A 60948-nucleotide genomic window follows, 5' to 3' on the forward strand; every position below is an offset into this window, starting at 1 on the left:
TGAACTTGTAATCCTCCTGACTCAGCCTCCCCAGTGGCTGGAATTACAAGCGTGTGCCATCGTGCCCAGCTTTGCTTACTTTTTTTTAAAAAAAGAAAGCTCGTTATAAATTATGTAACATATATATTGATGACACTTTCAAGTCATTTGAAAATGGAACATGTACTAGACAGGGTCTCAGAGGGCTGTGGATCAGATAGAGGGCAAGAAGAAAAGATCCCACCAAGTGTTATTCCTAGCAGAGTTCCTGCCTCAGGGCAGGCCTGGGCAGTTGGGAAGAAGTCCTTCCAGCAACACAGGCAATCTTCATGAAGCACAGGAAGCACCAAATTTGTTCTGTTGCTGGCCTCAAACAGGGTGAGAATGAGGTCTCACTCAGAACAAGACTTTAGTCCTCAACCCTAGATTCAACCATTCATTTCTTCTTTCACCCACCTCAGAATCTTGGCACCTCCATCTCCTGACCCCTTGCATTCAGTCATCCCTGATCCCTGCAGTGTTTGTCTTCCATACAGGTCTCATGGCCAATCCAGCTATCCATGGCTGCCCTGCCTCTGGTGCTCATCAGCTGCTGCCTGAAAACAGTAAAAACCTAACTTGTCTCCTGCATCCTATCCAGAACATTCTATGCACCCCTCCAGCCTCCGAGAGCTATCTACCTCCTGTGCTATCCATCTACCACTCTTCAGTTCTCTTCAGATAAAGCCCAAGCTTTTTCCTGAAAGCCCACAGAGCCCTCTGCAATCTGGGCCTTGCCTGCCTCCCAGTTGCCAGCTGTCCTTGTCCCCTTCACATTCTCCCCTTCACCATGGTCCATGCTGTTCCTGTTCTTCACACCATGTCCCTGCTGGCTCCTCCACCTGGAATGCCCACCCACCCTCTCCCCTGTACCTCTGGACACCTGATGGTTCCTACTGAGCTTAAGGACCTAGCAACTGCAGGAAGCCTCCCATGACTATTCCCAGCTGGGTTGGGTGCTTTGTCCCCATGGGTGTCTCATAACACCCGTCCCTATGTCTCACACTGTCACATGGTTTTAGCTCTCATGGCCTAACCACTCCCTGCAGGTCTGTGCTCATTTCTGTGTTAAAGGCTACTGTATAAGATCCCCAGGAATACAACAAGGGCGTGCCATATCCCCATTGAGACAATGTGTGAATAGTATTCTAGAATAAATTTTACTACCTGTAAAACTGCCAAAAATGGAATAAAAGATTAGCACTTCTCTTGCTTAGTTGACAGAAGAGGGGGAAATTTTAGGCTATGTACCATCTCTTCAATAAATACATGATTTTGAGACATTTAGCAAAGGCTTTTATAGCAGACCATTTTTAGAAAAGTAGATGTTTAAAAGACTAAATTATTTTTTCAATTACTATCAATAGTAAAGCCTGGTTGAAAATATTATGTCCCTTAAGGGACTGAATTTCTCAGGCTGTAATCAGGATGGAAAGGAAGATGAACATTTTGTGCTTCTTTTTAAATGATTTTCTTCCTCCTGAAATGAACGTACTGTTGTTTAAAAGAAATTATGGGCTCATTTTATTTTTATTTTTATTGAATCATCTGAGAGAAACAATAAAATGGTTTGCAGTTCAGAGCCCACAATTGCTAGAGATTTTAATCCCACACACAGAGAGACCTCATTCGTGCCAGGTGCTGGGTACAGAGCAGAGAGCAGAACATATCTACAGCTCTGGCTTTTGTCAGATGAAATGACAAGAACAACAGGCAGAAAATTAGAAAACACCCAGGAAAAAGGACAGGAGAGAACCGAGTTCTATTTCCCAATGAAAATTTATGATTATTATTAATGATCTTTTCACATCAATGATGTGAAAGATACAATCAGCTCTATAACGTGTGTGAGTAAAAATATGAAGATAAACACCCAACAGGCTAAGTGACTTCTCCAGGATCAGACGAATGGGGAGCTGACTCACACAGGAAACACACCTCACCTGACTCACAAAGGGCGTCTAGTGATCCCCAGGGGCAACCAGTCAAAACATGCAGTGGTGACAACAATTTGTCAAAAAATAACACACAGGGCTGGGGTTGTAGCTCAGTGGTAGAGCACTTGCCTGGCACATGTGAGGCACTAGATTTGATCCTCAGCACCACATAAAAATAAACAAATAAAAACAAAGGTATTGTGTCCATCTACAACTATATATATATATATATATATATATATATATATATATATATATATATATATATAAATATAACACAGCAGATCTGCACTTAATCTGATGGTCAGAAAGGGACTTGAGGGCACCTAAGTCTTTAAATCTGTAGTTTCTCTAAGACTCTGGCGGCCTTTGTAAAGTAACTTCTTTTTTGTTTTAAATATTAATTTTTTTAGTTGGACACAATACCTTTATTCCATTCATTTATTTTTATGTGGTACTGAGGATCGAACCCAGGACCCTGCATGTGCTAGGCGAGCAATCTACCGCTGAGCCACAATCCCAGTCCCTAAAGTAACTTCTTAAGGAGCTCAAATATTTGATATCATTTCTCCTGTACTCTTGGATCAAACTTATTTGATGTAAAGTCCAGATAAAATCCCATCACTGTAAATCAGAAAATTTGAATTTTACTACAAAATTCACATTTCTTGGGGACATTGGTCTATACAACTAGGTTAATGGCACATTCTAACCCTGCTGGTTTGTCTCATGGTACCCACTTCCCAGGACTGTCTTAATATCTGTGTTCCTCAGTGGGCATCCCTTCTTGGGCCTTTTCCCTCCTTGCAGGTAAAGTCACCTTCAGGTGCGTTCTGATTTTTAAGCTGAATTGCACGGTTTTATATATATATATATATATATATATATATATATATATATATATATATATATATATATATTAGTTGTAGTTGGACACTATACCTTTATTTCACTTACTTATTTTTATGTGGTGCTGAGGATCGAACCCAGGGTCTCACACATGCCAGGCGAGCACTCTACCGCTGAGCCACAACCCCAGCCCTAAATTGCACGTTTTTGCCACACCTGAGCCTCCGTCTCTTCATCTGTAAAACGGCAATAACAATCCCTACCTTGCAAAGTTATGTGAACATTACTGATATTAAGTAAGTAAGCCAACAAGCACAATACCTAGATGAATTTCAGCCCAATCTATATTTGCATATGTGAAGTCCCAGAACTAAAATCTGCTACTCAGCCTCTCAAGATACCATTTGAAGGATTATACATACTCTGGTTTGAACTAATTTCAGGCACTAGTTTTGTATTGAAAGCTATGCAACCATAACACATTTAACATCTTATTTTAAAACATATGTTCTCTTTTTAAAGCCACTAGAGGTTTGGCCTTCCCTTGGTGTGAATGTCACAATAACATTCATTTCCTTATGCTACACAAAAGTCAGCAGTTGTGTCTCCAAACTTTTTTTGCTATTTACTAAAGAAGAAAAGAATTTCCACTCAAACTGAGCCAGTGGTCTACAAAAGAAGGAGGATTATAGTAAAATGCCCTTGACCCTCTCTCCAAAGCAGAACCAGGCCCACACTTGAGGAATGCCAAATGATTCTCATTAAAGTAATGAGCATATTTTCAGTGACATGTGTCTGACCGACTTCAGTTTAGTTGGCAGGACTTGTGGCAGCCAGAGACCCAAAAATAACTCACAGCTGGCAGTTCCTGCTCGAACACACCTCACAAACGCAGTTCACACTGTTTCAAGGAAGCCCAGCCCTGAGCAGATGGGGTGTAAGGTCATATGCAAATTGTTGTATCATTATACATGCATTCCTGTGACAACGGTCAAATTTAATAGCCTGAGTTTCTCTATCTCCTCTTCTATTAAAATTCATTTTAACTTGCACAGATTTTGGTTTATTCTTGCCTCTGCCCCACCCAATAAGCAAAAGTTATTTTTAACTTACAACTACTGCTAAGTATTTTTCACACACAACACACACACACACACACACACACACACACACACAAAATCCCTCTCAGAAAAAAGAAACTATGAAAAAAAAAATACCATTGCATTTCAGTGAGGAGTAGTCTGTCCCTCAGTCAAAACCATAAGCAAATGTCATTTTGGTTTAAAAGCAACAAAGCACTTCATATTTATCAAGTTTTTCACAGTATTTTCTAGAGACAATGCCTCTGAATACTCCCAGGAGAAAATGGACAGGCTCCATCTATGCCTTTGAAAATTCATCTATGTTTTGTAAAGAATAAGGACATTTACAATCTCAATAAAATATAATTAATAATGGACTAGTTATCTTTTCACTATACAGATGCTTTCTGTATTTGGAAGCTAGCTGAGTGAACCATGCTCCATGCCCTCCAAACCTGCCATTTGATGTGAAGATGGGTGTGGACTTAACCAAATAAAAGATGGAGGTAAAGATCTGGCACAAAGATAATAGCAATAACTACTTTCCGTGCTGGCCATGTTATAAACACATCATACATATTGTCACAATAAATCCTGACAACAGCCCTTGAGGTAGATGTTATAGTTATCCTTATTTTACAAATGAAGAAAGTATAGTACAGAGAGGTTAAATAACTTGCCAAAGATTTCACAGGTTTATAAGTAGGGAACCCTGATTTGAACCCAGTCAATCTGGCTCCGGTCAAAGTTAAAGACAGACCTGGGTGCCTGTTTGAGTTCCACTACATACTTACCAGGTGATCTCTGGCAGACTGTGACTCAACTTTTCTGAAGCTGTTTCCTCATCTGCAAAATGGGAACGACAACTACTAGCTTCCAGATTGGTGACCGGTATTAGAAAGGATTGTGTTCACAAGGTACTCAGCACAGTGTCATCAGCATAGTCAGCATCTGCCACCAGGGCAATAGTACATTCAAATTTCTAAGATGCTACCTCTTGACAACCTTCCCAATTTGCCTTACCAACAGGTAAGTCACCAGTGTTAGAGAATGCACAGGGTTGGGAGTTGGGGGTGCTGTCTTCCTCCTCCTCACCCTGCTATCCTATAGAAGTAATAAGATATCAATAGGTGAGGTCTTGGAATAATAGCTTCCAGGTCAGACAAAAACATTTGGTGAACAATTGATCGCCTGCCATGTACCATATGCCATATAAGGTATTGAGGTAACTAAACTGCTAAGACTCGTCCCTACCAGCAAGGGGCTTACAGTTCCATAGAGGAGAAGCACAAGTGAAACATCAAATACCCAGCATGCAATTTGAGCAACTGTTTCAGGGAACTGTGTAGGACTGGCTAGGTATCTGTGCAATGGAATACATGGCCACAGCATTATTCACATCATCAGGCCTTGTCACTCTGTGCCTTGTGAAGTCCTCTGAGTATCCACGGCAATCTCTTCAGCCTGAAGCTATAACACTGATAGTGTTGCCTTTTGTGATTCTCAAATGCTCAAAAATACAGCCTTTAATTACAGAATCTTGGCACAGTCAAACCAACATCTGATGTGAAAGTCACTGAGTTTGATCCTGACACAGCCCAACACATTCTTTATCTTGAGTGGTCCAGCATTATAAGTCTTTCTAGTTGAAACCATATGTTTAAAATATACCAAGTTAGATTTCTGATAGTAGAGGAAATCTAAGGCAGTGAATCATACTTCAGAAGAAGCCTGAGTTAAGATATGAGAGCTACTATTTTTTTTAAGTAGGAGAAAGCTGAAGAACTCTCAACAAACATGATCTTCCTGAGATTAGCTCTTAGACAAAAAAAAATTGGGCAAATTTTGTGATTTCCTACTTGTGCTTGAATTTTATGTTTTAAAAAAAAAAAACTTTTATCAACTTTCAGCTAGTCAACCTTTTGTAGCATTCAGCTAAAGACACAATAATGCTGTGTAACAAAAGTTCACAAAAATATCAATGGCATTCAACAAGAAACATTTATTTCTTGCTAACACAATGATGTCATTCAAGCAAATCAAAGAATGGTGGCTAGCCAGGGTATGCTTTTTTCACTGAACTAGAAACATAAAAGGTCAACCAACAAGCACACACACCATATCCTCTTCTCAGATCACATCCACTAGCATCCCACTGGCCAAAGCAAGTCCCAAGACCAGCCCAATGTCAAGAAGTGGAAAAATACACATCACCCACTAAGAGGCCATGGCAAGGTTATGGGTGCATAACAGTACTACAAAGGTAGGAAGAATTGGTACTAATAATCCAATCAACAACACTTCCTAAAAATCCTGAAGCATAGACATTATTGGTGCCAATTGTTCTTGACAGTTGAGAAAATGAAATCCTAGGAGATTATTATTCATCCAAGATAGAGCCAGCAGTATATTGCTACTCTAACAAAATTCAAATTGAATCTTTAATATTCTGGCCCTCTATGGTTTCTACAAGGATATTGCTTACTTACTAGTAACTAGCATGCATCTTTAATAATCACATCCTTTAATTATTCTTCCTTGCAAATAATCTGTTCTCCCCAATAAAAACCAAACCCAGCACTGTCTCATCTCTTAGCATGTTTACCATTTGTTTGGGACCTTCTGCAGTGTTTTTACAAGTTATTTTTTACTATTACTACACTAATAAATTATTTATGGTGGGAAACCTAAATTGGAAAACCCTGACTTCTTGGAAACAGACTTTATTAAAAACATCTCCTTCCCCCTCCAGCACTAGCCCCATAGGGTACAGTCAGTTTCTCTGCTTTCTCTCAGTCTTCCAGATTGCACTGGACAGTGGAAGAGAAGCTCCCGATGGCTGTAGAGTCAGGACTAAGAATCAAGTCTGAAGCCGTTCTGAAGCATGCTACTGCCCTATGCCATCCAATCACCAAATGAATCCAGTTGTACTGCGAACTTGAGGTGATAAAGGGCCAGAAGCCACCTCATGCCACAGCCTCCCGTGTCTATTCACTTATTCATACAAGAAATGGTTGCTAAAGATCAACTCTGCACCTGGCAGGGTGCTGGGCTGGATGAGTGCCAAAAGAGGAGGACCAGCTCTCACGGAGTTGACATTCTGCAGAGAGGGGCAGATTGTTACCAAAAACAAAAAGTAAAAGCAAACAGCCCTAGTTTCAGATTGTATTAAGTGTTGTTGAGGAAAAACTAGTCTTGTGGCTCTGGGAAGGTTACTGGTTTGACCACCTCTCCGGGCCCTCAGTCCCTTCAATCGGGATAAGTCCCATACTAGACCCTTCGCCGTTTGCAGGGTTAGGTTAATCAACTACGCTAAGGGAGGGCTTCCGCACCTGCGCTGGGCACCTCCACGCACCGAAGTCCTAGGGTGGACGTTCCCGGGCCTCTCTCTCTTCACTCTCTCCAAAATGAAAACAAAACTCGAGACCTGATACTCCCCCCAGAGGATTCAATGGCTGAGGCCGAGAGGAGGACAAACCGTGGAAAAGGAAGGAGAGGACAGTGGTTCCTTGGAACAGAAGCACAGCCCCTGCGCCCTAGCCGGGGTTGGGACAGTGACCCGGGCTAAGAGGTCCTAACTCTGCCCCCCAGCTGCTCGGTGCCGAGCCAGGAGCCCAGCGCTGCTCGGTTAGGGTCCTCGGGGTGCGATGGGGCTCTGTTCCGATTCTCCACTCCCATCCTTCTGTCACCAGATGCCTCCTGGGCCTCCTTCTTCCCTCTTCCTTGCCATCCGGGGAATCAGGCCCCTGACAGCGGGCTTGTTAATGACAGCTTGGGGGTGGGGAGGGGTGGAGTTTGTCCCCTCCTCCCGATTCTCCGACCCGGGATCCTTACGGGGGGGGGGGGGGGGGGGGGTTGGTTGAGGAGGAATCCTGCTCTGCCCCCAGCTGCGCTGAGCCTGGCCCCTGAGAATTGATCTGCCTGAAGGGCTCGATCTTGATGCTCTGGGAGGGTGGGAGGGAGGTGACCGGTCCTCCTCCCCACACCTGCCCTGCAGTGTGACCTAGGCGCCGTGCCGGCCTCCTCCAGCTCTCCGCCAGCCCGGGAGCCGCAGGAGGACGGTCGCGGCTTCCCGAGCGCCAGGCCGCGCTCGGGCTGCGGCAGCTGCGCCCTGGGGGCTGGGAGGGAGCGCGAAGGTGCCAGGGGACTGAGGGGTGGTGGAAGATCTGGCCTGGCAAGGCAACCTCAAGTTTCCACCGGCGCGCGGTTGTGCAACGGCGAGTGGAGCGGGAGCCGCGGGCGCCTCAGAAAACTAGCCGAGCCCATAAACAAAGCCACGTGGCCTCGGGGAGGGGGGCCGGGCTAAGAGCAGGCGCTCTTCCGGCAACAAAGAGCCAGGGCCAGCGGACCAGGATAAATACTGTGGCCCCGACAGCCGCGCAGCACTCCCGGAGCTTGACGCGCAGCGCGACCCTCCCCAGAGACAGCGCCCTCTGAAAGCGCAGGGGACCGGCTCCGCACCCCCAAACCCTCAACCCTCCACGCCAGTGCCCAGCACTTCCAGACATCGCGGGCCTTGCACCCGGAGCATCCGCCCGGGGAGGCTGGTCTCCGACACCGCCAGGCCGGTCCAGTCTATCAGTTCGTCCACTCAGTGGGTGGCGTCCGCTCTCGGTGCCATGCCATTCCTTGGGCAAGACTGGCGATCTCCCGGGCAGAGCTGGGTGAAGACAGCCGATGGCTGGAAGCGTTTCCTGGATGAGAAGAGTGGCAGTTTCGTAAGCGACCTCAGCAGGTGAGGGGACCCTCCACCTTCTAGCCAGGCAAACCTGACCTGGGCTGACCTGGGGCGCGCAGGGCAGATGAATGAGGATAGGTTGGGCTGGGACAGGATGAGGAGGTGGGCCCTGTCCGAGGGTGTGGGAGTGGGTTGCCCGGACTTCTGCAGAAATCGCCAGAGCACTGGAGACCCGGAATTTGGGTTCTCTTACTACTGAAGTCAGCTTCTCCAGGTGGACATGACTTCTTAGAGAACCCTGGATCCCTCTGGAACCTGACAATTGCAGATCTTGTCCCCAAACATGCACGCAACTCAGGCACCTTCTGCCTTTGGACACCATAGACCAAAGGCATTTGCGCTTATGCAGGCGCGGGCGAGTGGGCTGTGCGCCTTTCATCGCCAGGGTGGCGGGGCTCAAAGTGTCCAGTCGCGTTAGTCATAAGTCTGGTGACGATTGGACGTGGGTCCCATCGTGAGCGCCCCCACGCTCTTCCCACGCACAGGCGACGGCGGAGCGGGCAGAGAAAATGAGTAATCTGGAGGGGCGGCCAGATGGTCCCTGGGGCAGCAGCCTTGCTGGGCGGACTTCCTCTGTGATGGTAATGTTTAGAGGCTGCTCAGAGGCAGACGATGAAACCCACAAACCCCGTTTCGGGGGCAGACGAAGCACTAGCCACCTGTTTTCTAAGTGGCCCTTTCATCAGTCTTGGTACAGTGAGCACACTCCCATTTCTAGGGATGCCTGCCAGCTGCAGAAAGACCCCTGGGGACTTGAGGTCTCCCCTGAGTTCTGCCAGGCTGGTGGAAAATCTGAGGTCCTCTGAGTTCCATGCTCAGCTTCGTTAACACAAATACAAAGAATAACTTCTGTGGCGCTGAATCAAATGGTCGTGGGACCATTTGAATGTTTGAGAACAGGATCCGGGATTGTCAGTTTCTCAGAGGGATCCTGGGTTCTGAAAAGAGTCATGTTCACTTGGAGAGGCTGACCTTGACCAATAAGAGAAATCATTTGACTAGTGAAGAAGGTGATGAAAGCTGATGGGGGTGGGGAGGGGCTGCTGCAGCTGAGTCACCCTTGGGTGTCTTTTCCCATTGCTTTTGGTTAAACCACTGGCCCCTGCACCCTTAAATTGACTTCAGTGGAGAGTTCTGTAACTGGGCCAGGTTCCTGCTGACTGAGATTTACCAGTGGTTGTTTGGATAAAGGCTGAGCAATAAATTGTAAGAAAACTATCAAGAAAATGTGGTTGTTTTGGCAGCTTGACCTCCAGAGCCTCCCATTTGTTTGTGATTTGTAATGCATCAAATTCCCTTTGTCCATGAATGAAGAGAAACAAATTATTTAATGCTGAGATCTGTCAGTAGAGACAAGAGCATATTAACCTTTATATTAGAGATGCTTTGAGGCAGTCCCAGGGGAGTTGGAGAGCACAATACAGAAATCTTATTCACAGAAAACTTGTTTGCAGAAAAATAAAGGCAACTGCTGTCATCAGACTATGCCTAAATTATTCTCCCTCCACTAAGTGGGAAGGGGATAGAGTGGAAACTTTCTTCCTCCCTCCTTATCCCTAAGGAATAATGATCTAATATTCTGGGACTTTCTGCATAAAAGTTGAGATTCTTTCTAGGACGGTGCAGTAGGGGCGCAACCAGCTTTGTATCACCTTGTCTCACCCAAATGCGGTTGTAGGGTGGTGGTTGATTCTGTTCAGCAGGAAGTGTTCAAAAATGGGGAGCCTGCAATTCAATAACTGCTCCTTGAGATAAACTGGTGTGCTCTCCTCAAGAAATAGTGACACCTCCCCTCTCCACAGTATGGAGAACCTGAAGCTGTTTTAAACTCCCAGATGTTTAGACTAAGCTGGGATCAGGTAGCTACCAGGCCCCTTTGTCCCTTTGAGGAACCTCCTCCCACTTTACACCTTCTGAGCTCCAGCTGTCACACTCAGCACTCATGGTTACTGATAGGAGCAATTGATATAGTGCCCACCTGTGCTCCTCTGATGAGTCAGAGTTTGGGAATCTTTGTGTAGTCTCCCAACAAAACAGCTGGCTGTTTGTTTGCAGGGTATTTTTTTTCCAACAATTGTAAACAACCCCTTCCTTACTTAGCAGAAGAAGTCTGCCAACTTCTTAAAAGCAGTTGGCCTTCTGAGGTCTCAGTTGGTAATCTCAAATATCTCCACTGTTTTCCGTCTTGGTTTCTCTGTGATGTCAGGTTTGGGCCCAGTGCCTGGCTATGCAGGTGAGGTTGAATGCCTTCTCCTGTTCTGAGAAAACAAAAGGAAGGCCCTCAAAGAAAAGGTGGGGGACCATAAACAGGACTACAGAGGTATGGGATACTTTTCCCATTCTTGAATTCCAAGTACCAGTCTGTGAGCTGCCCAATAAGAGCAAGAAATGAAGGGTGCATTTGATGGTTCTTGGCCTGGGGTTATTATTCTATGTTGACCATTCTTGTAAGCACAGCACTCCTGTTCTGGACTCCTCCGTTGGCTGCTCTGTGGTCCAGGCCCCTGTCTTCCTCCAAAAAAAGAATGTTACAAATCCTAGGGCAGCCAGGTGCCTCCCAAGACCATGAAAGGCTCTGAAAAACTTAAAGCAGAGCCCCTTCTCAAAAAGTTGAAAGTATGTAAGATAGAAGAGGAATGGCAAGTGTTAAATTTGGTGGCAGTTTAAAATTTCAAGGCAAGAGCTGAGCATGAATTGGTCTGAGCCAAGAATGCTTCAAGAAATGGGGTTGAGGGGACCATACTGCCCTCCTCACCACCATCACCACCACCCACATCCACCCCCAGGATGAGTAATGTTGGCTCTATTTTCCAAGCCCGCACTTCTGCAGCTGAAAACTCACTTGACTGTTGCTTTACTGTGTAGCTAAGTCTAGACCAGGAAGCAGGAAGTTTGCCTTGGTGCTCTGGATAAAAATAATAGTTAAGATTTTATGAGTGCTTACTATGTGCAAGACACTATTCTAAGAGCTTCATACACAAGGCTGTTTGTCTCACAGAGTAATCTGGGACTAGCTTTTGGCCATCTGGATATGTCTTACAGAAAATTAGCATCGAAATCTCACTGGCCTTAATCAAGGCTATGTAACTACTTTGGGGCAGGACATGACTTTATTATTTGGTTTTTATTGCAAATGAAATAAGAAACGGGGTTCTATTTTTTTCCAATCCCCCCTTTATCTGTTGCTAATGTGGTCTTTTTTATAGTATTATTTTGATATCTTTCCACCTTTTCTAAAGTTGTCTTAGAGTATCTTGGTCTGTGTTTGATGATGATGTGGGGCTGCACAGGGGAGGTACTTCTTATTCTAGGCCTGGGTCTATAAAAATAAAGATAGTAAGAACTGACTACAAAATAGCAACATCCTGGCTATTATTATTGAATTCAGTAAAGAAAGCAATCTCCTTAAGATGGTTTTGTTTATTTTTTTTAAAAAAAATAAATGCTGTGATTCCTAAGTGGTGGGGTTTTTGTGTGTGTGTATGTTAAAACTTTCAGTTGTAATTTTCCATTGGCTTTGCATTTCCTTGAAATGGACATAATTGAATTCTCAAAATACCCTCTAACTGAATATATTATTGCTTAAAAGAAAACATATAAGCAGGCAATGTAAACAAATGCCATGACCCTTCCTTCCAGGCCTACCTCCGGAATTCAAAACCTAATACCAAAGGAGAAGTATAGGGTTTCCCTTTGGTTAAAACTTTTCTACACCCTACAGTGAGAGAGCATCATCAGTTATGCAAAATTCCTTTTAACTCCCTTTTGAAATGAGTCACTCGGGCTTAAAGCAGGCTCTTAGTGCTTCTGTGAGGGCAGCAAATGCTTGAATTCCCTGGAAGAATGTTTTCAATTAGAGAAGAATGAGATGAAATATAAGTATTTACAATTTCTAAGGAATGGTCACAACCTGTGGCCCCAGCTCTGCAAAGTTTCTGCTGAACCTTAATTGAATGATGGAGACTAAGATAGCTTCATTGTATGGTTCCCCATACACGGAATTTCTAATGTAGGTTTTTGTTGTTTGGAAGGGGTATGTATGTGCACATATACGCAAGCAAACTGTCTTTAAAAATGAGCCTTCATGTGGTATTTTTGCACACAGAATGTTCTAGCCTTGCTTTGGTACATCACGGACCCCTTCAGACACCTTATTTTTCTCTTTTCCCTAGCTTTGAGTAAAATTTCCTAAGTTAGCCTCAGGGACTCAGAGTTCTGTTGTCGTTGTTCTACCCCTTTCTTCCTGCTGACCTTGGAGGAGATAATCCACTGGCCAGTGATTTGTACCCCTTCTAGTAATGCAAGTGGACAAACACACGCTCACATGTTACACAAAGCCTGGCCCAAAACATCCACCCTTGGCTTGCTTAAGAAAGTGCCTCTGACAGAGGACATTACCCTATCTGAAACCTAAAAATATTCTGTTTCCCTGAATGAAAAGAAGAAGGCTAAGACATTAGGAAACTCAATAAATGGTATTAAGTATGCTTTTGAGAAGGAAGATTAACAAATGATTGATGATCCACCACATCTTGGGTCTAGAAAAGTTATGTGTCATATATTACTAGGCATTGCGGTGTAAGCCTGTAAGATACTTATTATATTAATTGAAGTGGGACTTAAGAGACTGTCACAGCAAAGACACTGAAAACCATTTCAAACCCTCTCTCCTACCACCTTCACAAGGCATGGCGTGGAGTACAGGTGGGCCTCATTTGACCCAACAGATGCAAGTCTAATATGATATAAATCAAAGCATATTTTAAATCAGCAGAGAAATTTGAAAAGCTGAAGGACTCTAACATATTGATGATGTCACAAAAAAAAACCCTAATTGATGTTTTACTGTGATTGAAAATCATACCTTGTGTACTTCATGTGCATTGAGGGAGTTAGAGAACCTATCTTTTCACTGTAGCTCAACATTTCATCCTTTCTGAGGAAACTATTTAGAGATTCACTTTGAGGTCACCTAGCCAGGTGGAATAGAACCTGTCACCCCTACCACAGCCTGCTGCAGGAAATGTACACCTGGCCCCAAGTTGAACCTGCCCATCCTTTGATGACCTGTGAATTGGATAGGTACGCCTCTGTATCTTTTCAGACCTTCTAAATTTATGAATTAAGGCTTTACCTTGTTTTCGTTAGAACCCAAGGTCTTCACCTTGTAGCAGGATGCTTAGTTTTGGTCAAGGAAACTAAACAGCTAGCACTGTACCCTAAACATCTGCTAGAAGTGGAATTTATATGTCAGATTTTTGTAAATGCAGTCATTTCTTAAAGATATGATGGGACTAGGGGTATGGCTCAGTGGTAGAACCTGGACAAGACCTTGGGCTTGATCCTCAGCCCTGCAAGAGTAAAGACATGACAGGCTCATAATAGAAAAATGGGCTTGGGTATGCCTTAAATGGTGGATTCCATGGTATATGAATTATATCTCAATAAAGTTGTTTTAAAAGAAGAAAAAGCAGGTCTGGAGTTGTGGCTCAGTGGTAAAGCACTTGTCTTGCACATGTGAGGCACTGGGTTCGTTCCTCAGCACCACATAAAAACAAATAAAATAAAGGTATTGTGTCCATCTACAACTAAAATATATATTTCAAATAAAAGAAGAAAAAGCAGCAACTTGGAGGAGCTGCCTTTGGAAAATGTAGGCACTGTACAGTACAGTGATACCAGTAATGGCCCTTCCCCCATTTGTGGCTTTTGTTTAAAGTGACATTGTAGTACCCTGCACTGCCCTTAGAGAGGGAAGTACTGTGTATCAAATGACAATGGCAGGCCTTGTTAGAGGATTCAAAAGAATTAGAAGCCCCCATCCCTGCCTTCCACACAGAGGTGACAGTATTTCATCCTAAAAAAGAGAAGTCTATGCTTGTGTGGACTTCTTTTGAGTAATTATTTTATTGTTTTCTCTTGTTTGAGAAGCCTGTATGATTGTGTTTTATGACCCCATGTGTTATTTATAGAAACAACTCATGTTAAAGTGTAGCTGTCACAGCTCATCCTCTTGTCTTGTTACCCATAGTTACTGCAACAAGGAAGTATACAACAAGGAGAATCTTTTCAACAGCCTGAACTATGATGTTGCAGCCAAGAAGAGAAAGAAGGACATACTGAATAGCAAAACCAAAACTCAATGTAAGCCATTTGTCTTTAACTTAAGAGGAAAGTTGTTTGAACAGAGTTATCATTGGTTCTTGGGGGAGAAAATTTCCATGTCGAACATCAGACATCACAGAAGTTGCACCCAGAAATCTGACTGTGCATTTTGCAAGCAAGATCAACTTATTCTTTATAATCTTCTTTATAAGTTATTTGCTATTTAGGGTGTTTTTTCCCTGTGTGTCACTTGTATTTGACATAGGCCATATAGTTATTATACGGTGATGCTGTCAGCTAAATCAATTCCAGCAACTACTTTTATTTGGAACTGTGTTTTGAAGCTTTGAAAATAGGTTTTTTTCTCTTTCCTTGTATAATTAATATTTCTAGATGCTTTAGTTATTAGCAGAGGGTATAAAACTCTATTAATAAACATGAATTATTTTAGTTTATTCCATTTCAACTGCATGTTATCTGTTGTACTTTTATGGATTTATGTAAGTTTTAGTTATAACATTTAAAACAAACTTATACTTGGATATTAGATTTTCTTTTAATTTGGGGTTTGTATACTAAAACTGACTATTAACGATTTTAAATGCTTTAGACAAAGAAAATTATAGCTCCAGTATTTGTATGCTGCAAAAACTCAGCATTTGTATCCTCTTAGATTGTCACTAGAGTCGTCGTCGTCTTCTTTTTTTTTTTTTTTTTTTGAAACTTTTTAAGCTTTGGAATAAGTGGGGGAAAAAAAGAGTCAGTTTAAAATCTTGAGCACATGACCAATTTTAAACAAGCTGTGTTTTGTTTTTTGTTTCTGCAGATTTCCATCAAGAAAAATGGATCTATGTTCACAAAGGAAGTACAAAAGAGGTAAGCACTGACCTGTTTATTAAACCTTCGTGCCTAGCCTTACACTTCCCTGAAGGGGCAGAGAAAATCAGGCAGCAGCTTTACCTCCAATCCTGCCATCTTCGGTGCATATGGTGAAGGCCAGCAGCCTGTGGCCCAACCAACCATCAGAGTTTGGGACCACAGGGAGAGAGAAGCAAAAGCCACTAAGTGGACTGCCCAGTAGTCCAGTGAAATAACATATGTAAAAGTGTGTTATAAAGATGAATGTACTCGTCTCTCAACTGTAATATGAAGCAGCCCTGGATTTTTCCTGAGGACGGTACCTCCCGTTATTCTAAGATCTCTCCAGACATTGTTAAGGGTTACTCCTGCAAGGGCTAATCACTAAATCTAATAGAAGTTTCCAGAGCCTGCTCAGCATGATGTCAGAGGAGACAAGACAGTGCATTCACGACATTTGTATGGCACTTGACAAACCATTTTGTACCGTTTCTCTTTGCACAGGCACTTGCTCAGACAACTAGGACACAAGGCAATATGGCAGGACGATGGGATTTCTATCGCTATTGGGGATCTTGGAAAACTTCTAGTTCACTCAGTGTTTGAGGCCCAGAGAGGGTCAGAACAGACCACCCAGATACGCAGAGCAGAGCTGGGACTGTGAGCCAGAACTCTCAATGCCTTGTGCATTCATAGGCAAAAGATCAAAACTTCTTTTTTACTTCCTCTCAAAGCCTTTTTTAAAAGGTGCTATTAGTGTGAGCAGATTGGTGCCACAGTTGACACAGGTGCATCTAGTTCTCTGGGGAATGTATCACAATCACTCACTTGCCATTGTCATCTCCCCATCATTCAGCTTCCAGAAATATTTTCCCAGACTCTTATGTAGAGAAAAAGAGCCCAGATGGTTTAAGTCATGAAAGGGACATTTCTCATGGTAGTCCCCAACAAAAGCAACTGCCAGACACATCACCCTTCTTGGTGTCCCCCCCAGGGACTCATGGTGCAGGAAATACCAATGCCCAGGTTCCCTAAGACAGGCATCAAGCTTGTTTGGTAGAGTCCAGTTGGATTGTTCCAGAGAACCACCTCTGCATGGCAGGAATAACTTCTGTGTCTTTGTTTTACATTCAGCGCCATGGATACTGCACTTTGGGGGAAGCTTTCAACAGACTGGACTTCTCAACTGCCATTCTGGATTCCAGAAGATTCAACTACGTAGTACGGGTAAGTCTCAAGAGCCCAAAGCTTATCCAGATTCTCGCGTTGAATTGTCTGTTTGGGTTTCCTGAAGTAGTTTCCTCAGAAGACAGCAGTTCAGGACCCTGAGTGTTTCGAGGCAAGCAGAAAAAAGGTGCCCAACCTCCCTCTTCAAGGTCTTAGGTGAGGATGTCCTTGAGATCGACCCTGACATACAGGGACTGCCATACTCCTTCAGTAAGTCAGTCTGTTCATGAGCCGGTCCCCTCAACTGAAAATTCACTGCAGTCCCTTGAGCCCACCCAATGGACAAATGGGAATGTGTTGCAGGTAGCAACATGAGCAAGAGACACTACGGCAGGAACCAAGCCCTAATATACTTTGGCTTGTTTTAAAACCTTCTGCATCTGATTGTCCCTTTCCTATTCTGCTTTGGCTGACTCTGAGTGATCCTAAGGAATTCTTACTTGAGGACACAAAACTGGATAGGTTTACAGCATCTCAATGTGGCCTTCCATGACTCACTTCCACCCCCATGCCCATGTGACAATGGCACTTAGTCCCCTGTCTACCTAAATCCTAAAACTGCCTGTTGACATCTATTGATTTCCATTTTAAACTTTATTTTAGAAAAAAAATAAGTGAGTTTTCACAATTAATGAATACTACTGGGATTAAAGCAAATAAGCTGACCATGACTTCCAAGCCATCAATTCTTTCTATTTGGGTGACTGTTGTTGTTCTTCCCCCTGAAGGTCCCTTGCCCATTTTTGTTGGTGGCTCACCAGGGGATGTAACAGCTGTTTGGGTTTCAGGCTCTGAAGTAGGAGGGAAATTTCCCCCTGGGGGTGTTGCTTGGTTTGGTTTTTATTTTCTTTTTCTGAGTTGTTGGGCTTCTCAATGCTGTGTCATAGAGTCAGATGATTGCAGAAGCTCAGCCAGAGTGATGACATTCAAGCCTCTTGAGGCCTGATCATTCACCTGTCATCTGGGCAGATGCAAGCTTGGCCGTGCAAACTGACCTGGTCAAAACCCAGCCTGCAGGTTAGAAGCGCTGAGTGGAGCCCCTGAGGCATGTGCAGATCAGTACACTCCCAGCTAAGCCCTGTTTCCAATCTGTGAAAATAAGAACCTTTCTTGGGTGAGATGTTTGTGTCATTCAGCATGACTCTGCCAGTTTAAGGAGGTCACCTAGTCCTCCTAGTGCCTGCAAACTAGTCCAGGCTGGTTGGAAACAGGCCCAGGGAGATCTTGAAACTTCTGTTGCTAAGAATACGAATAGTTTCCATCTTCTGTGTTAGAGGAAGACACCTAGATCTGATGTCTTGCTACAGACTGATAATTAAAACAGTCCCTTTTTAGATGGTTTTTCTTCCTACCTATATTTTCTTTCATAAAAATAAAATAAAGCGAAGGAATAAGGACCATAATAGTGGAAATATAATTTCAGGCAACTGTGTGCAGTCTCAATTTTTATCCTTGCAGAAACCCAATGAAGCATAGGCACTTCTGCAAGCTTCATTTAAACAAATGGCAGGCAGGTTAGCAAAGTAAATGACTTGTCCAAGGTCACAAAGCTACAAAAGTGACAATATCAGTGTTAGGGTCCATACTCTTAAGTTTTATGATAAATTCCATGTAAGCCAAGGATTTAAAGTAAAATGTCCTGAAGTCAGGTCCCAGATCCTCTGATTTTCACATGAAGACTCATTCTCCTCCACTGTAAGAGGGACTGGCCCCAATTTTTTAGGGTAGCTGTGGAAACATTGGGATATATTACACATGCAGACCACAATCCTCCAAAGTCAGCTTCTAATATTTAATATTAACTGTTTACCAAAATTATTATTGATTCCCTATAAAATGCCTTTTCAATGTCGTTGATAAAGATGTATTTCTCCTTTAAAAAATAGTAATTGGGTAATCTGGCACTTGATTAAAATTTGGACACAGAACTTGTGTCTGATAGTCTGTTGTAAGATACATCATGAGTGCATGCCTTTAAGTAATCTTAAAGATAGGAATTACTGAATGCTTTCAAAGTTAAATAGGTTCAGAAATAGAAAAACATTTCTGTTTTGGAAAGAACAATATTTTTTCCCCTTCACTGTTAGAGGCCTCTGTAATTTGAGAAATAATATGTTATTTTTATAGAGAACTTAAAACATTTTAATGATAGGCACTATGTTTTGAGGTTTTTCTTCTTAGGAACTCAATATACTTCTCATATATTTTTCTTATCCTTAAACCAACTCTGCAGAGTTACTTGCCAACATGTTATCCCTGTCTTACTACTTGGACCTAATGGTGGTTTGATGCCACGATGATTGTTTGGTTCCATTAAAGAGCTAAGCCAGTTTTCAGGGCCACTTGGGGGGAAAAAGATTTAAAGTTTTTAAAGCCAAAGTACATCTTTAAATTTTCCTATATTCAGCTGGCATGACAACACATGCCTGTAATCCCGGCTTCTTGACAGACTGAAGCAGGAGGATCTCAAGTTCAAGGCCAACCTGACAACTTAGGGAGACCCTGTCTCAAAAATTAAAAAAAAAAAAAAAAAAAGCTGGGACTGTAACTGACTGGTAGAGTGCTTGCTTGCCATGTGCAAGGCCCCAGATTCACTCCCCAGGACACACACACAGTTTTTTATTTTATTTTTTAACTTTTTAAAAATTTTTATGTATTCATTCATTCATTCATTTAGGTACTGGGAATTTAACCCAGAGGCACTAGACCATAAAGCCACATCCCCAGCCCTATTTTGTATTTTAATTAGAGACAGGGTCTTACCGAGTTGTTTAGTGCCTCGCCATTGCTGAGGCTGGCTTTGAACTTGTGATCCTCCTGCTTCAGCCTCCCAAGCCACCGGTATTACAGGCATGCACCACCACATCTGGCTTTGTTTTTTTTTTTAATGTTCATGCTGGCTGTCATCTTCCAAAAAAGGGACATGCAGAGATAATTAAAGAGATGGTCAACACTGCTGCCTCAAAATGCTAACATCTCTATAAGCATGAAAATTTCATGGAATTTTGGGGATCTGAAAAAAATTTGTTATAAATTTAAAAAAAATTTTAAATGACATCTGCTTGTCATTTTAATTGGCTTCAAACTATGCACAGTGTCCCTGCTGAATCACCTATATTCCCCCAATGAATTAAACACAAGTTGAGCTATTATTGAAAATAATTAGAAGTAGCAACTTACCTATTTGTGGAAGTCCAATTACAAAAGTAGCTTATCTTCTTCCTCAAGACCAGAGGCTTCTGGTGGCTGAGACAGTCATGGGGTTGACAGTTGGTGACCAAGAGAAAATGGGTGCTAACTAACCAGGTACAGAGAGGTCACAGAATTAAGTGGATTTCAGCCCTGACTGCACATTAGAGTCAACTACGAGGCTTGATAGACTTCAGAGGCCTGCCTCTAGAACTTCAGACTTAATTAGTTGAAGACAGTACTCGGGTATTGCCCCCTTTAAAATGCTAGCCAGGTGATCCCAATGAGTTTTCAAGTTTGCACATCAGCTCAGAAATGACTTTGGAGCCCAAATGTTATATTTTACATAATGGGGTTTTAAACAACAGACCCTGAAGAATTAAATTTTGGATATGACTTCTAGGGTATATACTGTGGTCCATTAGGAATGAATGCAGTAATGGACAGGGAACAGCCCCTTTGACATCCCACTTTGAATTCAAAGCTTATTAGCTGGGACACCATCTGCAAATCCGCCACTATACCTCTCCAAACTATAACACTGGAGTAATCATATCTGTATTAAAACATTTTTGTGAGAATGGAAAATACAGTAGGAAAATAAAGATAACAGATATGAAAATGTTATATAAGTTTCAAAATGCATTGTAATTTATTTTTCAGGAAGGAGGTAGGATCTAAACATATGCAGTCATCTTTCCTCGGCAATTAATCCAATAAGTCCCAAGTTTTCAAATTTGTGAACATAATAATTATTTCAAAGTTAATATAAGTGGTATATCACTCAATGTAAGTTTTTATAGGTGTTCTACATCTGGGCTGATGGGACAAGGAAGTCTCAATTTGCAGAACAGATACAGTGTGGGGTTGGAGGACATTTGCCTATTTGCTTAGAATGGGTGCTTAGAACTTGTATACATTTTTTAAATCCCTATGCTCTCGCTAGTGAGGCTCAACAACAGAAAACATCAACATTTACCCAAGTGCCTATCCCTGTTCCCCACGGAGTCAGTTGAGAAAACTTCATTATTGGGATAACATAAATGAAGATAAAACCTGAACCATACCAATAAAAAGCATAGCTTAAAAAGGGCAGGAACCAACAGCTAAGTAACTGTGATTGCTGAGTAGAACTGGAACTTGAACTCAGATTTGTACTATTCCAGAATCTGTGCTCCTGTCACTTGGCCCTGCCACTATCCAGTGAGGGAAATAGGAAAATAAAATAGATACAACCCTGCATTAAGGTCTACTGCAAGTGTCAGCAAATTGCTGGCCCTTAGGCTTATACAGCCTACTACCTATGTTTGCATGGACTACAAGCTAAGAATGATTTGTATATTTTTTAATATCTTACAAATAAAAACTATACTATTTTATAACATAAAAATTATATGCAACTCAAATTTCAGTATCCATAATATTTTATTGTAACATAGCTATGTTCATTCATTAAATATTGTCAATACTCTTTCTGTGCTAAATGCATAGTTGGGTTCAGAGTTGAGCAACAGAGTTATTATGGCCTGTAAGTCTAAAACATTCATGATCTGGCCTTTACATAAAAAGTTGTTGACCACTGCTTTACCATCTAACTGGTTATTTGAGGAATATGCATTAAAGGAAGTTACCTGAGCCATCAACATAAGAGAGTTTGAAAGTACCAAGATGTAGCAGAGCCAGATGGCCTATGAACTTCCAGAGGTAGGATCATGTGGGCAGGGTAGCTGAAAAAGTCTTCAAGGAGAAAGTGGGGTTTGAACTGGTCTTGAGTAGGGATAGACTGAATGGAGGCAGGCAGGACTCAGGTCTGTTCAGAGACCAATGAGCAGAATATTCCATTTGGACAAAAGTAGCAGTGTACTTTATGATTCAGGATCAGCTAAGAGAATGGCCACAGGCTGGTTGAGCATGATCCTGGACAGGCCTCACTCATTCACCTGCTACATGGGAATGATGATCATAGTACTCCTCCCAGAGCTGTGACTGACACTGAATGAGATAAGCAGGTCACAGTGCCTGTGTGATAAGAAGCCCATGAGCTCTGCTGATGACTAGTCATTTAAATCTGACTAGGAGAAGATTGCACAGGTTTGAGAAGAGGCTTTGAAGGTGAAGCTACTTCATGCACCATAATCTGGCAAGCAGGAGGGAGCTGCAGGGTGGGAAATAAACAAGGAACAGGGCACCTTGAAAAAGCAGTATTTCAGATTCATGATTTTGAAATGGCTTCTGACATTTCCAGATGCTATCAATTATCATATGATAAGTCTGTTACCGTGCAGTTTGCTGATCACATCCCTGTACTTTTATTTTGTTGATGAGCATCATCAGGTGGTTCAGAAGGCAGTTGTTGTTACCCATTTTAAAGATGAGGAAGCAGAAGCCATGGAACTGAGTGATTTGCACAAGGTCACCTAGCCAGAAAGGGATGCAGAGGCAAAACAGGACCTGAATCTGGTCCTGACTCATGCTCCAGTGTATTCTCCCCTCCACCACATATCTTGGATGGAGAAGTTCAGAATGGAGCCTGCCCTCTTCTATAATCACTAAATTATTTGCACACACTGTCTTACAGGAGAAATCATGTCAGGATGACCTTGATCATCACTTCCAGCTCTCTCTATGGGATGAGAATGAGGGCAACTATATGGTAACTGTAGCTGTCATTATCAGCCCCAGAAGGTCATGCAGAACTTGAGTACTAATTTCCCTGACTAGAGTATACTAACCCATATGTGTTACTCGATCAGGAAGGACAAGTAAAATTTGCAACACACCCTCCTGCAGCAAAAAAGAACATCACAACCTAAACCAATGCACATTCTTTTTTTTTTCCCCACATTACCACCCTAAGTCTATTTGAATATTTCCAGAAAGTTTCTGCATTCCTACCACCCCTGAAGTGCATTTTCCAAAAACATGTTTTAGTTTAAGTTGACTGGTGGTTTGGCAAACAAAAGGTTGAATATGGCCCAATGACTCAAATTTAAACCCAGTGCCTTAAATTGAGAGCATGCTGTTGCCAAACCCCTGCGGGTCATGATTAGCATGAGCAGCCTGGCCCTGCACATAGGTTCCTCTGCTTCAATGACCTTGGGGATTAACTTGGTGCTACACACACTTGGTGGCCTTTCTGTGATGGAGGGTGGCCCTGCCACCTGGGCCATAAAACTGGTGGTATCTGGAATAGAGGGAAGGTGGCCAGCTGCCACACAGCAACAAAGTCAACAGAGAAGGGCTGTGACTCCATCTGAAAGGGACTCTCAGAAATGATCATGAGTGATGATGACTTTGTATTTTCCTATCTGATTTTATTTTGGAAACCACTGGATCAAAAGCATGCCAGTTTGTATAATGCTTTTCTTGAGGACTCAGAATCTAGACACATAGCACAAAAGGCTCAGAAACATATTTTATGTTGAAATTGACTTAGATCTCTAAGCTGAGTTGGTGCTTATTATAGAGAGGAACATGCCAAATTGTATAGGTAAGCTAAGTTTTTAAGTGTCAGTTCAGCAGACTTTTGCTCGTCCAAGGAGGAATGTTCCTGAGGGTATCTGACACTGTGCTCTGAGCAACTAGTATCTGAAGGTCTCTTGATTCCATTAAAGAAGGAGATCAACAGTGTCCAGGAGCAAATTCCCATCATCCTCCTGCTAGGTCTCCACAGGGTGCACAGTGCTTCAAAGGCACAGAGAAAGCCTTTGAGTCCATGAACTTCTGTTTTGAGGCCACAAACTCACAGTGCCTTAGCCACTTGAGAATCACGGGGGATCTGGCCCCTGCTTGTCAGGTACTTCCAGCCTACTTTGGGTGACAAGTTGAGTTTGGTACTGGCTAGGAGCAAGTGGTTTCTTGGGAGAGGTAGAACCTGAGAATCTGCTTCTTTGAAGGATGACCAGGATTTGGCAGATGGAGAGGCAGGGGGAAGGCTTTGAAGGGACAAATGACATGAGCAGAAACCTGGATATGAGAAAGAATGGAAGTGAAGGGGAGTGATCATGGGTGAGGGCTGAGGACAGTGTGACATTCAGCATCATAAAATCAGAATAGAGGTGGGGATATCAGTTTAAGAAAGATCACTGAGCTAACCATTGTTGCTCAGAACCGAGCACCGATGTAACATCAAAATTAATTGGGATCAGTGAAAGATGGAGAGGCAAGTTCCTCTCAGCTGAGGATACGATTAATTCATGTAAACTTGGCCCTCGCTATTTTAACTCCCTCAGTTAGAAAGATGTTTCACTTGCAAATAATATTTACCCAATCTTGACATGCCTGAAGATTATTAATGCTGCTGAAATTTTTCCTCTTCCAACCTGTCAGTGTTCAAGCTCAAAGTCAGGACAAAACTTTCCAGGCTCATGCTCTGTGTTATCCATTGAGTAAATAAGGGTCTTGGAAGTGCATGGTACTGAGTGCAGGCAGAGGCCCTGCCTAATATAACCAAGAGTTTATTGCAAAAGACATCACCTTCTGGTGGGCACCCAGCTTGGGTACTGAGCCTGAGACATGGCTGGGACTTCTTGAGGCTGGTCCTCTTTCCTGCCTTTGATAACAGTGGCAGACTTTCCAGTCAAGCTTCAGAGCCCTGCTGTCATGGGAGATGGAAGAGTTGGAGCATAACTTCTGTTCTTAACAATCTCCCATGAGATAGAGTATGCTTGGGCAACAGCCTCATGGTTAACCTCCATGTGGTTTTGACCTTCTAAACTAACAGGCAAGGGAAGCTGCTATTTTTGTTACTTTTTTTTTTTTTTTAAGTTGTAGATGGACACAATACCTTTATTTTATTTATTTATTTAATGTGGTGCTAAAGATCAAACCCAGTGCCTCACATGTGCTAGGCAAGAGCTCTACCACTGAGCTACAACCCCAGCCCCATTTGAGGATTTTAAGCATGGAAGTGATATGCACTGATGTATTTTTACAAATAAGAGAGCGATGTTAGGATGCACTGAGGGAAGAGAAGGAGCTTGCTTTTATGTGAGTAATGTAGGAGGGAACTCTCTCCTGCCTGTGTGTCTTCCAAATATCACTTCAGTTGTGGTTGATGTGCATTCTGAGATTTGCTCTTCCGCATTGCCTGCAACTAGATTTTTCTCCAACTCATCATCTCCAAACTAGCAAGAGCTAAAGCTGAAGAGCAGGATGTGGTTTGGGCAAGTGGTGACCACCACCCCTTCCTCTAGTAGCACAGTCTCATTCCTATTACTGCTCAACCAGTCACTACAGATCAGGCCTGATCACCACACTGGCCACACCACAATGACAAGGTGGAATTCAGGAGGAGCCCAGAGCCCTCCTCCTTTTTCCCCCTCCCCCTCTTGCCTCTCAAACACAGCCTCAAATTACTGGCACCTGGGCTAAATTTGCCCAGTAGAAAACAAACAACCACTTCCAAACAATCCATTTTCCTCTGCTCTCTTTTTTCTCTTGTGGCTAAGGAGGAAGAATCCAGTTGGCTCAGTCATTTTGGTAAACAAATTGCTAGATACAAACCTACTGCCCCAGGGGCATACAACTCCATGAACATTGAAGTCAAATTAACAAATTCTGTCCTCTTTACTACTAGTCCCAAACAACACTGCTATTGTTTCTGGACCTGCGTACAAAATAAACTGAATGTTTAACCCAAAGCAATTGCCTCCTCCTAAATGTGCTATTACAAACATGCTGCATATTGTTTCTCCCTTAACATGAAAAGCTGATCACCAGTCACAGAATAATACTGATGTGAATTTCCAAGCTCTGTGTCCCCAGAACATAACAATACATAGTACTGCTACTATTAAGAGTAAAATTTGGCCCCACATTTGCTTTTGCTGGTACGTCTTTAGGTGAGTTATTTAACTTCTCCGAGCCTCAGTGTCTTCATTTTAGCAAACTACCTCATTGGGTTGTTGTTGAAGATTAAACAAGATCATGTATGCAAAGCCCTTGGCACATTCTCTGTCACATGGTAAACACTTATTATTGTTAGCAAAATAAGATTTCATGGTACATGTATCTATGCAAGTCTAAAAGATGTGTCAACATTAGCTTTTACCAACAGACAGGGAGTTATTAAAGGCATCACAAACATAATAAAAATGACAGAAAGAAACATTTAAATTTGAAAGAATTTAATTGACAACACAACTAGAATATAGAGTCTTTAAATGGGCTATACTTTGTCCTATTAATTCACTATTTTCTGCAATGGCAATAATTTTATCTAGCAATATTCTCTGTATTATGATAAAAGCCAATGATAATAATGTATTTGGTATACCAAGCACAGTTGTAAGTGCTATATGAATTTGTTTAATCTTCACAGTAACTTGAAGTGGATGCTACTATTATGCATATTTTATAGATGGGAAAACTGAGGCAAGCAGTTGGGCTCTGGAACTTCCACTCTTAAACTCTAGGCTATAAATCAGAAGTTGGCAAACTATGGCCCAAGCACCTGGCCCTCTACCTGTTTTTGTAAATAAAGATTTATTAGAACACACCTATACACATCATTTACATATTGTTCAAGGCTGCTTTTGCACTACCACCATAAACCTGAGTGTTACAGAGGAGACCATGAAATCCACAAACCCTAAACATTTACTAAACTGGCCCTTTTCAGAAGTTTGCCAACCCCAGATGTCAACTTCAAACTTCACTAGCAGACTGGGATTTCAAAGAAGAAAACTATCTTATAATAATAATAATGCCTTATTTGGGGCATGGATTTTTACGTATTTATCTCACCTAATTCTCATAATAATCCTGTGAAGTAGGTAGTTTTTTTATTGCCATTTTAGAAATAAAGAAACTGGGGCTATGAGAGATTAAATGACTAGACAGTAAACTCCTTGAGACTAAGGATCATGTGTCTTTACCGTCATACCCGATGGGCATGACCTACCACAACGCTAGGACAAAGTGAACACTCAGAAACACTTGCCAAATTAATGACAGTTGTAAAGGTCACCAAGCTGAAGAATCCAGGTCTCCTATTCCAGGGTTCCACAGCTGCCTGGCAGTAAAAAAAGAGACTTTCCCTTGAGATCGGATGAAACACAGAGTAGTTGACATGTCATTCTGCTGTCTGTTGACAAATCCTTGCTGATATATCTTCCCTGGCCTAGTCAAAGAAGATAATCTCAGCCAGTCCAAAGGGCTTTTTGTTTCCCGTTAAATGCACAGTCAGAGCCTTCAGAGTTTTCTTGTCCTTGTGATTGGTGCACTTTTAGACGAGATTAAAACTGACACCCTCCATGAGATGGTAATCACATGGAATCTGGGTTTTGGACAGATTTCAGGCCAAGCGCTGCCTTCGCTCCTCCTGCCCCCTCGACCCACCTCCCACCCAGTGGTGAGTCACAGTGAGCGGGCTGCCTCCAGAGCAGACTCCCGGCTTTTGTTTTCTTTCATCTTGCTCTGTGTTGATCATGTGAGGCTCAGGGTATTAATAAACCACCGCCTGGGCCTTCTGGATCTTGCTGTGGGTCAGGGAGATAAATGAAAAGTTTGGCTAGCCCCTTTGTGCCACTTTCACTCATCTCTTGACTGTCACATGCTGGTTGGTGGCAGAAGTAAATCAGATAGGCAGAGAGCATTCAGTGTGGTCACTGCCCATAGCCATGTCCTCTACCCGTGTTTTGATTTCTTGCCTTTCTTAGCAACACAGTCAGCTCCTACCTTCCAGCCTTAGGTCACTAGTTCTCACCCCAAAAACCAGTTCCTATGTGTGTGGAAGATACATATCCAGGCACGAAAAGTGTTTTGGGTTTCTCTTTTTTTTCTCTTATTTTTCAACTTAAAATTTGTGTTCAGGAAATGAAGTCTTTCCGGGGGTTTGACAGGTGCCTAAAAGGCTCAGTGGGGACAAATGTTTGAACAAGTGCTTTGGAAGCAGAGGTGCTCTCAACTGCCTGGGGCTTGAGCCAAGATTTCAGTCCTCCTCTGCAACCCAGGTTTTTTAAATTTCACTTTGCTTCTTCCCTCAGCCTTGATGCCAGCACCCAACACAGCACCATAGTCAGTGTTTTGGAGTTGCGTGGGATCCTGGCCAGGGCCATCTCTTATAGAAAGTTCCTAGGAACAGGAATTCCAAGAAAGAAAGGGTCTTAGTTTTCTATTTTACAAAGTCTCAATCTAGTTTGCTCTCCTGGGGACCTGGTGGGTTCTGAAACTAATTTTCACTTTGTGTCAACCCTTTCTTTTGATACCTGTTGGAAAGCATGAGGAGTGTCTCCTTATTTTCCCATTTCCAAGATACTGCTTTGTCCTCTTGCTGGCTGTGAAGTTGTTTGCTTAAGCCTCACTTTGTTCATCTGTTTAGTGTGTCGAACTAGACCATCTGTAAGACCCCTGCAAAGATTCTACTGTTGAACTTTCGTGTTTCAACAGTAGAATCTTTGGGGTTTTTAAAATCATGACACAGGAGTACAGAATTTTCCCATACAAGGAAAGAAAACTGAACTAAGAACACACCAACTTCAGTTCTTATCTGTTTCATTTGGGGATAGCAGATTAGGAATGGGACATAGTCCTTCAACAAGCCAATCGATATTTTTTAGCACCCAATATGTTCCAGACACTGCACTAAGGGCTGTATGTGCATTGTCTCATTTAAAGCTCACAACAACCTCAGGGACTCTGAGTATTAATAGAAACCTTGGGTTACCAAGAAAGCTAGTGACTTGCCCATAATCACAGTCAAATCAAGACTTGATCAAGGCTAAGAATTATGAGGATCCTAGTTCTCAGCCACAGTGACATCACTGCCACCAGATCAAAACAGGTATTCAGACTACAAGTCCTTAAATTGCCCTCACTCTGCTCTGATTGGCCCCTTTCTATAGAAGGTTGAGTGCAGTGAGATTCTAATGAATAGGTGCATTTATTGAACACTTGATAAGCAGGAGATATCTGGAAACTAATTGCTATGTCCTTGAAAAATGCATGAAGTACTGAACATGAGCTTCCAGGTGCCTCCAAGGCAGTCGGTGCCAATGGGGGAAAAGTTCAAGTGGGAGCAGAGCAGAGAAGTTCTGTGAGGCGGGTAGGGGGGACTGATTATGCAGAACTCAAGAGGCATCATGGGAGATTTTGTTCTCTTCAGAGTACCCTCAGCTCTGCCCACTGAAGTAGGGAAAGTAGAATGGATTACCCACCCCCAAAGCCAAAAGTCTTTACATTTAAAAGGAAAAAAGCGATAGTAGAGGATAGGAAAGGCAGCAGAATACAACAGACACTAGTATGGCAATATGTAAATCAATGGATGTGCAACTGATGTGATTCTGCAATCTGTATATGGGGTAAAAATGGGAGCTCATAACCCACTTGAATCAAAGTGTGAAATATGATATATCAAGAACTATGTAATGTTTTGAACAGCCAACAATAAAAAATTAAAAAAAAAAAAAGAAAAAAAAAAAAAAAAAGGAAAAAAGCAATTAAATATTCAGCCTGATTCATGGGTCTTGAATTACCCCATTTGTCTCTCATGTCAAACATCTGCTTTATTGCCTGGTAGTCCTGCCTGCCATTTATCTCTCTTCGTCAGTCTGTGTCTACATGTCATGTGACTCAAAAGTGAAGATTAGAAGAGAAAAATATCTCCAAATTCTAAGCCTGGCAACTTCTATTTTTATCCACAGCTGTTGGAACTGATAGCAAAGTCACAGCTCACATCCCTGAGTGGTATCGCCCAAAAGAACTTCATGAACATTTTGGAAAAGGTGGTACTAAAAGGTGAGCCCACTCTCTCACCCTTTTTGTAGGCAAGGTGATGGACAGATGGATTTCTCATACAGTAGACATGTCATTTGATTTAAATTAATATCAGTGGATGGAAATGAATAACTCCAGCTGCATTTCAGGGGTACCACGTTCTGATGATGGCAAAGAATGAGACCATCATCGTCCTGTGTCTCTGGGATGATTCATTCGCTCTGCTTTGCATCGCAAGCTTCTCCATGGGAGCACACATCCCACCCTTAGCTACTGAGTCTCCAAATGACGAGGAAATTTAGCTGTGTGCATCTCAATTCTTAGGTTATTTGAGCTACAGGGAACCTTAGACTTCTGGCTTAAGTAGGTCATTATACACCCAGGAGAAGGGGTTTGTCCACAATCATACAGAGATCAGCCAGACAGGATTAGAACCCAACCTCCTAACCCCAGAACTGTGTTCTTTCCACTGGTGCTCTAAAAGATGCCACTACTGAGCAAAAGTAGCAGCTTTCAGATCAGGTGAATCATTGGTGCTATGGAACAATGGAGAGAGAAAGGGGCTTTATAGAGAATCAGGAAGAACAAAGAGGGACCTAGATCATAGAAACTCTACCCCTTAGCCTTGAGTACAGAAGCTTGGCCAAATGTAGAATCAACACTGGTGAGAAAGAAAACTGTATCCCCAGAGGCAGTCAGTGCCTGGTAACAGGAGCAGATGAGAAGAAAAGCTCACTTTAAAAACACACAGTGTTCCACTATCATAACTGTATTTTTTTTTCTTCTCTACTCAAGTCCTTGAAGACCAGCAAAACATTAGACTCATAAGGGAACTACTGCAGACCCTCTATACATCCTTATGTACACTAGTCCAGAGAGTCGGCAAGTCTGTGCTGGTGGGCAACATTAACATGTGGGTGTACCGCATGGAGACGATTCTACACTGGCAGCAGCAGCTGAACAACATCCAGATTACCAGGGTAAGCGGGAAGCCTCCTCCAGGCAATTGGGTCCGCCACTGGGATGCCTGGCAGTCTTGCCAGGACTTCAAATCCACACTGTGATGAAGGAGTCTGATCTCCTCTGATTCCATGCTTTAGCCTGGTGCAGAAGATGGGCTGACGTTGAGGGGGCTTCCTGCTAAAGGGAGGGTAGGAAGAAGAACTTGGCAGTACAGGATCAAAGTATGTGAAAGAGCACAGCCAGATGAATCATCTAAGATCTTGAAACATCATGGGATCTTGGCTTTAGGGCAGATGCTAGCTGTCCCACTGAAGTACTCAGTAGGGTACAGAGATTTCTCTTCCCATTTCTCACAAAGAATGAATTATTTGCAGCTTTGGGATGCTGCCTTGAATATAGTAGTGCTGTGGAGGCTGTGGCGGCTGTGGCTTGGAGGACTGGTACCAGCCTTTTAAAATCCTATTTCCAATTATTAGTTGTACAAAGGAAGACTGTGATTAGAGACTGTGGACATGCATGTGCAAAACCAGGCACTTCTCACTCAAAGGGCGAGGGGAAGCCATATGTTACCAGCAAAACATGGCTACCATTATCAGTAGTTCCTTTTAGCTTCAAAACATAACTCACCCTCGGCTCTTGTCCTCTTAATAGTGAGCAGAAAGACTGAGGCACACAAAAAATATACAAAAGATGCTGGAATGATCTCTCTGGGCTCACTAATGGACAGACACTTAGGCACCTCACATGGCACTTTGCCTACTTATCTGACCACTGACTTATCTGACTGCTGTTTAAGTGGTTTCCGGGACCCACACTGATAAAGTTAGGGCTGTACCATATCAGGAGAAGGTAGTATGCAGAGATCTCCTTTACCTTATTTTATTGTCCTAGGGATCAAACCCAGGGTCTTGCTCATGCTAGGCAAGTGCTCTTCCACTGAGCCACACCCCTAGCCCCCCAACCCCCTTTAAAGAAGTGGTTTACTATGTGAAGTGTTCGAACTGCATGTCCTTTACTGTTAACAATTTCCCTATGCCTTGGTTTCTTAAGCTCAGGAACAGAGGGGATAATTAGAAGCCTCAGAGTTGTTTGGCTCTCTTAAGAGTCACGTGGGCTACAACACCCACACCTCACACACCCACACACGCTCATGCAGGCACACATATGCATGCACAGAGCAGAGCACAAAGGTGGGTTGCCCCACAGAAGCCATTTCAGTTATTGGATTGTTTTAAGAGAATATGAGTGTTTATCATGAATAGTAACCTGATGCATTCTAATAATTTACCCCAAGCCCATCTCTCAAATGTAGGCATCATTTGACAGTGTGAAGTTGAAACTGAAATTTTGTCTTCTCTCTCAGAGAAAACTCATTTACCCCTTCTTCTCGATTTCTAGAATTCTCTGTGGCCTGGATTGAACCCAGAAGTACTTAGCCACTGAGCCACATCCCTGGCCCTTTACTTACTTACTTATTTATTTAAATTTTGAGACAGGCTCTGAGCAACTTTAGTTGCTAAGGCTGGCTTTGAACTTGAGATCCTCCTGCCTTAGCCTCCCAAACCACTGGGATTGCAGGCATGCACCACCACACCCGGCTTGGATTTAATATTTCCTATCTTAAATCAGGAAAGAATTACCCAGCCAGTGATATAAAGGAGCAAGTCTCATTTGTCCCAAAGACATCCTCCCTCCAGCAATGTTGGAACAGCCATTAGATGGTCACACTTGCTCAGAGCTCACCATGGTCCCCCTACCCACACTATAGGAGCCCCCATTGGCCACATCTATTCCCAGACATACCTAGTACTTGCATGGGCTTACTCCCTCAGAGCTCTCCTTAGTTGGTCCCCAAACACTCTTGGTAGGTAACCATAATAGTTACTATTACCCTTCACGTGCTGGAGCTAGGATGGGGACCAGAGAAGCCTAGTGACTTTCCCAGCATTACACAGCAATTAGAGCTAGAGCTAAGGTCAGAACCCTGGACTGCTTATTCCTAAAATGGCAAAGCTAGCTTAACTTTCGTGGTTTCCAAACATTTTTCCCCATCCAGTTTTCTTCCAACTATTTATCCAGTGATCCATTTTTTTTTTAAATTAAAAAAAAAGAACTTTTTAATCCAATGAAATCCTGTGCAGAAGAGACCAAACGCAGCAGCTCACCCCACTTCATTTTGCTTGAGGTGTCCCGCCAAGCCCAGCTACTCTTTGTACACTCTGATCTTCCTGGCTTGCAACCTTCCTGACCACCCCAACTATTGAAACCACAGCCTTCTTCAGAGCAGTTACTATGATCCAAAATCATCTCATGCATAGGTACTTTCCCATCTCTGACCACTGGTTTACAGATTCCACAAAGACAGAGTGGAATGTTGCGTTTAAGCCATTACAATTTAGGGTTACTACTGAGATATGGTTTGTATATCAAAGACAGGGCCTTACCCATTCCTCCACACCTGGCACAGAGGTGGCAAGCAGTTTGAGTTGAATGAATGCACGTTTGAAGGGGAGTCTCCTCCATGACCCACTGAAGTACTTATCCAGGGTTCAACAGTGCATATTAGAAAATACTGCCATGGATCATGGAGGATAAATATGACTAACTGCAGGTTTGGGGGAAAGTTATTCGATTTCTCCATGCCTCGCTCTCCTCCCTTTGAAAATAGGAATAGGCCCTGGTGTGAGTGTTCATAAAATTAATCCATACAAAGCAGTTTCAATAGTGTCTGATGTGTAGCAAGTGTTTTAAAGGTGTTGAGTGTTGTTATTATCAAGAGCTTGCTCTGTGCACTCACTCTTCTAAGACCTTCATATGTACTAATTAGCTCATCTAGTGAATTGTAAATAGAACTAATGGCCAAAATTTACTGGTCACTGTAGTAAGTACTTCTGTGCATGATCCCATCTGCTCCACCCAGCAGCACTGTAAGATATGCATTGCCTCATTTTATCAATGAGAAAAATTAGAGTAGTCATCTTCAATAAGCCCCCCAGGGATTGATTCCAGAACCCTCTGAGCATACCAAAACCCATGGATGCTCAAGTCCTTTAGATTAGATGACATAGTATTTGCATTTAACCTATGCAGAACCTCCTGTCTCTAAATCACTTATAATACAATTTAACTGCTATGTAAATAGTTGCCATGATATAGTGTTTAAGGAATAATGATCAAGAAAAGATGCCTATACAAGTTTAACACAAATGTGATATTTTTAAAATAATTTCTGGTTAAATTGGCTGGTTAAATCCAAGGATGCAGGTCTCAGGATATGGGGGGGCTGGGTGTAATTTGACTGGAGTCTCAGTGTTGGTAGGATCTGGCACAGGGATTGAATCCAGGCCTGTCTTCAAGGGCTATGCTTCCTCCTCCATCATGTCCTATGCCCCAACCCTCCTGGGCTTTGAGCTCTATTATCTTCAGGGCCCTGCTGGAACCCACCAGCTCTGAAGAGCTTTCCATGTGAATGCCCAACTCTGCAGGGGTGGGGGGAGAAGGAGAGGGAGAGGGAGAGGGAGAGGGAGAGAGGGGGAAGAGAGTGAGAGGGAGAGAGAGAGAGGGGGAGAGAGAGAGAGGGGGGGAGAGAGAGAGAGGGAGGGAGGGAGGGAGAGAGAGAGAGAGAGAGAGAGAGAGAGAGAGAGAGAGAGAGAAGGGACTTAATTACTGCAGTCTGGACTGTATTTTAAAACATACTTTTTAACAGTTTGGCCCAAAAGAGAGGTATGTTGTTGCATGAAAATAGGAAGGTGATTTGGGGAGTAAATGCTTTTTATTTGCCAAAGTTCTAGCAGTATCTTCCCAACACATAATCTTGTTTTCCTTCGAAATTTTCATATCTAATTATTTTGAACCAATTTTTTATTGGCAAGTATAATTCACATAATAAAAGATGAAGGAAAAATTAAAAGAACTGGTTTGTAGAGGAGAGAAATCAAATCTAATAACCTTGCTGTGGGCCAGGCAGTGTTTTGAAACAAGGGGGAGGGTCGACAGAAATGGATTCTAGCCAATGTTTGATTGGAGGAGCGAGAGTGACGTATTTTTCTTTTATATGTTTATATTCGGGCAGAAGAAGGCATGCAAGCAGTTAACCATTTATCAGGAATAAGGGCTTGGCATGGGGTCTGGGCAAGGAATTAGGAAAAGTTCAGATTTGAAAATTTGACAGAGTGAACTCTGCCCAAGTAGACTTGCCTTTAATAGGAGTTAATGTAATAATGGGCCTGGGAGTTTTAACCAAAAAAGTAGAGGCTTTGAAGTGCTGGAAACAGAAAGAAAATCTCATGGCAGTTTTATTAGCTCATATGATCAGCAGATGATAAACAACAAATAGGTCCAGGGCCTTCTGCGGTCCCGTGAAGTCCTGAACGTTGCAAATAATTGAAAGTTCAGCCCAGCAGCCTGGGGTGGAACGGAGCAATAAAAATTGCCAAGTCATAGACACTTCTGATGAACCAGGAGGCTGAAGTCACTCCAAGTCTGAGATTGTTAGAGCTGGAGGGATCTTCAGTCTTCAAAACCTGGCCACTTTGGACCCTGTACCCAAGGGTACCTGGATCCAGATCTGCTGCTTATCCACCTGAGGGCCCTGCCCCATGCTGCCATCTGTTCTTTTTGTTAGTCCCCTTCTCAAGTCCACCTTCCCACTACATGCCTGTCCTGCCTTGAAGGGGACATGGGAGCAATAACTGAGGCTGCATGACCCTCAGGGGTCCTCTGTATGTTTGGGCTTTGATGTGCTTCCTACAGAAGTTCACTCTCTAAAAACTTGAGGAAGAGGGCTGGGGTACCACTTAGGATTTATTTTAGAAGAGTTGTGTCAGCCAGCCTCAGCAACTAAGGAGGCCCTAAGCAACTTCATGAGACCCTGTCTCAAAATAAAAAATAAAATAGGCTGGGGATGTGGCTCAGTGTTTAAGTGCCATTGGGTTTAATCTCTGATACCAAAAAAAAAAAGGGGGGGGGTGTCACATAACAAATAGGAGGTGTTGCAAAAAAGATCTGAAAGAGATCATGGGCACTCTGGGAGGTGCAATAAATGAGGCCAGAGGGAATCACAAAAGCAGGAAAGGCCGTTCAGAGGAAATGTGTTTGAAGTGCACCTAAAGGACAGGAGAGGACCATGGGGGGGGGGGGTGCGGCATTGTGCAGAAGTGGGCAAGATGTGTCAGGTGCCTGTGAGTAAACCTGTATAGAGGCTCCAAGGTCATGAGGCAGGGGGCAGTGAGACAAGAGGCCAGCCAGCAGGTTGGGGCTCTCCCTCCAGGCCCATAAGGCCTTCAGGAAGGTAGCAAACATGATGACTGAGCCCTGAATTGAAAGAAGCTCTAGAATTCAACCTGTGCTATTTGGAGAATCATTTACAGTAAAATCACAGAGCTTCGTGAAACTTAGGAGACTCCCTCTGGTACCATCAGCACAAGCCACTCTAGGCTGTTCTTCGTGTGTCTCGGCTATGGGTCCCATTCTGTATGTAGGATGGGGACAATTACTTTTTGAGCTGTGATCAATAAGCCAGCTTGAGGGTAGCAGAGGAGGGGACAGTCACATCCTTAATGTGTGTCACCTGGAGAATGGCTGCTCTCTGACCCCAGGCTTATTGTCGCCTTCCCTCTGCAGCCTGCCTTCAAAGGCCTCACCTTCACCGACCTGCCCTTATGCTTACAACTGAACATCATGCAGAGGCTGAGCGACGGGCGCGATCTCGTCAGCCTGGGCCAGGCGGCCCCCGACCTCCACGTGCTCAGTGAGGACCGGCTGCTGTGGAAGAAGCTCTGCCAGTACCACTTCTCCGAGAGGCAGGTCAGTGGCGCCCACGAGCTGCCTCACAGATGGCCCTCCTTTGCCCCATCCTCCTCTCCCTTGTCCTCCTCTAACATAAAGCATGGCTGCCCCACTTCAGGGCTGCCAGGTTTGACTGGAAAACTCCAATCGAAGGTGTCTATAGTGGGTAAAGTTGCTTCCCCCGCCACCCCAGGTAGTTTTTTTTTGTTAGTTCTAATCAGTTATACAAGGCAATAGAAAGCTTTTGATTCATTGTACACAAATGGAACAGAATTTTTCACTTCTCTGGTTGTGTATGAAGTAGAGTCACACCATTCATGCAATCACACATGTACCTAGGGTAATGATGTCCCTCTCATTCCATCTTTCTTACCCCTTTGCCCCTCCCCTCTCTTCCCCAGGTAATTTTTAAAATATCTTTATTTTGTTTATTTGTTTTTATGTGGTGTTGAGGATTGAACCTAGTGCCTCATATATGTGAGGCAAGCGCTCTGCCACCAAGCCACAACCCCGGCACCCCCAGGTAGTTTTGATGGGAAACACACACACAAACACAGCCAAGAATTACTACACCTCCCTGAAAATAATCACTCAAGTCTATAGCAGAGAAAAATGTTGAAGTGGATTATGAATGTGACCTAACTTTAAGTATTAACAGACTAAATGTAATTTAGTAGAGGTCATTAGTAAGTTGTCACCAACCACCTATATCTTTCAAAGACTGGTTCAAAGCTACTGTGTAACTGAGGAGAGATTTGAAGGCACTTCTTGGCAGTCTTTCCCTTCTGGGTATTGTAGGATAGAGAGGGAAAGGGGAAGGAGGGTAGGAGTAGAACTTTTAAGAACCAGAAAACCACAAACCATGCTCTTGACTAACTCTCCTGCAATTATTTTTATTCATTTGATTTTTAGATCCGCAAGCGATTAATTTTGTCAGACAAAGGGCAGCTGGATTGGAAGAAGATGTATTTTAAGCTTGTTCGATGTTACCCAAGGAAAGAGCAGTACGGGGACACCCTGCAGCTTTGCAAACACTGTCACATTCTTTCCTGGAAGGTATGTGTTTCAGAGGTGCTACCACAGCCCGCTAGCCTAGTGCCCAGAGCCAGCAGCTCCAGGCCATTTTCTGATCTTTCCTCTCTCAGGCCCCAAATCAAAGGGAAGGTAAAACTGATCCAGCACCTGGGAAGGGAGGAGAAACTTTCCTTCATTTTCCCTCATTTCCTTCACCTTCTTATGTTTATTTTTCTCTGGAACCCACTCACCTCCAAATTCTCCCACCTCTGTGTGCACAGGTGCATACACAGGCAAACACACAGCTCTATCACTTTTGCAGTGCTGTGGCATTCTTGAGAGAGAATTGTTGTTTTGAGGTTGGGCAGTACCTCAAGGTGCCAAAACTCAGTGCAACACCTCTGGGAACTCCAAACTTACCACCATGTGTCTTTCCAGGGCACTGACCATCCTTGCACAGCTAACAATCCAGAGAGCTGCTCCGTTCCACTTTCACCCCAGGACTTTATCAACTTGTTCAAGTTCTGAATCCCAGCACATGACAACACTTCAGAGGGCCCCCTGCTGACTGAATACAGAATTTGGACGAATACAGAATTTGGACGCTCCATTTGTAAATAGTGTACATTTTAAACATTGGCCTGAGACTTCTCAGATAAGTCCTTGAGAGGACCTTGGAGGGGAGAGATACAATTGCTTATGGGAATTTAAGAATGTGAACTCCACATTAGAATTGGTATGGAAAAGCAGAAGTATTGTAAATAGACTTTTTTCTAACAATTTGCCAGCAAGACTCTAAAGGCAAGAATTCTCTGTCAGCCGTGAAGATGGAATTCTCTTGATGTTCATGGAAACTCCTTTATAGTTCCCTAGGAAGAAAAAGGCAAGACTCAAATGCAGACAGAATGCTCTTTGTTTACAATGTGAAAATCTGTTTAGACAAAAAAAAAAAAAAAAAGGAAGAAAGAAGAAAAAATACATATAAGAAATCCTGGAGCTTTGGTTTTGATTGAGTTTGTTTTGGAAAGGCAAAGAAGCACCAACCCCGAAACCTGAGTGGGCATAGGCCTTATCCTATGAGACACCACACAATGGTCTACCTCTAAAAGCATAAAGCGTGATCTCTGACTACGTGCATTATCCAGTAGGCAGTGTCTGTGTTTCTTGTGTTTTCATCACTATAAAAAGTGATTTAAAATGGAAAGGATGTTGGAAGCAACCCTCATCTTGTTTCACACTTCCTTTTTAGGTAAACGGGGCCCTCTTTGGAGTCCCCTCCTTCCTAGAACAATCTCAAAGTACATGTGCCTTTTCTCCTTCCATACTGTAGTTCACTGGGGAAAGAGAAGGCCAATTAAGAACAGTCCCAGCAGAAATCATACCCCGGAAAAGATAGAATCAGGTACCCCATAGCTATAAAGACTTCTTTCTTCCGGTTTAACTTCTGGGCTTGTCTGGGCTTCCTTGGGTGCATTTGTGGAAAAGTGTACATCTGCAAACTGATTGCAGCCCAAGTGCTGGGGCTTGAGAGACAGGTTTTATCTATCGGCCAATTAAGCATTTTGCCACTTGCTCTTCCTGTCTTCAGGGTGATAAATTGAGCTTTCGTAAGTCCTTGAGACAACCTGAACTAGGGCTTTTTGTAAGTGTGATTAAAAATAAAGCCTGAAGTTCCAGCCAAATAGGGAGATGAGTTCATCTTAAACTGACTTCAGGGCTGGAGAGTTAAAATGAAGATAGTTAAAACAAAGATCCCATGGGATTTTGCAAGCAAGTATCAGCAGGTCACTGTGGAAGAAAGGAAATCTCAGGACTTCATGAGTTAATTGTCAGATATTCCTGGAAGAGGGTGGGGAATGTTTTTGTTTTTTACTTTTTATAGAAAGTTGCTTTTCTACAACAGTGTACATATATTTGCAGTTGTATTTGCTTCCTCCCCCACCCCCAAATAAAGTCGCCACCTTGCATGCCCTCAGCAAATAATTGAAACAGAAATAGGAACTTAACTCACATTCATATTGAGGGACAGTGTACCCTTAAGGGTTGTACCTTGGGGTGACCCTTGAAGGAGGGAAAAGGTAGCTAAGCAGGTATAGAAACAAGGCAAGGGAAAGTAGTGATTCAGTACTTCTCCATGCCCTTCCTTCAACCACTCAGTCTGCATGTCAGCATTCTGCAGTAAACTCTCCAATGCTCCTCACTTTGTAATGCTTATACTTGCAGCAGGATTTCTCCATATTTCTTTCATTATCATCTCCCCAAAAAAGAAAAATAAATGAATTGAATTGAAATTTTCCATAATGAGAACTAAATTTAATGAAATAAGATGAATTTAAATTTTCCCTAATGAAAAAAATCAGACATGAATGAATAAGATTGTGTTGTGGTAGGTTGAGCTTTGGAGGGCCACAAACCATTGTAATAACTAAGAGGGTGTTTTGGGTTTGTTTTTCTCTCCCATATCAGTTGGACATCAAGAATACAGGACCTGACTGTTAAATAAAAAGCTACTTCTTCCATAATTTTCAGGTTCTGTCAAATATCTTACTTTCCTTAAAGGAATAGAGTGGGTTAGGTGTGCCACTGCTGTGGAAAGCTCTGGTTTGTCAGCTTCAGGTTTAGGGGTTCATGGTCTTCCACATCCTCCCAACTCATGACCTCTGCTCCATCAAGCTGACTGAAGAAAGGGAAAGTTCTTGGCACTTTCAGGTTTGCAATCCTAGGAACAGTGGCTGCTTTGGATGATTAGCACAAAACTAGTCAGCCAGGCTCATTGGACATCACACCCCAGGCAACAACCTGCATTTGTGCAAAAACCACCCCCACCCCAACAGGTAGAGTCAGTGTTTTTTATAATATTTAACAAGATAGTGTCTGTGGACCCTGCCCATGTAGTTTGGTGTTATTGGATGTGGTACGTGACAGTTGGACATTTTTTTAAGGATGAAAAACAAGAAACCAACATTTTATGGGTCTTTTTCATTGGAAGGGGAGAATAAGGAAAGAAACCGCAGGTAGAGAGGGAGGGGGAAGGGATAGAAATGGTGTATCTTCGATGCTTTGGTTTGTGTGGGGACAGTGGAAGGAGCAGAGCAGGCAAACTATGTTAGACCACATGGTTTCTGTTAGGCATGGCCAGAGCACTACATGTAAGTACAGTGAGTTTAAAAGAAAATTCTTATTCCCAGGACACTAATAGGCTCCCTATTGACAAACCCACCCAGGACAACCTGACCCAAAAAGCAAACACAAAGAATCCCTGTCTCAGAACTGCTGGGGTAATAGCAAGAAAGGGCATGGAGATGGAAACTGCTGAAAGAGAGAGAATACTCTACCCTCTTTAGTGTGCCTACCTGCCTCCCACACACACAACATACACTCTGTAAAGCAGAACTAGAAATTGATGTTCATTTTGAAGCAATTCAGACTTATAGCAAAGGAAAGCATTCTGAGCACATCCATATGGATACAACGATTTTGTCCAACTCAGAGATTCACAGGCAGCAAATCTAGAGCCTCCCAAGAGGAAGGGCCAACATTTATGGAAAAGAGAAAATGTGAAGTTGAGGAGTGCTCATTTTAAGGCAAGATCCAGAAAAAGAAAGTCTAATGACATTTTAAACTAGATTACATACTTATGCAACACTGTTACTTTGATTAGATGAATCAGTTGAATGGGAGGGCAGGTAGCAGAAAAGAGCAAAAGTTATAAGGTAAAAACATCCCCCCTGGGGTATCAGTCCTGAGATGATCCTTGGTTAGTCATGATCAATTTCATATTGGAGTGGCTTGGAGGAGATAATTTCAGATGGACAGGGTTTACACTGCAAAATTCTCAATGTAAGAGTGGGTTCTACTTGTAACTGTGAAGTAAGTTAATGGGTGTGTATTATGTTATTGCCAGTTCTCATCTTTCTGAGCTTGCAGAGCTTGCTGTTAACACAGGCTCCTTGTTTCTGTTGTTTTTATATGGGAGAAGAGAAAGCTTAGAATTTCATTTTTCTAAGCAAGTGGTGTGATTTACAAGAAGATAAATCATTACAAGTGATGTTCAACAGTGTATCATTCTTAGCATTCAACACAATGTTTATTATAAAATATGCACCTGAGTTTATATTTTTTCTGCCAGGCAATAATGTCTTGATTTGCAAACACTCTATATTTTATGTGTGAATTTTTTTAACTGTAATTTTTTGTGTGTGTTTTTTAACTAAACTCTATCATACTTTTCTATGTTGACATCTGTTGTTGTTTTTTAATCTCTTTCCAACTATCTGAGTCTGTGAACCATCTCTTCTGACTGGATGCTGGCCTGCAACCCTATTAGTGCTTTAACAGACCTCAGAAACACCCTGAACCTCTAGGCAAATGCAAAAACATTGCTCCTTGATAAACCCGGGGTCCTCACTAGCTTCAACAAACAAGGTCATAATTCCTTTAAAACTCAATGTTTTCTTATGGAGGGTAAAATCTTTGTGGTTTCCAGATGAAGGAAACTCCTTCCTGAGACTTTAGACCTGAAGGGGTGGTCAGGGTGGAATCTGAAGGCCTTCAAGATGAGGAAGCAAGTCCAGGATATTTAGGGGATGGGCCTCAGCTGGATGGAAACCTGGGGCCTGACCTGTGTCCCCATCTCTGGTCCCAGTCACCTGGTGGTATGGCTGGAGACACATAACACTTAATGTCATTCTTCTCAAGACCTGCACTGTGGAAGGTACTGGAGACTGCTGCACGATGGGCAGCTGGACATTAAGTCTTCCAAACCTTTTACATCCCTGATTCTTATTGGAGAAGTTAAGGAGCCACTTGATATTTATGCAGACCTCCAGTGTGAATACAGAGTCCTAGTGAGGACAACCTACTTGCTATAAAGTATGTGGCATGTTTTGACAAATTCATTTTTCCCTTGGGTACTTATATTTTGATTACAAAGATGACCCTTATAAAAACACGAGGATGAGCAGCAGCTAGTTTTCTGAACACTGAGGTTCTGATGGTAACCAAGTAGCTCTTTCCTCTCCCCTTACACTAAGGAGTACATTTAACCCATCCAGCTATCTCCTCTTCCTCTAGCACCAGCTGCAAGTTACATGGAGTCTGTAGCCCAGGGGAAGTTCTTTCTCTATTAAACCTCCTCTTCATTTCGCAAATAGTCTATTCCATGAGGCAACAAGGAAGGAGCAAGGGACCATGATATTTGTGACTTTGTATGCTAGGCCTTTTCCAAATGTCTTTGAACTTGGCAAACAAAGCTTCCTGGAAAAATCTCTCAAAACTTGAGTCCTGCTCCATTTGGCTCACAATGGATGGCTGCTCCAAAACTAAGAACTTCTTGAAACTCCATCTGCTCCATTACTTCTGGAATTTGAACATGACTTTCTATCTTTGAATATAGACAACTTTGTTTAATTTACAATGCACACGTCTGTTAAACAGAAGGCTCCAAACCCTGCTGTACGCTTGGGAGCATTTGGCGCCATCTTTGGTCTACTGTGTGCCAATCACCCTGGCTGAAGGGGGTGTATATGATAGTCCATGTCCTAAGTCTAGAAGCTTTAATGTACTTTTTTAGTGAAAAATAGTAGAGTGGGTTGAATTTAAAGTGTAAGTTAGACCGATTACTTGCAAACATGCAAAGATGTTTATTTAATATTGCGTGAGCTGAGTCCTTCTGTATAAATTATTTGCACTTTTCTTGCATGATGAACTGATTTTTTTATAGTTGTTTGTACCAGACAGTGGCATATTTTTGTAAAAAATTTTGACACTCTATTGCAATAAATGTTTTCCAAAAACACACACTGGTGTATTTTTGGAGTATGTCAATTCAAGTTGGATTTTTATCATAATAAAAATGTTTATATTTTGCCTATTGAGACTTATACTCATTCTCCCAGAAACTTGGTACCATTGTTGTAAAATTTCTGGGAATACATGAAAAATAAGCCTGTTGCTGAATACTGACCAGAGACCATAATACAGCCTGTGCTTAAAATAGTATATTTCCATTCACTGTTTGTGTAGTGGAATGACTTGTGAATAGTGAATTTTGAAGTCAATGTCACCAATGGACATTTATGAAACAGCAACTATATGCTAGACCTGTGCAAAGCACCATGAGTGTGGAGGCAGACACTAGCCAGGAATACAAGCAGAAAGGCACAGAAAGGGATTCTCCCTGGAGTCTGCAGAAGGGAACAGTCCTACTGACATCCTAACATGGGCCCAGTGAGACCATGTCAGATCCAACTTTCTAAACTACAAAATGATTTTGTGCTATTTTAAAATGTGTGGTGATTTGTTCCAGAAGTGACAGGAAACTAACAGCTTCTCTGGCAGATTCCCTACTACATGTCCACACCTAGAAAGCTTTTCCCTATCAGCTCTCCCCAGTGTGGGTTCCTCCCACTCCCACAGGAAAATTCTCACTCTTCAGCTGCATGGCCCCCACCCAAAGGTGGCCAAGACTCTGCCAGAAAACACAGGGTACAACCATCTTCACAGCCTAATTTCAGCAGCAAGGTTTTTTTTTTTTTAATTATTTTTGTTTGTTTATTGTTGTTGTTGTTTTGTTTTTTGACCCCTAGAGTATAGAACTGAAATGCTAAACAGGGATCAGCCTCTGTCCGTGGTAGATGTCCTGTTCTTCTTCCTGTTTTACATAGGTTTCATTGAGGATGACGCCAATCCCGCTCCTGCTCAAGAAACACCACAGAGAAGCAGCTTTGCAGATTCTCTCCAGTGAGCGATATTCATGATGAAGCAGTACTGTGGGCACCAGAGTGTGAGCTCAGCCCTAGCCCTCAAGGGACTCACCCACATGGTGGGAAGTAGGGGCAAGAAATGTACGTCAGCTACAACACAAGATCCAAAGTTTCAAGTGTCCAGAGTCAGGTACAAAGTACTAGAGGAAGCCAGACACAATGACACACGCCTGTAATCCCAGTAGCTCAGGAGACTGAGGCAGGAGGATCTCAAGTTCAAAGATAGCCATAGCAACTTAGCAAGGTCCTAAGCAACTCAGTGAGAACCTGTCTCTAAATAAAATACAAACAAAAAAAAAAGGGCTGGGTTGTGGCTCAGTGGTTAGGTGACCCTGAGTTCAGTCCCAGTACCAAAGAAAAAAGAAAGTACTAGAGGAGCTCCAATAGGAACAACAGGAAGAACTGAGTCCATGCTTCTGGAAAGGAGAGCAGTGTGGGATGAGAACATAAGCCCAGAACACACTCTTCCTGAATCCCTGTAAGTAAAGTTTCTTCTTTGGAAACTGGAAGCTAGAGGCAGAGCCTGAGAGTTACCACTCAAGCCCATCTGGTGATGTTAACAGATGTCTTGGGGCAGGGAGCACTCTGAAGTTTGGACAGATTTCCTTTCTGGAGGGAACTGTAGATCTCTATGTCCCCTGGGGTCTCAGTGCCAGAGCCTTGCCAGTGTTGTAGAAAATTAACACAAGCCCAAACTCTCTTCTAGCAGTTCTGTAATAGTTCGGGGTCAACTTGGCTAAGCCAAAGTACCCAGTTGTTTGCTCAAACATCAGTTTAGATGTGGCTATGAAGGATTTTTTTAGATGTGGTTACCATTTAAATAAGATTCCTTGAGTAAAGCAGATCACCCTTTAAAATGTGACTGGGCCTCATTCAAGCAGTCAAAGGCCTTAAGAGAAAAAAGCTGGGCCTCTCAAAGAAGAAAGAATTTTGTCCCTATACCACCTTTATACTTGAAACTGTGACATTAGCTCTTTTTTTGGGTCTTCAGACTGTCAGCCTACATGCAGATTTTGGACTTGCCAGCCCCACAACTGCATTAGCCATTTCTTAACAAATATAGATATATATGGGGGATGTACATGTATTTATATTAAAGAATAAAATTTTACTGTAAGAAATTTTATTCTCTGACTATAGAAGAACAGATATGTGTGTGTGTTTCTACATACACAGAGGCAGAGAGACTCATCCTACTGATTGTTTCTCTGGAGAACCCTAATACAGGATCCTAGAAAAAGAACAAGGGCAAGGAAAGTCTAAAGGCGGCTTCAGAGGGCTGAGGGGGAAGGAGAAAATCCAGAGGGAGAGCAGAATCTAGTGGCTATAAGAGGCATTTGTCCAATGACCACATCCTGAGAAGTCATGTTGGTAGATGACAAAGAGCGCAGCAAAAGAGTCATTCTTTACCCACATAAAAGTGTTTGTGCGGCTCCCCCTTCTTGAATTTTTTTTGAAATTTGCATTCAATAGTTTTAATTATGTTTTACTATTTAGCTTTTTCTTAATTTCAAAATGATTCTGAGGAGTTGGGCTTCCTTGAGAGAGGTAGCACAGCACTGTGGTCAAGAAGAGCGCAGGCTGAGAAGTTCACGGCCACTTCCCAGCTGTATTGGACAGCATGCTACAAACCTTATGTGCCTTTCCCCTCATGTGCAAAATGGGTGTGACCAGTGTCTGTAGCCTGGGCTTGCTGTGAGGAGCAATTGAGCTGATGTGTTTTATATGATTAGATACATTCTGTGCAGTCAGAGCTGCGCTGGACACAGAGTAAGCTTTATGAAAGAATTTATTGTTATTGTTCACTAGATCCACTTTCCATTTCCTGTTTTGCCTTATGTGCTCTAGAGAAGGAAAAACCCCAACCATGTAAACTTTACTGCCTGTAAAAAAGTATAATGATTAAATCAATGGCCTTCATAATTCAAGTCTTTGCTTATTACTTAAACCAATGGTCTCCAACCAGCTCATCAGAAAACTTTTTTTTTTAAATACTAGGGATTGAACCACTCAGCCACATCCCATAATAATTTTTGTATTTTACTTTGAGACAGGATCCTACTAAATTGCTGAGGGCCTCACTAAATTGCTGAGGCAGACTTTAAACTTGTGATATTCCTCCCTCAGCTTCCTGAGCAGCTGGGATTACCAGAAAACATTTTTATTAGTGCATATTAATTATATAAAACAATGGGTTTCATGTGGCATATTAGTATGTGCATAACATATTTTGATCATCTTCATCCCCCATTACCCTTCTTACCCTCCCTTCCTCCTGATCTCCTTTTCTCTAATAGTCGTTCCTCTACAGAAAACAGTGTTTAAACCTAAGCCAAATATGTCTCAACTGAAAAGCTGCAAAATTTGACCCAAATGTCAGCAGCAGGGGAGTCAACTCTTTATATCATTATGGAACATAAAGAGTTCTATAATATAGTTGGGAGCCAATACTTGAAAAAGGAACAAAATCTTTTCATATTTGTACTCCAAATTGAGAATTTCCAGTAAACTACTTTCAATTTATTCACCATTATTTATATGCTCTGTGTCTTTTTTTCTTTTCTGGCACTAGAGTTATCAAGTCAAAAAAGACAGCTAGAGTCATTAAGTTTGAGGAACTCACATATTCTTGGGGAGAACCATTAACTAGAATATTCTACAATCAAATATGCACAAGGTTCAATAGAGACACAATAATAATTAACTCATATTGATCAGATTAACTTTTATGTTTCAATTTCCTCATCTATAACAGAGATAAAAATAGCATGTACTCATAGAATGGTTGAGAAGATTAAATGATATATTTTTATGCACAAAAGTGACCAGCACAGAGTAAACTGAACCGTATTAGTGTTCAATATTATGGTTAATCTCATTCCTTTTATATTAAATGGCAAGGCACTATCAAGGCAATGCTTGATTTTCTTAATAATTATTCTAAATATATATGGGCTCTAAATATATATAGGATCTATTTATTATTTCCATCTTACAGAAAAGGTAACTGAGGCACAAGAAGGATAAGAGCTTGCCCAGGGACACTCGGTGGAACTGGGACTCAGACTTGAGTGGTATATACCCAGAACCCACACTTCCTGAGCATTGGAGGCGTGAAGAGAGACCAGTCTTGCTGGGCGCTTCTGGGAATGCAAAGGTGTTCCCAAAACAGCAACTGATAAAATATTGTCCTAAAATAACCTGCAACACAGAAATATGGCTCTGGACTTCTTTAAAACATTCACACAAAATTTTCAATGAATTTCAATCAAAAAGGCAAAACTTTGCCCTGGGGTTCCCGGGCATGCAGACGTAGGACTTGCTGCCTGATGTGACTGGGGCCCAGGCTGGCATGTTGATCCTCCCACCCTGCACTCAGCTCTTGCAGAAAGCTCTGTCCTGCCCCTCAGTCAGGGGCTGGTTTGATTTGGATGCCACACCCTTCAAAAGGCGATTTCAGGTTGTCCAAGTGGGGCCTGGGCCGTGTATGCTTTCCCACAGTGCTTATGTAACTATCCCACTTCCCAAACAAGGGATGCTGCTACCCTGTAATTACAAGATTGCAGGCCTGTCCCTGAAGAGGAAAAACACGGAAAATAGCTCCATCTGCCTGTGAAATCCCAGCTGTTTCTGGAAGCTCAGAAAAGCTCCTACGAAAGGAAGCAACAGACCAGCACCCCAGCACTGCCACTCAAAGCAACCATTTTTATTAATATAACAGATTTGGCTGCCCCTGACCTAAACATGACTGTGGCCTCATAAATGCATCATTGTGTCTAGGTAGCACTTTGCTAAACTGAGATTCCTATGAAGTTCCCAACCATACAAATCCCCCAAAACATTATTTAATCAAGAATAGCATGAGTTCAATTGGGGAAACATAAAACAGAAGCGTTCATTAATCGTACTATGCTCCAGGATGCCAGATACCAAAATTTGTGTGTCTTTCATACACGAATATAATCATGAGCTCATGTACAGTGTTCTCCTGGAGGGCTGGCAGGCCCAGGTCTTAATTCCATTGCATTTCACCATTTTAAGGTGAACATTCTTTTCCACTTTTAATATCTTTGCATTTGGGCTGTATCTTACAATCCACAGCATATTAGATTCAATGAAACACAGACCCACAATTGAACATTTACAGCCCTGTTCTACCCATAAAACTCTCCCTGACACACCCCCACCCCACACACACACTAGCTACACTGTCAACATCAGTTTTCTTGGAAGTTTAAGAGGTACTTAAACCATCTTGTCACTTCAGAGCTGAGTCCTCCAACACACCTACTTTGCTGCCCTAAAAAGATCTTTCTGAAATACTAATTATATCATTCCCCTGTTCATAATCATTCGATAGATCATTGTTGAATCTAAGTGACAAGTAAATGAAGATTCTCGGTACTGCTCTCCCTATATTTGGCCAGTTTAAAAACTGAACTCATAATTGCAATACATCAATGAGGGTGCCCCCAGACCATTAACAATGTCCTTGAACCCAACCTGAATAATCCAGGATCCTGGCCCTAGTCAAGATCCTTCAAGATCTGTAAATCCTATCTACAAAGCCTCTTCGTCATGGAACAGAAGAGGTTCTTAGGAAAATGAGGAGACCTTGGGGAGCCATTATGCTGCTTACCACAGCTCCTTGACATTAATGATCTTGGCCTACTACATTATCCTTTGTTGCTTCTCCTGACCCTGCCTACACCTTTTTAAAGGGTCTACTTATTAATATCTTCTGACTAGAGTCCTCGTATCCTGCTAGGACTCTAGCTCAGAGACCATCCAAGACCAGAATCTATTCCACATTTCCAACTTCAGCTTCCTGTGGTCCCACATAATCTGATCTGCCAGCCTCTCCTGACAACCAAAGGCTTTTGTCATGGGCTTCACATCCAGACTGTCAGGGAAGAGGGGCAAGAGACTAAGCATGAGGAAGGCAGCTCAGAATCACAGATACCATGGGAGGTCTCAAGACTGTCACACAACTGGGCTTTCAGGTGAGGAGATCTCTGAGGGCAAGGGAAACCCCAGGCAATATCTGAGTAACATGATTAGATATGCAGTTATGGTGCATCTGTTAGAGGATATTATGGTTTAAATATGAGGTGTCCCCCAAAAGCTCATGTGACGATGTAAAAATATTCAGAAGTGAAATTATTATGAGGTGGTGTTAGGTAGTAGCTAGCAATGAGCAGTGAAATGCACGTCAAATTCACAAGCATTCTTCAAATTACTTTAGGGTCTTTTTAAAACTACTTTCAAAGTGGATAAGAAAGCAAAAAGTGGTATTTAATTTGTAGAAAATAAACAGAAGCAAAGGAGCCAATGGAAAAATATGTCAAAAGAATAGGATTAACGGACCAACTCTTAATAGGGTCCATTGAGGTTGGTGTGAAGTTAGGAATAATGGTTATAGGTATCTCCATTTGTCTGGGAAGAAAGATCCCTTTAGTTGCACATGTGCACTAAGGTGACTTCTGACCAGTTACTGACCCCAATGCCTACATTAACATGGGACTGAGTTGCAGATGAAGCCCCCACCCCCAATAAGATGGCCACAATGACAATTCCAGAAAGGACCAAATAAATTTTAAAAATCCACCACCCCATTAAGGAGGAGTTGAACACCTATATTGGTGAAGGTTGCTAAAAGAGGACCCCAGTTCTCCTGGTAAACATCAAACAGTAATAAATTTGGAGACATCATTGTCTCCTTTGCCATTCTCTGCTTGGAGGTGCCCCCCCCCCCAATCTCTCTCTCATATTCTCTGCTTGACCCTCACTTTGCTTTTATTCTACTTTCACCTCACTTTTCATTTTACTTTCACCAATAATAAAGTTCTCTTGTGTGGCTTTTGATGTCTGACTTTAAATTTTCTTTCACTGGAACACAAGAACCAAGGTTTGGAGTTTCATCTCCCCACTTTCCTGTGACAGTGTGACCAAATCAGTAGATTAATTTGCTGATATGAATTAACTAAGTGGTAATTGTTGGCAGGTAGGGTGTGGCTGAAGGACATAGGTCATTGGGGGTGTGCCTTTGGAGTATATATTTTGTTCCTGGTAAGCAGAACTCACTCCCTGTTTCCTGGTGCCATGTCCTAAGCTACTTTCCTCCACAAAACCATCCACCATGATGTTCTGCCTCACCTCGAGCCCAGGGCTTTGTAGTGACTGACCATGGACTGAATCTCTGAAACCATGGGCCAAAGAAAAACTTTTTCTCCTCTACATTGTTCTTGTCAAGTCTTTTGGTCACAGAGACCAAAAAAAAAAAAAAAGAAGAAAAGAAAAGTTAACTAAAACAGAGGATAAGGCAGGACTAGCAAACAAAGCTTACATGATACATGTGTGTGGGACCAGGCCAAGGCAGAAATACCTCCTTCTCCACTTACGGAGAGTTCTTTCGTCTCCACCACCTCTAATGGCCAACCAGGCTCCACTTTGATCCCAGCAACACTGATTTCTAATGACAAGGAGCTCATCACTTAAAATAGCTCTGGGAGGAAAGTCTTAGGAGCAGTGCACAATCCCCCTCTCTGGGATATCTGCTCATAGGTGCGGTTCTGACTCCCACAAGGTAACTTGAATTCACTTCCACACCTTTGCCCTTTAAATACTCAAAGACAGCTCTAAAGCACTCTGCCCTAATCTCTTCTTTGTTGGACTAACCACACTCAATTCCTCTGAGAGTTCTGTGATTATCTGGGTCCTTCAGTGTCCCACCCCCTGTCCCTAAAAGCATTCCAGAACAAAAAAATGCAGGCTCCATAAGTGGCCCAAACACAGCAGATAAAGGACATCTGTTCCCTCCTCTCTTCATTAACATATGTTAGTGCTTAGTATTTTAATGTATACATTAAGATGGAATTATATATAAGGAGAGTAACTAAGAACAGAGTAGGGACAAAGAGCAGGAGAAGAAGATTAACATTAAACAGGGATGAGAGGTGGGAGGGAAAGGGAGAGAGAAGGGGAAATTGCATGGAAATGGAAGGAGACCCTCAGGGTTATACAAAAGTACATACAAGAGGAAGTGAGGGGAAAGGGAAAAATAATACAAGAGGGAGAAATGAATGACAGTAGAGGGGGTAGAGAGAGGGGAGGGGAGGGGAGGGGAGGGGGGATAGTAGAGGATAGGAAAGGCAGCAGAACACAACAGACACTAGTATGGCAATATGTAAATCAATGGATGTGTAACTGATGTAATTCTGCAATCTGTATATGGGGTAAAAATGGGAGTTCATAACCCACTTGAATCAAAGTGTGAAATATGATATATCAAGAAATTTGTAATGTTTTGAACAACCAACAATAAAAAATTAAAAAATTTTAAAAAAAAAGATGGAATTATAGGGTGTAAGAACAAAGTACTATTGGCCCATTTTATACTCCCTGTCAACTAAAAGGCCTGGACCTTCTGGCTTTCCCTTATGTTGAATGTTTTTTAAACTAGATGTAGGACTTCACATTTTCATCACTGTTCTGTATTATACTAGGTTCCATCTCTTCTTGAACTCTCACAAGATTTTTGAGATCTTGTCTCTGTCATCTCTCTTTCATCTTCAGATTTGAAAAAGCACGCTTTCTGTGTTTTTATTCAAGTTGTCAACAGAATATATCCAAGAGGATGAGACCGGGGGTAAACTCCTCTTGCAAGTTTCTCCACCTGCGATACCAGTGCATCAGTGTGTACTAGTTCCTCAAGCCTTGGAAATACCCAGTTGTGAGTTTGGCAGCCACAGTTCTCCATCTTGTCCACAATTGTATCTTGAGGTCCTGTGCCATTTTCTAGGTTGAAAACAAGATATACTCCACTTGGGCACTCTCCTTTCCATATACTCTTAGAGCATCATAAAAAAATAAGTAAATGACATTGATATATATTTATTCTTGAACTTGCAGTGCTCTTTAATGATCTAAGTATCTACATTAAAATTTCCTCTTGGGAATATGTGACAATGGGAACCACTCCTTCCTCATCAAGATGTCCTCTTCTACCAGTTTCCATGGTCTCACCTAGCCCTTGCTGAACAGAGGAGGGTACCATCATGTGATTTTTAGATCTTAACATCTCAAATGGATAACAAGTTTTAAAATGGTTTTTTAAAGATTTTCTTCTTTTTGAGAAAATCCACAAAGTAGTCATTCCCAAATTCTATATACCTTCCTTCATCCTTAAGTAAGGCACATAGAAACCCTTGATATACAGGGTTATTTCCTTATTTTCTAACAAAACAAACCATTTCCTGGTGATTAATACCATATTTTGAAATTGGAGTGTACAGTATAAATGTTCCAAATAATTATCCCTTTGTACAAGAGAATACTACTTCCTGCCCCATTGACATTAGATGTATGACTCCCAATCCTGCCAATGTAGTGCAAGCAGCAATGAAGTGCCCCATTCAGTAGATGTTTTACATCAAGTAGATGTTGTAAGAGCTTTTTGGTGGTTCTACCATAGCTCTTCTGCACCTGCCACACATTGGCATGACCCAGAAGGGGTTACTCCTCTGGACTGAATCCCAGTTGAAAAAGCCACAGAGGACCCAAAATAGATATATGATACAGATGGGAAATAAGCTTTTGCCATATAAACTACAGATAATTAGGGGTTATTTGTTACTGGAGCAGAACCTAACAAAAACTGACTAAGACAGCTATAATTTTACATATTTGTTTGTTACACTACTCTTGAGATTGTATTTACCCAAATTGAAATTTAAGAATCATTCCCATATGTCTCCTCTTTCCTTGACCCTCCATATCCAATACTTGTAGATCAGGTCTTATCAATTCTCAAATCCACCCACTTCTTTCTCCCCACAGTTGCAGCTTGGTCCAAGCCACCATCTTTCTTATGGGTACAAGAAACCCCAACAGCCTTCCTATTCTATCTATCCATTCTCCACAGAGCAGCAAATCAGAGCATGACACTTACCTACTTAGGACTCGTCAAAGGTGTCCATTAAACTTAGAATAAAACCCATTTTCTTACCAAGAGCCAATCAGGCCCTACATGTGCTAGTACTACTTCTTTCCAGACTCACCTCATCCTATTATGCTCTACATATTCTCATCCTCTTTTAGGTCCTTGAACTTGTCATGCTCTTTCCCATCTCAAAGGCTTCATCTCTATGTTGTCATGCTCTTTCCAATCCCAAAGGCTTCATCTCTATGTTTCCCTCTTCCTAACCTTATCATCAGGTCTTAAATGTGTCACCTGCCTTTTTTTTTTTTTGAGACAGGGTTTTCCTAATCTGCTTAGGTTGGTCTGGAACTTGTGATCCTCCTGCCTCAGCCTCTAGAGTCACTGAGATGATAGGTGTGTGCCACCACACCTGGCTAAAGAGATTGTATTTTAAACAGTTTCTTTTTAATATAATTGTATTTTAATAAAAAGATGAAAATGATATTACATATTTGGATTACAAGTAACTTTGCATTAAAAATAAATTTTCAAGAATTATTTACTGTCCACTGTATTTTTTTCCTTTTTGTTTTGGGGATTGAACCCAGAAGTGCTTTACCACTAAGCTACATCTCCAATCCTTTTTATTTTTTTAATTTTGAGACAGGGTGTCACTAAGTTGCTGAGGCTGGCATTGAACTTGCAATCCTCCTCCTCAGCCTCCCCAGTCACTGGGATTATAGGCATGTGCCTTAGCACCCAGATGTCTGTTGTATTTTATCACTTGTTTTCCATAATTTTATGTATGGAGGGATGCTTTCCTAAAGCAACATAAGATCTGGACCTCCTGCCCATGTCCCAAATCCATTATTTTGTATCATAACACGTCTATTATTACCTTGATGGCACTTAACACAATTTGTAATGATTTAATTTGTTCTTATTGTTGTTTTATGCTTTCCCTGCTGGATTGAGCAAAGTATTTCAGCTTATCTGATACTACTCTCTACTGGCTTTGAGTGAATCTATCAAAGCAGGCATTTAGTGTAGTTATCTGTTATCTATCTTATGTAGTCCTTTCTTAGACTCTAAGAAGCAATGGTTAGGGGCTGGGATGTGGCTCAAGTGGCATGCGTGAGGCACTGGGTTCAATCCTCAGCACCACATAAAAATAAAATAAAGATATTGTGTCCACCTAAAACTAAAAAATAAATATTAAAAAAAAGCAGCAGCAGCAATGGTTAATAAGGCCCATATTGCAGATTTCACTTCAGTGTTAGTCAATTCTCCTTACTTGCTTAGGAACTCTATAAATTTACCAACTGTCACGATCATTTAACCTACTGCCACACCATAGTCATAGAACACTGAGCACAAATCCTCACCACCACTATTCAATTCACTATTGATTGAGTAAATACTTAAAAATACTAAGCACTGTCAGCCTTACATCAGGATGAAGATGAGGAGCATCAAAGAATAGCATTATCTTATTTTTAAAATAAATCACAACTGGAATTAATTGCAATGCTCACTTTGAATCAGGAACTATGATAAATTTACTATACATAATTTAATCTTCACAACATCCCTATAACGGTAGAGCTACCAACCATGAACACAGCTTCTAGAATCCTACTGATCCTGGTTCAAATGCTAGGGTTTTGCTCCTCTTGCAAATTCCTTGACTTCTCCATGCTTTCATTTCTTCAGCTGGAATATAGGAGTTATTGTGTACCCACACCTTAGGGTCACTGTGAAGATTAAATGAGATGACACATGTGATATGCTTAGCTTTCTGTGTGCCTGGCACATACAAAGTGTCCCATAAATGTCAGATACCATTTCTTAACTTGCTCTTCTGGAGGTCAAGCCCTGCAGCATCGCACTTTGCGCCTAGGACAGAGAAAGCGTTTCCAGGCTGAGCTCCTGCCTTTCAGGAGCACACAGTCAGAGACAGCTAAGAGCACACTTGGAATTCAGAAGAGCACTGCAAACATGTTCCTCCAAGTGACTGCGTTCAGTTTATGGTCCAAGCACGGTAAGCTCATGTTCTCATTTCCTTTTCCCCCAAAATAGCTATCTGTGCTCCCTGAAGAGGCCCTGGATGATTATAGTTCCTTAAATACCCTGAAATTCTCAGGATAGAAGGAATGTTTTTCTAAAGCAGGCCCAGCTTGGAGCTAGAAGACATAAGGTTAAATTCTCTGAAGCTATGACAATGTAACTCATTTCCTGTTTTTCTCAACTGTCTAGACACAGATCTCATAAGCATTAGCTGTGAGTTCCACCATCAGACTAAAAATAGAAGGTTTAAATACGAAATGCTGTGGTGGAGGAAAGATTGTAGGTTTCTACCTTTGTCTACAAAATGACTGCATTGAAACAGCATTTTTTTTTTTTTTTTGTCTTCTTTGTTAGTTTTTCCATTAAGTCCTGGAAAACCATATTTCAATAGCAGGAACATAGCACACTTTTTTTCCCCTGAAGAATATGTCTGTCCTTTGATAATACAATTTTCCCTCTAGGTTTTACTAGTCACTTGAAGACATAGCTCATGGCAGGTTTCCTCAGTAAGGGATGTGGTCAAACCCACTAAAAATGTTGCATAGACCAACATTTAGCCCCAAGTGTCTACAAGGGGATATTTGTTGTGTGACAGCAAATGCATGTGAATTGGGCATATTTACTTCTTCTATCCTCTGCCTCATAAAGAAATCTGGTAATTATTTTTGAACATATGATTTTTCCAGAAAACACATTTTTTAAAACTCCTTAATAATACCCAGATAGTGTTACACCAGTGTGGGGATCCAGTATGCTGAGTTTCCCAAACTTATTGGACCACAGAACCCTTTTATTAGGCTAATCCTACTAGCACCTCCCAGATTAGTATAACATGGAATATCAGTTTAGGAAATGTGAATTGAAGTACTCTGACTTTTTTATTTCTGATTCCAGAATTATAAGAGATCAGGTCTTTTCTCTGACATTCTCAGCTACCTGAATCACAACATAAAACATGACCTAAATAAATACTAGTGACTCTTCAATATTGTAAGTATATCTGTTCTCTTTACTGCTGGGAGGCAAATGCCATATAAATACCTGTGCATTTACCTTTTAATATTTACATATTGAAATAGGTACATATTGAAATAAAGATGAGTGTCTTGGTGTACACAAATATATTTTCTAATTCTGCCCACTGAGAAGTAGAGACCCTGCTAGCAATGAACATCCATTCTCCAGTTTAAAAAAAAAAAAAAGAATTAGACCTCTTTGGAGAACAACTTGATTTTAGGGTTGGGGAGAAGAAAATATAAGTCTAGGATAAAAAGTGTCAAACATTTAGAAAATACTCAGAAGTGATAGGGCATGTTGAAAGGATACAGGAGCCGACCTGTTCAAGCTCCTCATGGCCAGAGCTGGAACAATTTGAGCAAAAAAATAAATATGATAGTATTAAATTATAAGTCATAAAATAAATATGGATAAGCCTATGCTCTGCTAAAACCACTAAGTAAAAGGAAGAAAAACAGATATTTGTGTGGCCTCAAAGCATCTCCCTAAGATATCATTAGTCACAGAGAGAAACATAGAAAAACCTAGCAGACATCACTCTAACCAAAAGATCAAGGTTAACAGAACCAGTAATAATAAATATTGATGCTGTGGGGAAAGACATGACATTACTTCTGAGATATTCCTGCCAAAACTGAATTATTTATATTTTATCTTGAAAGATAAGGAAAAACTAAATCAGAGAAGGCTGAGTTAGTCTTTTTCTCATAACAAAGTTCAACATGGGATCCACAGGGTCTTGCTAAGTTGCTAAGGCAGCTTTGAACTCACTATCCTCCTGCCACAATCACCTCAGCTGCTGAGATTACAGGCATGGGACACCATACCCAGCAATCTCCTGGTTTTGATTATTATACTGTGGTTACATAAGATGCTAACATTAGGGGAAACTGGGTGAAGTATATATGGAAATTTTCTGTACTATTTTTATAATTTTTCTTAAGTCAAAAGTTTTTCAAAATATTTTAAAGATTTTTAAGAAAAATATATTCACAAGCCAATAATTTACAGCTCAATGCCAATGTATGCCAATAATATTAATAATATTAGTAACAATAGGATTATTGTTTTTTAAAAATAATATAAAAAGAAGCTATGCTAGAAACTTGAATGTGTTCTTTACTCTTTACAATCTGAAGGCATAAAGCTAAGTAATATGAACATTAAGGGACATGTCAGTTTTTGTTGTAACCTAGCAGAGAAAATCAAAGTAAATTACTTGTGAGAAAGTCCAAATAGCAAACTAAAATTATAGATAATGTTGAATATCTGTGCTACATTATCTCTGTTCCTTGCTCACTTATCTCAGACTTCAAGGTATGTCAACAATGTAGAATTCGGGAATATAAGCTAATAAATACTCTAGGTAAACAATTACTCCTTAACTTTCTGAAATTTTTCTATAAAAATCCCTCAGGGTCACACATTTTGGATTTTACCCAAGGACTTCTTCACATGTTGACTTTATTGAATACACACTACCACCAAATGAGATGCTTCATCTTCCCCATTTTTTGAAAAGAAACACCAACTTTCAAGGAGATTGACTTTCCCCCGCACACCGTCCCATCTCTCCACCCCAGCAGCTAATAACTCCAATTGTTTCCTGCCATCAAAATGAGGGTAAACTAACATCCAAGTTATCCTGGAATGAGAAAATAAGCAATGAAAAGAGAGGAGTGATAGCAGGGGAGGGACAGAGAGCTGGCAAGAAGGAAGACAATTTTTGTAATGGCTAAGAGCATGCATGCAAACTCAGCTGAGCCACTTTCTGTGATCTGGCTAGGTTACTTTCTGCCTCTTTCTCCTCAACAGAAAGAGCTTCAGTAACTCTTTTAGCCAGCTTTTTCACTGTTTCGACTAAAAGACCCAACCAGAACAACCGTAGAGGAGGAAAGGTTTATTTAGATGCTCACAGTTTCAGAGGTCTTAGTCCATAGACAGCAGGTTCTAATCCTCAGGGCTCCAGGTGAGGCCAGACATCATGGCAGAAGAGTGCGGCAGACAGAACCAGCTCACATGATGATCAGAAAGCAGAAGGAAAGATCTCCACTTGCCAAATACAAATATATACCCCAGAGCCACGCCCTCAATGCCCCACTTGCTTTCAATTACCACTCAATTAATTCCATCAGGTGATTAAGTCACTGATTGTGTTAAGGCTCTAGTAATCCGATCATTTGTCCTCTGAACCTTCTTGCATTATCTCACATATAAGCTTGGGGGATACCTCATATCCAAACCATAACAGTAACTGTACAAGAGAATTGTGTCCCTCCCAAATTTTATGTCTAGCCAGAACCTTAGGATGTGACCTTATTTGAAAACAGGGGTCTTTGCAGATATAATTAAGGTCACAGTGGATAAGGGTGGGCCCTAAATCTAATGGTGTTATTGTAAAAAGAGAGAACAACCAGAGAAAGAAAGAGAAGGCCTTGTCTAACGGAGACAGATTGGAGCCATCCAGCTGTAAACCATGGAAACCCAGGGATCACTAGGAACCACAGCCAGGAAGCCAGGAGGAGTCAAGGAAAGGTTTTTTCCTCAGAGCCATCAGAGAGAGCAGGGCCTTGCTGACACCTGAATTTCAGAGTAGCCTCCAGAACTGAGAGAATAAATCTCTACTGTTTAGGGATTAAGCTTATAGTAATTTACTATGGCAGCCCTAAGAAAACAATAGAAGAAGCAGTATGGAGGCAATGTGTGTGAAGTGCCTAGCAGAGGACAATCAACAACCTATGAGTCACCACACCTGTTCTGCTGTAGTAAGAAGGGAAACCAGGGATGCCAGGGTTAATTACACATTTCTTACCTTTGGAGATTTTCTAGCACTGTAGACATGATAATTAAATGCAAAGCAGCATCCTATAATGGCTCATGGTGCAGAAAAAGGGCATCTGCAGATAAACTGATGAAATTCAAAGTCTGGAGTTTAGTTAACAGTAATGCACCTCTGTTAGTTTCTTGGTTCTGAATAAAGTTCCATGATAATATGACGTTAACATAATCTAAGGAAACTAAAACTAGGTAAAGTTGAGACTCTGCAACTTTTCTGTAAATCCAAAATACTCTGGTTTATTTAAATATAGGTATATGTATATATTGGATGTATATTTATGCAGTGAGAACTATACACGTTAATACAGTTAACCACAAATAATTTGTTTATAACTGAAAAGTTCAAACTAGGTTTCTTATATAAGCTTGATACCACTCTTATAATATTGAAAACTTAATCATGCCAAGCTGAGAGAACAGTCAATAATAAAGAGACTCCAACTCACTTGTGCATCCCCACTCCATCAGGAAGAAATAAAACACCTTGGGCTGGGGCTATGGCTCAGCAGCAGAGCACTTATCTGGCATGTGTGAGGCATTGGGTTGGATCCTCAGAACCACATACAAATAAATAAAATAAAGGTCTATCAACAACTAAAAAAATATTTTTAAAAAACACCTCGCCAAATAACTGCATACACCATCACACAAATGAGGATACTTTGAGAGTCTCTTCCATTAATTTGGCGCTTGCAAAAGCAGTACTAGCATCTCTTTTTACCCTATTTTCCGTTTCTTAAATGGAGAGCTTACGTGATTGAAATGATAGAAACTCTGGTTTCAACCATAGAATGGGGTGCAGCTTGGTGACCCAGAGAAATAGCCCTATAAAGAGATAACTTCAGATGGGACACAGACTTTATGACCCTCAGCCTGTAAGTCCTCATCCTTTTCATTCCCTAGCTATTCAATGAGTCGGTCTCATAGGGTGTTAACCTTAGCAAAGACCAGTGGACAGAGGCTCAGTGGTTACAGTTCACAAGGGCCCTTGAGGACATGCACAGCATTTCACAGTCCCCCTAATGTTTTTTATTAGTCTGTTCGTGCTGCCATAACAAAATACCCCCCGGGCCCGCTGGTGTCTTAACAACAGAAATCTATTCTCATGGCTCTGAAGACTACAAAGTCCAAGAAAGGGCTGTCCGTTTCTCGTGAGGGCTATCTCCCGAACTAGCACTGTCTCCTTCTCGCTGTGTCTCACATGGCACAGCGAGTAGCTCTTTTTCTTTGCATAACAGCTCTAATTCCATCCTACAGGACCTCATCTAAACTTAATTCCTCCCAAAGCTCCACCCCCAAACACCGATACCCTGGGGCACAGGGCTCTGACATATGAATTTGGACACACAGAGTTAATAAGTGCACTCCAATCTACAGGACTAAGCCTGCCCTCAGTGCGGCAGGGAATAGCCAGCACTTCACTCACCAGCCCTCAGTGACCTTCTACACTCCAGGCACTGACCCCCAGAATCCCTCCGGCGTCTGTCCCGCCCACTCCACCGTCTGCCCCGCCCACTCCGCCTCCGTGGAACCGCAACCTCGAAACTCCGCTATCTGAAAAGCACAGGAGGCGAGGCCCAAGTGGACCGCCACACACACTGACGGTGAGGAGCACCTGAGTCGATTCTGGCGGGACGACGATTGACTTCTTTTTTCCTTATGTAGTCCCGGCTCGATGAGCTGGGCGGAGGAAGACAGCGTGAGTGGTGCGCAGTCCCGTTTGGAATTTTGGCGCGTGCAGCCCGCAGGGTGGAAGGGAGGCCGCCGCCCATTCTCATTGGCTGGCGGCGCCTGGCGGCCCCGCCCCGCTCCTGCCGACACCTGCCTGCCGTTTCCCGCCATCTAAGATTCAAACGCA

The 60948-nt window shown here is 42.1% G+C and overlaps 1 protein-coding gene and 2 long non-coding RNA genes across 3 annotated transcripts; 1 reads left to right on the top strand and 2 right to left on the bottom strand.

The window, feature by feature from the left end:
- Window positions 1-8204: 8204 nt before the first annotated feature.
- Window positions 8205-43283, top strand: Fbxo32 (F-box protein 32). The gene is made up of 9 exons (XM_027949737.2): window positions 8205-8621; window positions 14656-14768; window positions 15556-15605; window positions 16722-16814; window positions 29648-29741; window positions 30516-30700; window positions 36306-36488; window positions 37383-37526; window positions 37923-43283. Exons 1-9 carry the CDS (start codon window positions 8506-8508, stop codon window positions 38010-38012), a joined length of 1068 nt encoding a protein of 355 aa, XP_027805538.1. The 5' UTR covers window positions 8205-8505; the 3' UTR covers window positions 38013-43283.
- On the bottom strand, window positions 18206-20493 carry LOC139702072 (uncharacterized). The gene is made up of 2 exons (XR_011704664.1): window positions 19578-20493; window positions 18206-18542 (listed from the first exon to the last, which is right to left on the bottom strand). It is a non-coding gene; the product is annotated as an uncharacterized lncRNA (long non-coding RNA).
- On the bottom strand, window positions 33876-58261 carry LOC139702073 (uncharacterized). Its single transcript, XR_011704665.1, has 2 exons — window positions 58169-58261; window positions 33876-34162 (listed from the first exon to the last, which is right to left on the bottom strand). It is a non-coding gene; the product is annotated as an uncharacterized lncRNA (long non-coding RNA).
- Between the last annotated feature and the right edge of the window lie 2687 nt (window positions 58262-60948).

Source organism: Marmota flaviventris, chromosome 15, assembly GCF_047511675.1.
Source record: "Marmota flaviventris isolate mMarFla1 chromosome 15, mMarFla1.hap1, whole genome shotgun sequence".
NCBI classification, from domain to species: Eukaryota; Metazoa; Chordata; class Mammalia; order Rodentia; family Sciuridae; genus Marmota; species Marmota flaviventris.

Bases quoted from the DNA above. Each gene is read 5' to 3' on its own strand.
- Fbxo32 (XM_027949737.2), top strand. From the start codon at position 8,506: ATGCCATTCCTTGGGCAAGACTGGCGATCTCCCGGGCAGAGCTGGGTG. The intron at 30,701-36,305 runs GTAAGCGGGAAG...TTCCCTCTGCAG, and splicing joins ACAACATCCAGATTACCAGG to CCTGCCTTCAAAGGCCTCAC. The intron at 36,489-37,382 runs GTCAGTGGCGCC...TTTGATTTTTAG, and splicing joins ACCACTTCTCCGAGAGGCAG to ATCCGCAAGCGATTAATTTT.